The sequence below is a fragment of the Rhinolophus sinicus genome, chromosome 9, assembly GCF_057876585.1.
Source record: "Rhinolophus sinicus isolate RSI-liver-muscle chromosome 9, RSI-T2T, whole genome shotgun sequence".
Lineage (NCBI taxonomy): Eukaryota > Metazoa > Chordata > Mammalia > Chiroptera > Rhinolophidae > Rhinolophus > Rhinolophus sinicus.
Genome location: NC_142509.1, coordinates 27693937 through 27757181, shown reverse-complemented (window position 1 = coordinate 27757181; position 63245 = coordinate 27693937). Strand labels below are relative to the sequence as shown.

Genomic DNA, 63245 nt, shown 5'->3' with positions numbered 1-63245 from the left:
CCGAGGCGCAGGGAGGGAAATGATTTGCCCAAGGTCATACAGTAATTTCAGTCTAAAAAAGAGCTTTTGTCTCACCCCAAAACCTGAGCTATTAACCCCATGGTCTCTATCTCTTCTGGGCTGTCTGGGACCTAGAAGGATGTTCAAAGAAGTCCAACCTAATTGGGGTGCCATTCTGAGGTGACTTTGGCATCCAGGGGTTCCCTGTCAGAGCCTGGGAGCTGCTGGTGGCTAAGGAAAATTGTGTCTGCTTCAGCATTTTGTTACGAAGCCTCTGCTCATTAGGGGCTCCCGCTCCTCTAGTCCAATCAACCAACTCCCTGTAAAAACTTTATGGGGAGAATCTGGATAAAATTAAGCTCTCCATCTGCCTGGCCAGGGGCCTGGGAAGCTGCCACATCCTGCGGGTCGCTGGGGCAGACATGGCCCTCCCTGGACCTCAGAATCAGACCGTCGCATTCGCTCTTCCCTCATCCTCACTGCCTTATGGACCTCTTTCCCCTTCCCTCACCTGCTGCGAGGATTCACTCATCCAAAAATTAATTGAAATTACAAGGGCACTACTGTTTGACCCAGCAATTTCTCCACTAGGAATTTGTCCCACAGAGATTCTTGCACTTGTGCCAAGTGACAGGTGAACAGGATGTCTCTTTCAGCATTGTTTGTGATAACAAAAGGCAGCTTCACAGAGCGAGTAAGCCGCAGGGCCAGGATTTGGACTAGACGGTCCATATCCCTCACCACTATCCTAGACAGCTTCTCTGTCTTTATGTGCACTGGAAAATTTCCCAAAGTGACACGGAAGCTTTTGATGGTGGTTACCTCTGGTGAGAGGAGTCAACAGTGTGACATAGGGGGGGAACTCACTTTTTACTGTGTCCCATTTTGTACCATTTTATTTTACCATGTGCATATGTTAGTTTCATAATGTAGAAGACTTACTGAGCCCCAGGCCGCAAAGTATGTTATTATTATAGTAAGACTTGCCTTTATCCTGGAATTGGGTACTGTCGTCACTCCCATTTTACAGGTAAGGAAGCTGAGCTCACCCAGGTGGTCTGGCCAGGCCACATGGCTACGAATGGCAAAGTGGGTCTGAGTCTCAAGCCAGTGCTCATTTCCCTAATTTATACTAGCCTCCTGGGCTTGGAAGATTCAGAGAACAGAAAAGTGGTTAAAGCATGAACGCTGGAGCCACCTTACCTGGGTTCAAGTTCTGATTCATCCACTCACTAGCTGTGTGATGTTGGACAAGTCACTTCCCTTCTCTGAACCCCAATTTCCTCTCTGTAAGGATTAAATGACTTATCTCCATGTCAAGTGCTTAGAACAGGGCCTGACTCATCCTGAGAGCTCAAGAAATGTTAGGTATTTTGATATGATTGTCCTGAGAGTTGTCTTCCCCAATTTCAAGCTCAGAGCAGTTCCTTCTCCCAGCTGGTGGGTCCAGCCCTGGCAGCTCCAGTCTTTTCTCTGAAGTGCAAGGCTCAGCCACCCTGTGCTCCAGCCTCCAGCAGAAGTCCTTTGGAATCGGTTCTCCTGGGTTATCTCAGGGTGGTGGCTGTGATCAGAACTGATCACATCACCAGAGCTGGAAAAAGGGGCAGAGCCATAGGGCTGGTGTGGCCCAGATCCAGAGAGAGGCTTTGACGGGCAGCCTCCCAGTTCGGGATGTTCCCAGCACCTTCCCACCACTCATGCTTGGAGGGAGAAGGGCCTCAAAATAGCTGTTGCTTCCCCAGCACGGTGCTAGGCCAGGGACAGGAATAGACATCTGGGGGTGGCCGCCTCAGCTTCCCTCAGGAGCCCTGGGGGTGCTGGGAATAGCTAGAGGCCAGGCTCCCCCTACCCAGTGTGGAGGGATAGTGCAGCTGTCAATATGTGTCAATATGCAGTGACCCACCCATGATGGTCCAGCCTGTGGGAAGTATAGCCCCAGCTGGGGCTGGCTGTTCAGCAGGTTACCAGCACTGGCCAGATACTGTCCTGGGCCTAGATTCTTAGACCAAGAGGAAATAACTTTCAACACTAGCTTCTCCAGTCCTCTCTTGGCAGGTGGGGAAACTGAGGTCCAGAGAGAGGATCACATACTTGAGATCACAAAGCTGGTTAGAAGTCAAGCTGACAGGGTAGGCAGGCTTTGGGGCTTTGAGAGGCAGTATAGGGTCATGGATAAAGGGTTAAAAGACTCAGACTGTCTGGGCTCAAATCTCGCATGCTCTCAGGCCTCAATTTCATTACCTATAAAATGGGCACAATAATAGTATCCCCCTCTGGGTGTAAAGATTGAATGTGTTAATACTTGAGTGCTATTATAATTGTTACTGTTTTCTTACCAAATTCTTCACGCATTTATTCCTAAGGCTTTGGCTGAACATCTGCCATGTGCCAGGCAGTGAGTGCTAGGCCTACATCAGTGTAGCTCACAGTGTAGCAAGGTGAGATCTGTTGACATTTCACGGAGCCTGCCATGTGCCAGCTTCTGTGCTAAGCATTTTTACCTGCATATCTCATTTATTCCTCATGACAGCCTGTGAGGAGCCATTTTCATGCCCTATTTTACAGATGAGGGGAGTGAGGCTCAGAGAGGTGAAGTCATTCCTCCAGGGTCACACAGCCAGGAGGTAGCAGAGTCAGGATTAGAAACCAGGGCTGCCTGCCTGCATCGCACATGTAAGTGACCACTGTACAACACGGTCACTTTTCTGGGGAGATGGACAAGTTGTTCAGTTGGTGCAGTCCAGGGGTTGGGTAGGAGGTGTTGGGCGCGTGAAGGAGGGTTCCTCTCTCACAGCCTTGACATTTATCACCCCAGCTCCCACACACCAGTCCCATGTGAGATGTGAGGTGGTCCCCAGCCCATACTACCAAATTCCCACCTCCATCCCGTAGTTTCCCTAAGTACCAACTATGGGCCAGGCCTGTGCTAGGCTCCGAGCACACAAAGACTTCATCTCTGCCCTGAAATTGTTCATGGAGCAGTGAGAGAGACAGGTTTCTAAATGGCAAGGGCAATTCAGGGGTAGCTGCTGTGATGAGGGTAAGAGGGTAAGAATGGGGGTCAGTGGGTACCTGGAGGAGGTACCTCACTCAGCCTGAGAGGTCAGGGAAAGCTTCCTGGAGGTGGTGATGTCTGAGATGAAGTCTAAAGGAAAGTTAGCCAGGAGAAGAGAGGTGGTAGGAAAGGGTATTCTAGATAGAGACAGCTTGTGCTAAGCAGAAGCGCTGAGTGCCAGGAACGGTGAGTAGACGGGGCTTGAGGTGTGAGTGAAGGGCACTGGGCCTGCAGAGTTGGATGGAGACACGTCATTCGGGGCCTTGCTGCCCACACTAAGGGGTTTGGATACTCTCTTTAGGGCAGAGAGAACGAGATTGAGAGCTAAAATGTTCCCCTGGCTTCAGGGAAGGATAGATCTCAAGAGGCTGGACTGAAGGTGGGGAGACTGATACCTTGGATTAGCTTGCTGGCAGTGGGCGTGGAGAGAAATAAGCAGCTTTGTGAAGTGTTTGAGGTAGAATTAGTTATGTATTGCTGTGTAATAAATCACCCCCAAACTTTGTGGCTTAGAACAACACATTATTATTTTTCATGATTCTGTCAGGTGGCAGGGCAGTTCGGCTTCCTGTGGTGTCAGCTAGGGGTACTGGGGTGCCCAGAAGATTCCAAAATGGCCTTACCCACATGACTGGCAGCTGGTACTGGCTGCCAGCTGGGAGTTCAGCTGGGGCTGTTGGCTGGGAAGCCTCAGTGCACCTCCACGTGGCCTCTCCGTGGGGCTTGGGCTTCTCACTGCATAGCAGGTGGCTTCCAGAAACAGAAGCTGACATGCTTTTTAAGGCCTGGGCTCAGAAGTCCCAGAACATTACTTCTGCCACATCTTAATGGTCAAAGCCAGTCCTAGGACCAGCCTGATTCAAGGGGAGGGGTAATAAGTGCTACCTCTTTGATGAGGACGATAGGGTACATATTATTGTATGTACAATTTAGTGGCATTTAGTGCATTCAGAATGTCGTGCGACCAACACTTTTCCCTAATTTCAACTTTTTTATCCTTCATCAGAACACTCCATATCTCCATACCCGTTTTGCCATTGCTCCTCATTCCGCTTTTCCCTAACCCCTCTCAACCTGCTTTCTGTCTCTGTGGATTTGCCTACAAAGTCTGACAATTAAGTTCGCGAACTTGCCACCATGCACTTACGTTGGCAGCACTGTACAAACAGCTCGGTAAGGTTTCATAACCCTGGTATATCAGTATCTCACAGCTGTGTTCGTGTTGACGTGTTGCAGAGTCTTACTGAGTGGGGTTCATTACAGTTGTTGCATGTTTTTATGAGCTGTCGCAAGTATGTCTGAGTTTGAATTAGAGCAACGAACAAACATTAAATTTCTTGTTAAACTTGGCAAGAGTGGAAGTGAAATCAGAGACGTGTTAGTCTAAGTTTATGGGGATAATGCCATGAAGAAAACGGCAGTGTACAAATGGATTAAATGTTTTTCTGAGGGGAGAGAATGCATCACTGATGAAGAGCCGTCAGGGCAGTCAGTAACGAGAATAACTGACAAAAACATTGCAAAAATTCGTCGAATTATGCGTCAAAATCGTTGGCTGACTGTGAGAAGCATAGCAGACCAAACAAACATCGATAGAGAAACAGTTAGGAAAACCTTAACTGAAAATCTTGGCATGAGAAAGGTGTGTGCAAAAATGGTCCCAAAGGAGCTCGCCGATGAACAAAAGCAAAGGAGAGTCGAAGTTTGCCAAGACTTTTTTGAGAGGCATGATGATGTTTGGGCTGTGTTATCACTGGTGATAAAACATGGGTGTACCAGTGCGACCCTGAAACAAGGCGTCAAAGTGCACAGTGGAAGTCAGCCAGTTCTCCACGACCAAAAAAAGCTTCATCAGTCCAAATCAAGAGTCAAAACAATGTTGCTAACCTTTTTTGATATCAGAGGGACTATTCATTATGAATTTGTACCAACTGGACGAATAGTTTACCAAGTTTACTATTTGGAAGTGCTGAAAAGGCTGCGTGAAAAAGTTAGACAACCTGAACTTTTCGCCAACAATTCACGGCTCTTGCATCATGACAATGCACCAGCTCACAGGGCACTGTCTGTGAGGGAGTTTTTAGCCAGTAAACAAATAACTGTATTGGGACACCCTCCCTACTCACCTGATCTGGCCCCCAATGACTTCTTTCTTTACCCAAAGATAAAGGATATATTGAAAGGAAGACATTTTGATGACATTCAGGACATCAAGGGTAATACGACGACAGCTCTGATGGCCATTCCAGAAAAAGAGTTCCAAAATTGCTTTGAAGCGTGACCTAGACGTCAGTGCATAGCTTCCCAAGGGGAGTACTTCAAAGGTGACCATAGTGATATTCAGCAATGAGGTATGTAGCACTTTTTCTAGGATGAGTTCGCAAACATAATTGTCAGACCTCATTTTCTGGCTATGTCATGTAAAAGGAATCATATAATATGTGACCTTTTATGACTGGCTTCTTTCACTTAGCATAATGTTTTCAAGGTTCATTTAAGTTGTAGCATGTATCAGTGCTTCATTTCATTTTGTCGCTGAATAATATTCCATCATATGGGTGGACCACAATTCGTTTATTCATTCATCTGTTGATAGACTTTTGGGTTGTTTTCATCTATTGGTGATTGTCAGTGGTGCTGCTGTGAACATTGGTAAATAAGTATCTGTTTGAGTCCCTGCTTTCAATTCTTTCAATATCTAGGAATGGAATGGGTAGGTTATGTGGTAATTTTCTGGTTAACTTTTTCAGGAACCATGAAATTGCTTGCCATAGTGGCTATACCGTTTTACACTCCCACCAGCAGTGTGCGAGGGTTCCTATTTCTCTACATCCTTGACACTTACTATTTTCTGTTTTTCGTTGTTTTGTTTTTGTTTTTTTAATTAAAGCCATCCTAGTATATGTGAGATGCTATCTCATTGTGGTTCTAATTTGCATTTCCTTAACTACCAGTGATGTTGAAAATCTTTTCATGTGCTGTTTGGCCATTTGTACATCTCCTTCGCCCATTATTTAGCTGGGTTGTTTTGTCTTTCTGTTCTTGAGTTGTTAGAGTTCTTTACATATTCTGGATACTAAAGCAGATATATGATTTGCAAATATTTCCTCCCATTCTGTAGGTTGTCTTTGCACTTTCTTGGTAATGTCCTTTGACGCACAAAAGTTTTTACTCTTCATGAGATCACATGTATATATATTTTTCTTCTGTGCTTGTGCTTTTGGTGTCAAATCTACAAATCCATTGCCAAATCCAAGGTCATAAAGATTTACCTTCTGTTTTCTTCTGATTGTTTTGTGGTTTTAGCTCATTTAGGTCATTGATCCACTGAATTAATTTTTGTATATGGAATGAGGTAGGGGTTCAACTTCCTTATTTTGCATGTGGTTAAGCTCTACCTCTTGACTGAAGGTAGCGTGCTCCCACAGGGAGGGGAAGAATTGTTGGGGGCCATTTTTGGAGACAGTCTTGGTGATGGGTTGACTGTGAGGGGTTGGGGAAGGAAGGGGAGAAGAAGGCAGGTGACATCCGTATTTCTGGATTGAGTCATTGGGCAGATGGGGAAGCCTGGGGGAGGAGCCAGACTTTGGTGAAGGGAAGAACTCAGTCTCGGACATGTTGAGTTTGAGCTCCCTCCACATCCGGGCACCGAGAGCACTGGGAATCAAATACATGATAACTGAAATACGGAAGGGTACTAAGGTTTCCATTCATTCAACAAATAGTTATGGAACACCCAGCACTAATACTAGGTAATATCTTTGTGATGCTAACCATGGGCCAGACACTTTGCACTTTTTCAAAATTGAGATATAATGTACATAGAGTAAAATGAACGAATCAAAAGTGTATACAGTTCATTAAATGTTATATATACCACCTTCCAGGTTAAAATGGAGGACACTTCCAGCCCCCAGAAATCTCCCCCTCAGGCACGTTGTATGTAATTCTCACAATGACCCTATGTGGTAGGTATTATTATTATTCCCATTTTTCAGATAAGGAAACAGAGAGGTGAAGCCACTTACCCAAGAGCACATGGGTGGAACCTGGATTCAAACTCAGGTCTGCAGGATTAAATCCAGGGTGAGGAACATCCCACCCTCTCACTGGACAGGGACTGGTGGGGGGGTCCCTGGGAGGATCCTGGGATCATTTCCTGAGCCCCCTCTCTCCCTCCCACAAGTCTGCTCTGCACTCCTGTGACCTCATCTGTCATTCTGCTAAAACCGGCCTCCTTGCTTTTCTTCTAACCTGTCAGGTTCCTACCCACCTGAGGACCTTTGCACTCAATGTTCCCACCATCTGGAACCTTCTGCCTCCTGGACTTCCTGTGGCTGGCTGGCATCTTATCATGAGCCTCAGCTCAAATGTCACCTCTTTAGAGAGCTCGTCCCTGAACGAATTGCCCTATTTAATGCTCTCCCCACCAGCCAGCACAATGGAGCCAGATGGCCTGGGTTTGAATCTCAGTTCTGCTGCTTCCTAGCTGGGTGGCCTGGGGCGAGGTACTGAACCTCTCAGGGCCAGTTTCCTCAGCTGTAAAATGGGAATGTTGATAATAGCACCTACCTCGTGGTGTTGGTGTAAGGATGAAATCATTGAACATCTGTTAACCATGCTTGGCCCACAGTAGGTGCTTTATAAATATTTGCTATTATTCACACAGCAACTCATCCCCTTCTGAAATTATCCTGGTGATTGGTTTGTTTACTTGGTTTTTCCACTTCTCCCAATTAGAACGTGAGCCCCCTGAAGACGGTGGTTTCGTCTATAATATGTTGTTCACTGTTGTGTGTCCCCAGTACCTAGAAGAATGCCTGGCCCACACTAATAAACACTGGCTGGATAAGCAAGTGGATTAATAAACCAGGCTACTAGATTGTCCTGTTTGCAGCGCCCCAAACATGCCATGCTCGCTCTCATTTGCTGTTCCCTCTGCCTAGACTGTTCGCCAGAGGAAGGGGTGGGGGGAAAACAATGGAGGAAAGATGGCCTTTCAGTTGCCCAGGTCCTCACTGCCTCCTGCATCAGGTACCCACAAGGGAACAGTGAGTGAGAATTCTAGACGTTCCAGAACTATAATCACCTGTTCTGGGGAAACTGAGGCCTAGAAAGGGGACAGGACTCAGCCAAGGTCACACAGTGAGTCAAGAGCAGTGTTCTTTCCCCCCCTGGACCCCATGTGTCTCACGTGGAAGCTGTTTCTAATGTCCACACTGGATCTGCCTCCCTACATGGGGCCTGGAGAGAAGTGGTGGGTGGGGGGCTGGACCCTGCCTATGGGCTACTGCCCTTCGCCCTGACCAACTGAGGAGGCTCTGGGCCTAGTGAATGGACATGCTTCTGACTGCGACTGACCTGAGTCGGGCTGCTGACACTTCCTTTTATTAACCATGTGGCCTTGGGTTTTCTGAGCCTCAGTTTACTCCCCTGGAAGATGAGGAGATGGAAATCTACCACCCCCTTACCCCCAGGGTTGCTGGGAAGATTCCTATTAACAGTTCTCGTGCATTGAGCACTTCTTCTCAACTACCCTGTGGGGCAGGTATTTTATCCCCGTTTTCCAGATAAGGAAACTGAGGCTTAGCACGGGGAAAATGTGACCTGTCCAAAATCACGCTGACTGCAAGGAGTAGAGCTGAGGTTTAAATCCAGGCAGGCTGACTTCAGAGCTTACATTCTTAGCCATATTATGGTCCAGTGCCAGGTACACAGTAGGCACTTAATAGATGGTAGCTACTGGTATCCCACTGACTGAGGTCCTAGGAAGATCTCACTTTCATGATGGCACCATCTTCTAGGACAGCAGTCGCTCAGCTGCAAACCACATTTTAAAAAAATTTTCCTCCCTTCCAATCCCTGCTTAGAGACACAAGGGCTCTCAGCAACCTCTCTCTTGGATGGATTTTTCAGATTATCCCCACCTTGATTAGTTCCAGAGTCTTCAGGCAGAAGCAGGAGTTATTTTCGGGACTGGATGGCTCCCTCCGGCTGCCTCTGACCCCCCTCTCCCCCGCAGTTGCAAGCACCTCTCCAGTCAACTGCAAGGTTAATTAGAAGCTTCCCGACTGCTCACTTTCTGGCCCTGCAGCCCTCAGCTCAGACTCAAACCCCAACCCCTGCTCTCTGCTCCCCTCCTCCCTGCCCCACCGCCATGTCTGCCTTCCCCTTATTTTGCAGCAGTGAGGGTGGTCAACTGTTTCCTAATGCTTGGCCCCCAACTTTGTCTCAGAGCAGTGACTCTCCCTCCTACTTCAAGATTTTTCCTGAGGAGCAAAACCTCGTGTACCATTTGGACGAAAATATTTTTGGCTGGTGTTCCCACCCCCTGTTCCCACTGGAGTCCAGTCCTCAATGTCATGCAGCCTGGGCTGCGAGCGGCTCAAAAATTCCCAAGGATAAATTGTATGGTCTATTTTACCACAATAAAAATTTCCAAGGGGAGGCATCCTGCCTCCCCCCCCTTCTGCCACCGTGTTATATCACAATGTGTGGGGCTGACGTCACAGGGATGGGGCGTGGGTTCTGCTGTAGCTATCTGTTCTCTCTGCTCCTGGCTCTCCCTTCCAGCTCTGCGCTCTGCCAGGGCCGCCCGCAGACCTTACTTGCTTTTCAAAAATAACTCTTAAGTCTCTCACGGAGGTGGGGGGGTTGCTTCCTTGGTGTCCTGGGCTGTGTGTTAATCCTTCCGATGCTAAGATTTCCTGAAGCGATGCTGTGCTGGGCTGGGGGGCTGGTCATCCGTTGTCAGGTTGCAGTAGTTCAGATGTTGGCATCCTGTTCTAGCACCTATTACCTTCAAGGAAGTTGGGCAAATGGCTCTTCTCGGGCACCCACTAAGTCATTCATTTGTTCATTCGTTTGTTCATTGATTCATTCATTGATTCAGATATTAACGAGCAACTACTCAGTGCCCTTTGCCTGCAGAGCAGACTTCTGGGTGGCCTCTGTTGCTTTTCCATTTGCTTCTGTGTCCTGTCCCTGCTTCTCTTTGAATTTCTGCTTCCTCCTCTCAAGTAGGGGATCTTAATTAGGGTAGCCAGTCAGGCCCAGAAGGAAACAGATGGCATACTCAAATTGGGTAACTTGAGGAAGGGCAAATAAGGGACTGTTTAGCTGTGAGCAGGGTGTAGGGAAATCCTGAGGGATAGTGCAGTGCTGGGCTAGTTACAGCGGGAGAGCTGTTACTTCCGAGGCCTGCCAGGCTGAGGAAGCAGTTCTACCACCCAGAAGGAGTTGTGTAGCGAGAGCCACCTTTACAGAAGCTGTGACCTTCTGTTGAGGGACACAGCCAGCTGGAGGTGCCCTGGAGGGAGAGAGCAGAGGAATAAATATCCTGCCCTCCCTCTTCCTTCTGCCTTCCATCTCCTCCTGGGGGCTCCCCATTGGCTAAACCTTATTAAATGCCAAAAAATATGGGAGACTGTTGAGTCTGAACAGGTCAGTCTCCTTGGGCACAGAGCAGGGTAGAAAAGGGAAGACAGTGGTTCTAGACGGACAAACAGAGGATATCTAGCTTGTCACCTACTCCTAGCAATAGTAGGTCCCACGATAAACGCTCAGTAAGTGTCAGCTATTATCATCAGTCCTTGTATTAGTTATTGACTGCGGTGTACCTAATTACCCCAAAACGTACTGGCTTGAAACGATAAACATTTATTACCTCACACAGTTTCTGTGGTTCATGAATTTGGAACAGCCCAGCTGGGTGGTTCTGGCTCAGTGTCTCTCCGCAGGTCACAGTCAAGCTGTCAGCGAGTCATCTAAAGGCTTGCCTGGGACTGAAGGATCCAACTGGCTCACTCCCGTGGCTGGCAAGCTGGCACCGGCTGTTGGCAGGAGGCCTTAGTTCTTTGCCATCCAGACCTCTCCAGAGGGATGCTTGAGCATCCTCACGATGTGGAGACTGGCTTCCCCCAGAAAGAGTGATCCAAGAGCAGAAGGCTCAATCTGTTTCCTCACTTAGGCTCATAAACTACAGACCATCATTTTGACAACATCCTATAGGTGACACAGGGCAACCTATTCCACATCGAGGGGGTTACACAGGGGGCAGGAGTGTCAGGCGGCAGCAATCATGGGAGGCCTTCTTGGAACTCGGCTACCACGGTTTGCAATTCGTTTGTTCATTTAATCCTTTAAAAATGCTATGAGGTTATCTAAAAACAACAACAACAAACAAAAACCAAAACAAAAAATGAGGGAAGCATTATTATTCTAACTTTTCTCTGAAGAAATATGCCATAGAAAAGTGAAATAACTTGCCCAAGATTACAGTCAGTAAGTGGCAAAACCAGGAATTGAATGCAGGTGGACTTTGAAAAAAAAATCATTTTTAATTGGGCTCTAATTTACATACAATAAAAACACTCTGATGGAGATACAGGACATTTCCATCCCGCCAGTTTTTCTTCATGCCCCATTTGCCGTCAGTCCTCCCAGGCCCTGCTCCAGGCAATTACTGATCTGCTTTTTGTCACAATAGATGGTCTTATCTGTTCTAGAACTTCATAGAAATGAAACCATACAGTATGTTCTCTTTTGTGCCTGGCTTCTTTGGTTGAACAAAAATGTTTATGAGGTTGGTCTACATTGTTACATGTATTGGTAATTCTATTTTATTGCTGAATAAATATATTTATTGCTGAATAAATATATTTATTGCTGAATAAATTTATCAGCTGCATAAATATAGCACAAGTCCTTGACATAATTCTCCTGTTGAGTGACATTTGGGTTGTTTCCAATTTGGGGGCTATTATGAATAATCTGCGACGAACCTCATGTAAAAGTCTTTGTATGGATATATGTTTTCATTTATCTCAGGTAAATAGCTAGGAGTGAAATTGCTAAATCATATGGTAAGTGTATATTTAACTTCATAAGAAGCTGCCAAACTTTTCCAACGTAGCTGTACCATTTTACCGTCCCACCAGGAATGTATGGGAGTTCTGGTTGTTCAGTATCCTCACCAGCATTTTCTGTCATCAGTCTTGTTAATTTTAACCATTCTAATCTGTGTGTAGTGGTATCTTATTGTGCTTTCAATTTGCACTTCTCTGTCAAAGAAAAATATTGAACATCTTTTCATATGTATATCGGCCATTTGTATGCCTTCTTTTGGGAAGTATTTGTTTAGTTATTTTGTCTACTTTTTACTGGGTTATTTGTCTTATTATTTAGTTGTAAGAGTTCTTTATATATTCTAGATACAAGATCTTCGTCAGACACACACACACACACACACATACACGCACACTGAATAATATTTACTCTCAGTTTGTGGCTTACAGTTTCATTTTTAAATAGTATCTTATGAAGAACATAAGTTTAAAATTTTGCTGAAGTCCTACTTATCAATTGTTTTGATTGTTCATGCTTTTTTATGTCCTAAGAAAGCTTTGCCTAACCCTAGGCCACAAAGGTTTTCTCTTATGTTTTCTTCTAGAAGTTTGATAGTTTAAGTTTTTACATTTAGGTCTCTGATCCATTTTGAATTAGTTTTTGTGTATAGCGTGAGGTAGGAGTCACAGTTCATTTTTCCCCTCTGTACCAGTATGTGCCAGCTCCAGCTTCCTCCTTCCATTGAATCATCTTGGCACCTTTGTCAAAAATCAATTGATTGTATGTATGTGGATCTATTTTTGGACTTTATCCTGTTTCATTGATCTGTATATCAATCCTTAGCAAATACGACACTTTCTTGATTACTGCAGATTTATAGTAATTCTTGACATCAAGTAGGATTAAATGCTGCAACTTCGTCCCTATTTTTTCAAAGTTGCTTTGGCTATTTTAGTTTGTTTGCATTTCCACATACATTTTAGAATCCAGTTGACAACAACAAATCCCTCCTGGAATTTTGATCAGGACTGTGTTGAATCTATAGGTCAATAGGGGGAGAAGTGACATTTTATGCTGAGGGAGTTCCCTTCTATTCTCTCACTGCCCAACTTTGTTTGTTTTTGTTTTAAAATACTGAATAGGTGTTCATTTTATCAAATATTTTTGCACATCAGTTGATATTACCATAAAGTGAACCTAGATATATTCTTTTCTTTAAAAAAAATTGAGATGAGATTCACATAGTATACAGTTAACTCATTTTAAAGTGAATAATTCAGTGGTATTGCACAAACCACCACCTCTATCCAGTTCCAAAAAATCTTTATCACCCGAAAAAGAAAACCCTGCATCCATTAAGCAGTTACTCCCCTTTACCCCCGCCTCACAGCCCCTGGCAACCAGCAATTTGTGTTCTGTCTCTATGGATTTGCCTACTCTGGACACTTCATATAAATGGAATAATACAATATGTAACCTTTCATATCTGGCTTCTTTCACTGAGCAAAACATTTTTCAGGTTGATTCACATTGTAACATGTGTCAGTGCTTCATTCCATTTTATGGCTGAATACTATTCCATTGTATGGACATACCACAATTTCTTTACCCCACTATGTTCTTAACCACTATTCTATGCTGTCTCCCCATGTACCAGGTGCTGTCTTTAGCTCTACAGATACAGCAGAGAAAAAGGAGAACTGGCCTTGCCCAAGTGGAGCTTAAGTCTCTTCTGGAACTTAGCCCTTTCTCAGGCCTTGCCTTGTGTGTCCCTGCTCATTTGTCTCCATAGCCCTTAGCGCCTAGCCCAGTGCTCTTAGCTGACTAGATGAATTTTAATCTGGGAAGGCTTCATGGAGGAAGCAGCTTTTAAGTGGAGCCTTGGAATTTGAGGAGTTGAGTGGTTTCCTTCAGCCCACAGTGATTAATAACAGCAGCCACCATGTATCAAGCACATACTATGTGCCACACACTGTAATGAGCACATTAAGTGCCCCGAGGGCAGCAAGCTAGTGAGGGGCAGAGGAGAGTGTGGATTTGAACACAGACCCATATACCCTAATGACTGCCTTACACTGCCTTTCCAAGTCTGGTTCTAGATTAAGGTTGGGGGTCTTTCTTCTCCGTATTCTGCCTTCCTGTCTTTCTTCTTCTGGGAATATGTGGACAGAACTAAGGAGTGACAGGATGATGGGCAAAGCCTTGACTGGGGACACCCCAAGTGTTGGAAAGGAGAGTCCTCAGCTCCTATCCTCTGGGTCTTTCCAATTAACCAAGACCTGGGCGTTGGGATAGCACCTTCACAGCACCCTTGCTTCCCCCAGCGCCCTCTCCTCTCTTTCTTCCTTAGCCCCTCTGGCTCATCGGGCTGTGCTGGAATATGTGGGGAAAGGAGCAGGATTTCGGCTAAATATAAACCAGGCTGTTCCAGTTTCCAAATAGAACAAAGGAGCAGGGTGTTAAGTTGATTTTTATAAATAAAGAGAGAGGGAGTGAGAGAAAATTTTTTTCGAGATGTTTAATAAAATTGCCTTGTTAGAGGCAGGAAAATCACTGGGCTGTAGTGGGAGGGTTTGGAGGAGGGAGGGGAAGGAGAGAGGATGGGGGATGCTTCCTCCTTCGTGCTGGGAAACTTTCCAATGTCCTTGTCCTCTTCTGGGGACCAGGGAGAGACGGTGGGTCAGAGAGTGGTAAAGAGGCAGGGGAGGGCCGGCGCGGTGGCTCAGGCAGTTAGAGCTCCGTGCTCCTAACTCCGAAGGCTGCCGGTTCGATTCCCACATGGGCCAGTGGGCTCTCAACCACAAGGTTGCCAGTTCGATTCCTCGAGTCCCGCAAGGGATGGTGGGCTGTGCCCCCTGCAACTAGCAACGGCAACTGGACCTGGAGCTGAGCTGCACCCTCCACAATTAAGACTGAAAGGACAACTTGAAGCTGAACGGCACCCTCTACAACTAAGATTGAAAGGACAACAACAACTAGACTTGGAAAAAAAAAAAGAAGGCCTGGAAGTACACACTGTTCCCCCCAAAAATCCTGTTCCCCTTCCCCAATAAAAATTTTTTTTTAAAAAAGAGGCAGGGGAGGGGCATGAGGGTCCCTGGGAGGAGGACAGGAAGGCTCGTAATCATAGTTACCACCGTGTATTGAGCGCCAGATCCTGTGCTCGATTTACGTCTCATCTCACCAAATGCACACAGTACGTGAGGCTGGGATTCCGCTGCTGGGTGCTCTGTGATCCAGCCTGGCTACCTCTCTGAACTCACCTCTTTTCTCTCTCCCTCCACTCACTCCATTCCCACCACACCGGTCCACACACCAATCTCGTTCTCTTCTCAAGACCTACGTGCCTGCTCTTCCCTCCGTCTCTAGGTCTCACAGCTCCTTCTCACCATTCAGGTCTCAGGTAAATGGCACTGACTCCCTGACCACCGTATCTAAAAGAGAGCTGCTCTCCCCTCCCCTCCCCCACCCCCCACCTCAGTTATGATCATATCACCCTGCTTCATTTTCTTCATTAGCATATCACTTCTGAAGTTATTTGCTTGCCTAGTATGTCTCTCCTCTCCCTCCACCAAAATGAAAGCCCCATGAAGGCAGAGGTTTTGTCTCTCATCCACTGCAGTAACATCAGGGTCTACAACGGCACATGGTAGACATTGCTAAATATGCATTTGTTCAATGAATAGATAAGTGAATGAGGTTCAGAGAGGTGAAGCGACTTGCCCAAGGTCACACAGCTAGGAAATGACAAAACCAGGAGTGGGCCCAGATTTGTCTGACCCTCAAATGCGTGTCCTTTGTGCTATTTTATGAGGCTTCCAGCATGGTGGAGGGGACTTAAGGAGATCTCTCTGGAACTTGGGGAGTTTGGAGGATGATCGGACACAACCCTGGAGGATTAAAGGGGGTCAATGAAGCCAAATTGTCATCATTACCTTCATCCTTAAACAATGTATGTAACATAAAAATTGTTAAACAACAGAGTTTCTTTGGGGGGAGCCATTAGGTCGTGAGAGTTTTACTCGGTATCCCCCAGAGGAGAGTTGTCTAAGCTTTGAGGAGGTAGCAGAGGTCTTCTCACCTCGGGAGCTGGAAGGGATGGCCAGAGGAAGGAGAGATATCTTGCATTCCTATCTGCCTGCCCTCCTTCTTTCCCTCCTCCCACCGCCCCATCTTTACTGTTTTCATGTCCACTCCCAGTGGCACGTCAAGTATGGGCTAGAAGCTGTCACTGCACATGCCGTGGGGTCTCAGCCTTTCTGCTGCCATCAGGTTCTGTGTGGCTTGGACAAGTCACACGACTCTCTCTGAGTCTCAGTTTCTTCTTGTGTAAGATGGAGATAGTGAAATTTGCTTGGTTATGAAGATGAGAGAGACTGCATTGTACATCAGGGACCTATGCTTCAAGCACGTGGTAGATGCTCAGTAGAATAGATGAAAGCTTTCGTTTTCTTATTTATTATTACCCTTCTCTGGACTGTAATCTAATTGAGCACAGGCACTGTCACTTCCTTAGTTGAACAGCTACTATATGCCAGGCTCTGGGCTAAGCAGTCTATGTGGGTATCTCTTTGAATCCCCATACTAATTCCATGAACTAGGTACTGTTATTACAATCACCTCCATTATTACAAATGAGGAAAATGGGGCTCCCAGCGGTGAAGTGACTTGGCCAAGGTCATACAGCCAGGAAATAACAGAGCTGGGACTGAAACCCAGGTAGGACCCAAGTGCAGACATTGGGCTTTTAAATATTATACAATCCTGCCTCCCAGAACTAATGAACCAAAGGGCTTTCTGGTGCTCCAGGATGTAGACTCTGGGAAAAGGGGGGAGTGAGAGGCCAGACAGGGTTATGGTGAGAAGCAGAGGCCTGGCCTCGATTAGGAGGTCGGTGAGGGAGCCCGGAGTGGAGTGGAGTGGTGTGAGAGGGAGAAATGCTGCAGTTTGGGGGGCTGTGGCTCCGAGGCTCTGACTCATTCATATGGAGCAGCTCGATTCCCAGCCGCAGGAGATGCTATTTATAACCTGCAGGTTCTAACAGCCTTCCAAGCAGGGAGCCCTGCAGCTACCTGGGGCCCTTCTCCCTGGGTGAGGGGGGAAAGTGGTGGGGGAAGGCCTCGGCCGAGCCCCCCTTTCTCCTTGCTCTGGACTCTCCACCAAAATTCACACTCAAGTGCCCCGTGGCTCCAGTAAAGTGTCTGGCACCTAAGAGGCTTGAATGAATGGCAGTAGCTTCAGGTATTTTTATTGGGTCAGATCCTGTCATCTCCGTGCCCCAAACTCGCCAATGGTGCCCCATCTCATTGGAAGTAAAAGCTGAAGTCCTTACAGTGGCCTCCAAAGCTCATACAATCTGCTCCTGCTCCTTCAGACCCCCCACCCTCCTGCTTGCTCACTTCATCCCACTGGCCTCCTTGTTGCTTCTGGGGACACACTAGGTACGTTCCTGCCTTGAGCCTCTGCTCTGTTTCCTCCTCCTGGGATACTCTCCCCCCAGATACTGGCATGTCTTCCTCTCGCACCTCCTTCAGGCCTTTGCTTAAAGGCCAGCTTCTCAACGAGGCTTTCCCTGGCCATTCTACTTAAAATTGCACCCGTACATACACTCCTTATTCCCTTTCCCTGCCTAATTTTTCTCCATGACACGTGCCATCATCTAACACACTACATATGTTACTAATTTATTGTTTTACAGTAGCATCCCCCTTATCCACAGGGAGTACATTCCAAGACCCCTAGTGAATGCCAGAAAAACCTGGATAGCACCAAACCCTACATATACGATGTTTTTCCCATGCACACATACCTAAGGTAACGTCTACAGCTTCTCTTTGGCCTATCTAAATTGCCAGCTTCATTACTCTTGCACTTTGGGGCCATTATTAAGTAAAGTACGGGTGACTCGAACCCAAGCACTGTGGCACCACAACAGTTGATCTGATAATCGAGACGTTTCCTGAGTGACTAACAGGCTGAGAGCACACACAGCGTGGACATGCTGGACAAAGGGATGATTCATGTCCTGGGTGGGATGGAGCGGGACAGTGCGAGATTTCATCATGCTACTCAGGACAGCAGGCAATTTAAAACTGATGAATTGCTTATTTCTGGAATTTTCCATTTAATATTTTCAGACCCCAGTTGTCTGTGGGTAACTGAAACCGTGGAAAGCAAACCAAGGCTAAGGGGAGGCTATTGTAATGTCTGTCTCCTTCTATTAGACTGTCTGCTGTGTGAGGACAGGACTTTTTGTCTGTTTTGACCTCTGCTGCATTCCTAGTACCTGGAACAGTGTCTGGCACATAGATGGTGCTCAATAAATATTTGTTGGCTGCATGAGTTCACTGGGATTTTCACGGACTTGCTGTGTGACCTTGTACAGCTAACTTCACCTCTCTGGGCCTCAGTATGTTGGACTCAGTGACCTCCCAGTATGGACAGTCCTAGGGCTCTATCCCTTCATCCTATAGCTCCTGATATTTTTTTTTCCAGAGCGTTTGCTAAAAGGAGAGCTGGCCAAGGCCTGGCTTGATACTAGTTTTCTCCCAGACTAGACTTCTCTGTGCAGCATGCAAGCCCATGAGCTTGACATGTGCCAGCACTCTTGTATCTGTGTTAGGGGCTTTGAGCAGATTCATTTGTGTGAACGAGCTTCTACATGTGTTTGGGAACCTGGCTGAGATGGGACATTCAGCAAAATGTTATCACTGGTCTTATTTCTGCCTTCCTGCTTCTTTTCGTTTTCAATGGAGCAAACAGTAGAAATTTCCAGGGCCATGGCAGACCCTCCTATAACTGAAGGGAACACCCACTGTTCTGGAGAAGCAAAGGAAGAGCTTATTGGCTGTGAGTCCTCATACCTGTACCAGGCTGTTTCCACTTCCTCAGGAGCCAGCTGTGAGAAACCCACAGCAGAGCTGCCCACTTTCCAATGAGGGAACCCGGCAGAACTGCAGGCTTCAATGGGGATGCCAGGTCCATTTTTAGATCTCATCTGTTCTTAATGGGAAATGGGTCCAAATGTGTCCAGGTTTTACAGCCATCCCTGGCATGTCTTTCTCTCTCACTTCCTTCCGGTCTTTGCTCAAGTGCCAGCTTCTCAGTGAGGCCTTTCCTGACCATTCTACTTAAAATTGTACCTATATAATACACTCCTTACTCCCTTTCCCTGCTTAATTTTTCTCCATGGCAGTTGCCATCATTTAACATACTGCGCATAGTATTAATGGGCTTTGGGGTTTATTAGCATGTTCACACACTATGTATCATTTAATTACATGCTCTCTTCTGTTTGGCACACCCCAGGCCTACCTAGCATAGTACCTGGCATCTGGTAGGCATTACTACATTTTTGTTAGAAGAGTTAATTTTCAAGTAATGGGCAGCAGGCAATACTGTCATTTTATAGATGATGAAACAGAGGCAGGGTGACATGACTTGCCCAAAGTCACACAGCTAGGACAGGAACCCTAGGTAGGCAGCTGGCTCAGAATTACTAGGGAAGGAGAGAGGGAACTCCCTCCGAAGTGGCGACCATACTTTGGGAAAACAGGCTTTACTTTTGAAAGATGAGTGAGGGCCTAAGAGAGTTTGGGGATTTGGGAGCCAAAGAAAGTTGGGTTCAAATCCTAGGCCTGTCATTACTTGTGCCTTTGGACAAGTCCTAAAAACCACAGGAGCCTCAGTCTCTCCATCTGTAAAATGGACACATCAATCACTACTGCAGGAAGCTGTTGAGAGTATTCAGTGAGATAATTCAGTCCAATGCCTGCCACTGGGCAATGCTCAATACATCCCAAACCACCCTGACTTCCCAGTGATCTCCTGAATCGCTCTCCCTTCTCTACCCTCACGAGGCCCAGGTTGAAATGCCCAGTCGCAATATTCAGGCTAGAATGGGGAGATCACGTGATGAATAATCCTGCACACGCTCAGCCTCCTCAAGTCACATGGCCCAGTGCCACACAAGCCAGCAGGTGCGAGGCCAGAGAAACGTTCTGCTCACTTTTTGTCACTTAGGTTGGAGCCCTGCATTTTGGAGTGCTGGGTATATGTTTGAGGTGGGAGAAGAATGTGATAACCTTCTAGAATCTCAAACAAGGTTCCTTTGGCCTTTCCATTTCTAAGGGAGGCTTTGCTGGGCTCCTGGGATGGAAGAAAACCTGCCCAAGGAAATGACAGAAATGGCCACCATCAGACAGGGCAGCCTCCTTGGGCAATCCTTCCTTGTTTGTTAAGACAGGCAACAAATAAGTGTTCAGCCCTTCTCTGGTGGTATGCACAGGGGATACAAAGACACAGGCCCAGCTGGAGAAACAGACCTTCCCTGGGAAGTGTAAACTGAGTGCAAACGGAAGGGATTAGTCTGAGTTAGTCTGGAGAAGAAGGGAGAGGAAGAGGTTGCTGACAGATCTGGGAATAGTGGGTGCAAAGTGGGAAGCAGCTTGGATGGTCGAGAGAACTGAGGCGGGAACAGTGGCTGTGTGCAGAATTTTGGACTTGATTCTAAGAGCCGTGGGAAGCCATTGAAGCCAGGGAATAATGTGATCTTTATAGTCCTGCACTGAGTGCTTTTTGCCTTGCTTTCTCATGCCAAAAAAAAAAAAAAAAAAAAGGACTTTGAATTCCACACCTGCCATACTAACTTTCTTGTTTTTTACTTTTCGTAAGTAGCAAATAAGGGAATGGCGGAATATGGATTAAATGTGCTAACAGATGCAAATTGCCTAGCATTCTATACATGGTCTATAAATGGTAGTTCCCTTATCTTCCCTCTACATTCCATTATCATTTCTGCTATTCCAGGAGCACCGAAGGAGACCAATCTTCCCTACAGACCAAAGATAAATTTCATTTGAAGTGCACCGGATGGATGACAAATCTGGATTGGTTCACAAGATCAAGTGGTGATTACTTTACAAAATTATTATTCAAGTCGTAAGCACCCCCCCCCCCTGATTGTACAACATTACTATTTGATTTATGGACGTACCTTTCGTTTTCAACTTTTTAGGAGCACACTTATTGGAGGAAGCAAGACCAGGGTCCACAGGCAGAGCCCCTCCCTGTCTATGCTATTCTTCGCTGCAAGATCACCACTTTTCTGGCCACATAGTAGGTTTTTTTAATATTTGTGGGATAGATTTACATACTAGACTATGTTTCCTGCTAAATTTCAAGTGAGGGGCATCACTTCTGCAGTTCTCTCGTTATAGTTGTTCACATGAATTTTGATGGCATGGAAAAGCTTGTTCTCCGAATTATATTTAGCTCATAGAAACCCTACTGCACAATTATGTTGTAAAGAGGAATTAGGTTTTATCTTTAAGTTGTTATTATAGCCTTGGGAAAAGGTGAACGTTAAGAATAACTATAAAGTAGTAGCATATTGTATTATTAAATTTGCCTTTTTTTTTTAAAACTGTGGTGCAGGGTCGAGAACAGGCTGACACACGTGGTAGGTGTCTCAGTCGGGGTCTCTATAAGAAACAGGTGGTGCACTCAAGTCAGATCAGTAGAGGAAGGTTTAATAAAGGGACTATCTATAAAGGTTTGGGTAGGGTGGAGGGGAACCATGGGAATAGTACAGGACCCAGCGGGCTGGTAAGCGCCAGGGTCTTCACTCCTCCTAGATCTGAAAGTTGAAGGTTGGAAGAAATTCCAGAACCCAGAAAGAGCTGTGTATGAAGAGGGGCACCTTGAGAAGGAATGGTGACCTTTTATCCAAAGATACAACCGACCTGAGGTGCTCTGGCAGAGAGGGACAAGGGGAATAAATACTTCAACCTCACCCTCCTTCTGCCCCCCAGTTCCTGCTGCTGCCTCCCCCTGGCTGTACCCAAACGCAAGCTTAGAGGGCAAAGGGGCTAGCTGCTGTCCAGCTAGGTGAGCACCCCAGGGCAAAGAGCAGGATGGATGGAAACGTGGATCTGGAGGGGCAAATGGAAAATATCTGGGGTACAGCAGGCTTCATTTCCGTGTTGGAAAAAGACTTGACATTTAAATCTTGGTATCTTAGTGAGACAGTGAAACCATCAGGGATGGCACTGTTACAGCAGGTTCAGGGGTATCATTGGTTCACTCTTCAGGTCTCCTGAACACACTGTAAAAAGTATTGTGCTGGGCATTTGGAGAGAAGCCCCACAGTGGCAAAAGCATCCCAGAAATGCAATGGCTTCTCCTTCCTGATGCGTACATTTTTAAGAACACAACCCCACTCGATCACAGTATCCGTTTAGAGCTCTAAAGAGTAACTACCGTGTTTCCCCGAAAATAAGACCTAGCCGGACAATCAGCTCTAATGCGTCTTTTGGAGCAAAAATTAATATGGTAAAATAAAACCGGGTCTTATGTAATATAATATAAGACCGGGTCTTATATTAATTTTTGCTAATTAGAGCTGATTGTTCGGCTAGGTCTTATTTTCGGGGAAACACGGTATGACCCCACTGGTCTCAAAATTAGATGCTGCTTCCCCAGATGCAAAGAGAGTTCTGTTGAGGCAAAGCACCCAAGTTCTCAGTCCTGTTTGTGGCTGGCCACTATGCAAAGGTACCATGTTGGTACCTTTCAGGTAGTAGCAGAAGACCCATTTTTTTCAGGCCAGGGGACCAGAATAGGATTTATCAGTGCAACTCAAGAAACTGGACTTGCTGTTATGAATGGAGTCAATGGTGGCCTCCCATTTTCTGAATCTGTGAAATCATTCCCCTTTTTAATGAAGTTGGCTTGGAGGAGGAGAGAATGGGGCACCTTTGACAAGACTCTAACAAGCAAATCAATTCGTTCCATTTATTTCCTCTGTGAAAACAGCAATCCTCGAGTGTTACATAATCTAATCTTCATGCCTCACTGGTTTGTTCTGTCCTCCTGAGGAATTGGCAGATGGTGCCAAAGCAGAGACCCGCATCCACGGCTCATCAGCCTCATGGTAACAAGAGAGCTTGCTCAGTGTCTGTCTCTGCTGTGGGGTCCCTTGCTGGCATTTGTTTCTCTGGATCCGTTGGCTCTTTAGCATTCCTCAGGCACCCCTGGCTTCTTGCCTTGGGCTCTCATTCCAAGATTAATTGCAAATGCTGAAGCAGATAAAAAGAGAACAGAAAGTGAAGTTGAAAGGGCAGAGAATTTGCCAGATCTTGTCTAAAAGCCCTTTTCCTTGTAAAGGCTGAGTGTCTTTGAGATTTTAGCTCCAGACCTTCGACTTCCTCAGCCAACCTAGTCCCACTGTGTGTGCATCCTTGTTGCTGGGTGACACATGGTTCGGGGACAGAGCTAGCCGGGTGGAAGCTGGGCGAGTAGAGATCTGTGGGATAAAGTCTCTGATGTCTCACAGGGAGTCACATCCCTGATTGTTCCCCAGATAGGGCAGTTGCCCGGAATCCACCTAGCGAGGTCGATGATGTCACTCTTGCTAAAGGAAAATTATGTCAGAACTCCGTAAGGTGAGGAGTCCGCCAGCAAGGCCCTGTCAGCCAGGAGATGTCCAGGCAAAGACACCGCCCATCCATCGTATCCAAAACCCCAGAAATGACAGCTTCCAAGGAAGCAGAGGCGTGGACATCCTGTGGTGGGTATATTCCTACTGATACTTAGGACCAGAAATCAGCTGACGTGCTCTGGCACTGCCGTTCCGTTGTTAAAATACTGAAATACTTCCACATTGGTTGGTAAAGAGTTATATAAATCCGTGAGCTCCCATCCTTCTGCTAATACTCAAGTCTTTTGAGAGGGTCTTCTTTTCAGTACTTTCGTGAATAGTTGTACCTTTCTGTGCAGCAACATGAGCTTCCTTTGCCAAACCCATTTTGTTTCCAACCGGGTGGTACTAGGAGGTCTGCTTGGTGTAGGGCCAGGCACGATGCCATGTGCCACAGATGTAACCGCCCTGCTCACAGACTGCACTGTTGGCTGCCTCTGGTTTTGGATGGAACCCCCCAAGCAATTAAAACATAGAACCTTCCTGCCTGTGGCACAAACATGCCTGGTCCTTAAAGGTCACACGCACCTTTATGCTGGCCGTTCATTCAGCACCCAGGTTGTATTACACCGATGACAGAAATGATCTGTCTGAAGGAGAAAACAAACCAAACCATGTAGAATCTTCTTTCAGTTCCATTTCCCCTCACTGAGTCCAAGCATAGGACACTGATTTCTATAAACACAATCACGTTTTGCTTCTTTTCATGTGTTACTCATTCGCTAAATATTAGGTGAGCATCTACTGTGCTATTACGTGTCAGTCACCGTGCTAGGTGCTGGATGTCCAGCAGTGAGTAAAACAGATCCTGTCTCTGCTTTCATGGAACCTACAGTCTAGTGGGGGAGACAGATAATAAAGGAGGCCACTGTGCTTGGTGTCATTAGGTCATCTGAGCATGGGTTGCCTTTCAGCTAATGGAAACTGCGTGGATGTAATGACTTCCAGCGTGTAGTATATTGATCGTATGTATCACACCACTGCTAGGTGCAGGGGTGTGGCATCTGTATTAAAGAAGTCATGCATGGGCGGGGGTGTGTGTGTGTGTGTGATCCTGTCCTACAGGCAGTCAAGGTCTCAGAGAGGCTGAGAACTGCTCTGGATTCGTGAAAGGGAGGAATATTTGGAATGAGAATGATGGTGACCATACGTTCTAATATTTGGAGGTCACACGCGCTGTTCTTAAAGGAAGATGGTAACTACTGGCCATCAGTCAGCTGTAAGGGATGGAATTTCATTCATCTATGTTTTTCCTCTCCTTTGCCCTTGAAACCAGGAAACAGATACAGAACTTGCTAGCTTGGATGAGGGGTACACCCTGCACCCACAAAACCACGGATAGCTAATGGCCTACATAGGAATCAGCTTCTGACACCCTTGGTCTCACTGTCCCAGCCTCTTACCCACTCATTTCAGTCGCCACTATTTTGAAAATCGTAATTCTTGTCCCTAAGACATTCTAGTAGTAATTTGTTCTACTTGTCCTCGTTAATAATTTTTTGCTCTATCTGTCCTGCTTGCTTGGTTTTTCTTCTTATCGAATTATAATTTATACATAGTGAGATGTAAAGTCTTCACTGTACGGTTCAGTTTTGACACACGCATATATTCTTATAATCCACATCCCTTTTCATTTTATTTTTAAAATCTTGGAATCCTCTTAAGTGATGAACATTTGGGTCCCGAGGCAGATTTCTGGAAAGGAATCCCCTGTTCAGTTCACTGACTGCCCCCAGCCCCCACCGATTTTTTTTCATCCAATCCTTTCCTGAGTTCCCCAATCACCACAGAGGACTTAAAGCCATAAGAACATTTTGTAATCCCAGCTTTCTGAACCCTAACAGAGAGATTTGTCATCTGAAAACAAGGGAGAGATTAAGTGCAGAATTTGATTCTGTCGACAGCAGCAAGAACAAGCTAGACATGAAACGTCAGAGAATTAATTCAAAAATCACCATGCAAATACTCCACAACCTTTTTCAAGACTTTAAACGTGACGTACAGCCCCTGTCAGGAAAGATCAGTTTTTTAAGGAGTTTGCTACAGGGACGTGACGTTATCAAACAGATCTGTTACATGAGAGATCCGTGTGCATTTTTAAGAATTTTGCCCTTAACCCTGCCCTATTCCTTCTGAATGGATTCTCTTAGAAACGAGACACAAAGACAGCTAAATACACTATTCTCTCTAGACCGATGTCGTGGTCCCAGGCCCATGCTATCTATTTAACTGCCCTCATATGCCAGGGTGTCTTTCTACGCAGTACTCCAAAACAGCTCTTCTTCTGCATAACTTTCACCAAAGGTTACACAGTCAAATAAGATAACAACGTGTAATTATTTACTAATCACAATTTGTATAACACTTAAAGGCAAGTGAGAGGCTTTATGTGAAAATGCCTTTAAAGCTATAAAGGTATGTACAACCCAAAAGAATTATATGAAAAATGGTTTCTACGTGACAGGATACTTTGCAGTAACTATATTCCCATTACATCTCACAGAGAGGGAAGCCATTCTCATTTTCTACATCTAAGACTTTCTATGTCTTAATGATGGTATTTCTGAAATATTTCCTAAATCTGACCCAGCCCATACATTTAGTCCTTATGACCTTCCCATTGGACTTAAAATCCATACAGAAAGGCATGGTGTTCACTTACTTACTGATCTATTCCCAGTGCCTTTCAGATGGTGGGCATTCAATCCTTTTTGGTAAATGAATGAACCTGGTTTCCTAATTGGTTTTGCCTTCAGTGTCTTAGTCTGCTCCACAATGAGTCAGCATTATCTTCAGAAACACAGTTCTGCTTATGTCCTGTACACACCTCATAAAACCTTCAAGGACTCTATCGTCTATAGCATAAAGGACAAACTCCTGAATAGCACATTCAAGATCCTTCACGGTCTGGTTTCAACCACCTTTCCAGGCCTGCCTTCTAGCCCTTATCGCCCCTCCTCCCCAAACCACTCAATGATTCCCAAACACTCTATGCAGGACCACATTCCCAAGCCTTCATTTGAAACTATCCCCTCTGCCTGAAATGACCTTCCTTAGTCATCTGGTAGAATTTCACTTCTCCTTTGAAATGCAGCTCCAATGTCATGTTCTTTAAGCCTTCTCCAACTGCCCTAAAGGTTCTGCTTTGGTGCTCCCTTATAAACTAGCTCATCATTCCCATTATATTATAGTGGGTTTTATCCTGTGTGTGTGTGTGTGTGTGTGTGTGTGTGTGTGTGTGTGTGTGTGCAATTTCCTTGAGAGCAGGACCTGAACCTTACTGAATCTGATCAATTCTTACAACCTCCCCCACTATGACTCTAGTCCAAGCCATCACTTTCTCTCACCACATGACAGCACCTGACTGGCTCCACGTGGCCACACTGCCATCCAACAGTGGACTTGCGGCAAAGCAGTCAATGATCCTTTAACAATGTAGACAACATTGTCATATGCCCCTCCTCTACCACAACCCGCTAGTGGCTTCCCTTCACATTGAGGAAACAAAACAAAGCCCACGGCTCTCTGGCCCCTGCCTTCCTCTCCAATTTCATCTCTCCACTCTTCCCCTTGCTCATTCCAGCCTCACTTGTCTCTGCTTCTTGAATATGCCAAGATGTTCCTGCCTCAGGATTTTCGAACTGTCTCCCCTCTGCCAGGAAAGCTCTTCCCCGGGATATATGCATTCCTTCCTTCACTGTGCTTTCTGCTCAAATGTCCCCTCCGCAGAGAGGCCCTCCCTAATCACCCTCTAGCACCCTCCATTAAGCCCTCCTCTCTCACCTACTTCATTTCTCTTTGAAGCATCAAATGCCACCAGTTTGTCACCATGAATTTTCCATGCATTTATACAGTCATTTATTTGTGGCTGAGGATAGAGACTGTTTTGTTCACCCTCATGTCCCTGGTACGTAAGACAGTGCCTGGCAAATAACAGGCACTCAAGTATTTACTGAATGAATGGATAAATCCTTGTATCCCAGGTACCTAACACAGTGCCTAGTTCCAGAAATATTTGTTAAGTGAATGACCAAATTAACACATTTTACAAACAAAATGGAATCTTGGCACATATCCAGGATTATCCAGGATCGGCATGCAAGTGTTTCATCCATTTGCTCCATGAACATAATCTTGATTTCTTTTATTTACTCTACTATCATAGGTGATGTAACCAGGTTTTTAACTTTTTCAGAAACTAGTTACTGACAGAGGTCTTGCCCAATATTTAGGGAATTTCAGAAAGACAACCATGAGGGACACAGTATGGATTTAGAATGACCTTCAGCCCATTGCCTCTCATTAGCTCCTGAGGGATTCTGGTAAATTCTGGTAAGGGACTTGATCTTCTGTGATTTACATGGAATGTACAGTTGTTAATCCTGCCGAACACTGATGATTCTGAGGGTTGGAACAGGTGAGACACTGACTGACCCCAAAGTCTGGGAGAGTGGACCCTTTACACCCTTCACATCCGAGTGACATTTCAATGAGGCTTCAGGGCGCTACATCCCAGCCTGCCTCAGTATTTGTGCTTTGGAAACCTGAGTGGTTTTGATACAGCCATTCAGTTCCTTATAGTAGGTGAGCTGGGGAATAATTTGTCACACTTCCCTCGTTCACTTTGGCCTCTGGGCAGGTTCTTTCCCTGCTCATCCTGTTTTTCTTAATTCCTTGCATCTGGGTATATAAAAGAAGTAGACAGTGCAGAGAAAGGTGAATGCTTGGCATGAGTGAACTGTATGTAGCATATTGGCAAGCTGTCCACCCAGCCTTTTATTGAGGCCCAGTGTTGACCAGACTTGCCTTATTCTCATGCATGGGTGGCATCAGGGCCAGAGACCAGAACAGGGAGAACCTGGGAAGTTCACACCCATCCCCCAACCTTCAAATCTCAAGTATTCTATTATAAATAGCTGGGGGGCCTTATAAGGTGCAGGGGAAGGGAACTAGCTTAAGGGCGTGTGTGCCCTGTTCCAAGCACTGGGCTAGGCCTCTTAGCGCATGGTGTCGTAGTTTGTTACCAAGAAATAAGTTATGATTATTACCTGCATTTTACCGAAGAGGTAAACGAGGTTCAGAGAGGTTGATGACGCTTGCTCAATGATCCAGATGGTAAATGGCAGAGCTGTGATTTGCGATTCAAACCAGGCCTGTGTGACTCCCTGGCTGCCTACCAAGAGCAAAAATGTCTCTAACATGTAGAAGGGCATGAAGGTGGGGGGTGGGGCACAAGAGCGGGAGGGGCAGCAAATGGGTCCTACCGGAGACTTGATCCTCACCAGGCCCTGCAAAGTCCAGGTTATACAGATGCCACCTGGCTTCTCTTCTGAGCACTGAAAATTCTGTGGCTGATTTACCAGGGTCAGCCTGGCCCCACTCCATGGTCTTGGGACTGATGCAGTGCTCAGAGTGCAGCCTGGCCTTCCAACAGTGTCCTTATGCGCCATTCCGGCTCCTGCGTTTGTCAGTAGTGGTGTCAGAGTACTTTCGTTCTCCTTGGTTCTCTACTGTACTGCACCTCTCCCGGTCTCAGTTCCAAAGTTGTACCCCCTGGGGAGTATACCCCGCCTGCGTTTCTGGAGGTTCGGCAGTTCCAGGTCATGGTGGGAGCCTCCAGGCGTGCTAAGGGGCAGTGCCTGCGATACCCAAGTCTGGCCATCTTTGGGACTCTTCGCCAAGCCCCTTCCTTTGCGCTCCGGGCTCCGCGCCGCAGCGCCCCCTCCGCCGCCAGGGGCGGCCCGGAAGCGTGGATCCTCGAGCGCGGGGCGGGGAAAGAGGCGGGGCGTGGCGGTACCTGGGCCTCCCCGGAGCTGGGGGTGGGCTCTCCAGGGACAGCCGGCGGCGCCCCCAGATCCGCACCGCCAGCCGCCGGGGAGCTCAGGGCTCGGGGCGTAGAGGCTGCGCTGTCACATGGGTGGCGGCGACGGGGCCGCATTTAAGCGGCCGGGGTACGGCGCCCGCCTCCAGCGCATCCTTGGGCTTGGCTCCGGCCGGGCGCCGCGCTCTCTGACCACCCGAGGCCCGGAGTCGCGCCGCCCCGCGCCGCCCCCGCCGGGCCATGCGAGCGCGGGCCCCGCCGCGATGAGCTCGCACATCGCCAAAAGCGAGTCCAAGACGTCGCTGCTGAAGGCGGCGGCGCCGAGCGGGGGCAGCCGGGTTCCCCGCCACGGCCCTGTCCGGGAGCCAGGGCTGTCCAGCCGCCGGACACCTGGCACGCCGCCGCCGTCCGGGGACCCCAGTTCGCGGAGGCCCCTGTGCCGGCCGGCGCCGCGAGAGGAGGGCCCGCGGGGCAGCCGGCGCGGGCTCCCCCAGGCTCACTGCAGGCCCCGGGAGGCGCTGCCGGCCGCGGCGTCCCGACCTTCGCCGTCGTCGCCGCTGCCGCCGGCCCGAGGGCGGGATGGGGAGGAACGGGGGCTGTCCCCGGCGCTTGGCCTCCGGCGCTCGCTGCGAGCCCCGCGTCATGGGGTCTCCGCTCCAGTCGCCGCGTCCGAGGCAGACCCGTTCCTCCACCGGCTGCGCCCCATGCTCAGCTCCGCCTTCGGCCAGGTAAGGGCCGCGCCTCCCGTCCGCGCGCGCTGGAGAGGCGCTCGGGACCCTGCGGTGGCTGCGCACCCACAGCCCTCTTCCTGCGGCCCGCGGCCCCCCGGGTCATGCTCCCCTAGTCCTGCAGCTCTGCGCCCTTGCCCGCGCTCCTCCTCCCCTGTGCCTGATTCAGCACCCTGTGCGCTGTCCACACTCCGGGCCTCTTCTGGGCGAAACACTATCGCAGAGCCTTCTTCCACCTGCCAGGATAATCCAGTCCTGGAAGGGAATGACCTCCACAAGCCGCCTGGAGATTTGCAAGGGTCAAGGAGGGGCGCTCTGAGCAGGTGGCACCAAACCCACTACTCTGGCCTCTGGCCAAGACCTCCAGTGAGCGACCCAACAGAGCAATGGGTTTGGAGTCTTGGGGTCCAGAGTGGGGACCTCGAGGCACACAGCTTTGCTTGGGCACGAGAGACCCTAGCCATTGCGTGTGGTGGCCCCAAACCCTGGGGAAAAGTTAGAGCTAAAATATGAGAAGAGAGAAGTGTCTGGGTAGCATAGAGGGGCTGTACAGAGCTATCGCTCAAACTGGAACTTTGAGGTGTTTCAAGGAGGTTGTCACTCCCGGAATGCCATTAGGATGGCAGTTGTTCAGTTGTGTGTCATAGGACCTGGACTAACAACCAGAGACCCCTAGCTTGAGTTGGTGTGCATTTTAGGGTCAGAAAGGTCATTAAGGGGCCACTAGTGCCTCCTTTGGTTTCCTCTAGGCCTTTCTCTCAACGGTCCAGGCAGCTGGGCATCTGCCCTTTAAAAACAGCCCTGTAGTCATAATCCAGGTCTACAGTTTGGGGGTGTGCTGCTGGAGAGAGGGGCTCAGCAGAAGGGAACCTATGAACTCCTGAGTAAAGCCAGGATTTCCTCTAGTTTTGCGTCCATAATTAAATCAAGCTCACTGGCACAGCGTCGAGACAGTTCTGCGGCAGCCAAGGAGGGGTGTGATGCAGAGGTCTGATCAGAGTGTTTGCATGGTGTGTGGGGGAAGGGGGGAGCTGAGCATTTCTATGCTAGGATGTAGCATCAAGAAGCCGTTTTAAACTCCTGGCTTGCCATGCTGGATCAGAATTCCAAGGAAGCGTGTGTGTTGCTTCAGATCTGCACATTCCTTTTCAAAATACTACTTCGCAGCAGCTGATGCTGGTGGAGGTCTGACATGAAGGCAGCTGCATGTGGATTCAGGTCACACAGGGCTGCTGTGGTGGTGTGATAGGGCAGCAGTGTATAGCTTTGTTCCTGCAGGGAGCCCTTGTTAGCTGAGTTAGCTGGAAACAGTTCTCCAGCATAGAGATCTGGATGCATAGCTGTGAGAGTTAGTGCAGCAACATGTTGAGGGAGAAGTTCACTGCAGTGGCTTATGTGAGGAGGTGTAGGGTGTTTAGGGCAGCAGTGGTCTGTGGAGTGAGTCTGCATTGCAAAAGGAATGCTGCGTTGTTGAATCGATGACATTTATTTATCAAATATTTTTTGAGTTCCTTCTTTGCTCAAGCATTTGCTTGGCTTTAGGGAGACAACAGTGAACCAGATAGCCGGGGTTCTGGCTATTTTGGAGCTTACAATTTAGCAGTTTGGAAGGGGAGGTCATTGGCCCAGAATCACACACTTTCTGGTTATTATTTTGCTAGTGATCTGGAAAAAGAGCCCTTTCTTTCCAATCTTGCAGAATTTGCCTGCACGGGCCGGGCCCTTTGTAAGCTCAGAGCAGCTTGGCTACCCAATTTTCTTCCTCCTCTACTTTCTCAGTCATTAAATGAAGAACATTCTCCAGTCCTGTGTTCTGAAATGTCACCAGAGTCACCTGAGTCAGGGAGAGCTGGAAGGTCCCATCAAATATTTACTACCTCCCTCTGGAAGCTCTTGCCCCCGGAGCTGCAGACTTTTCCTTTCAAGCTCAGCACATTCAGTTTGAGCTTCCTGCTGACAGCTGGAAGGCATCTGCTCGGACAATAGCAACAACAACAAAACCCAGGCTGGGACTTCTGTGTCAGTCTCCAGTCTCCTGCCACAACCTGGAACAAGTCTTTCTTTCCCTTCTTTTTGCATTGTGATTTCTGTCCTTAGAGACAGGGTCAGGACCAAGAGAAGGGAAAGAGTTTTCTGAATGTAGAAACTTGCAGGTAAGATCTGCTTAAGGCAAAATACAGCCCTGGGGAAGTATATGTTACATGTCTCCCAAGTTTATTTGTTTTAAACCCTTAAGTGAATCACTTAACCTCCTCCAGCCTATTTCTTTATCTGCGAAAAAAGGATAGTCATAGTACCTCAAAGGGTTTTGGGGAGATGAAATAGGATATGGAGATGCGTACAGAGCTTGGTCCAGTGTGTAGCCCAGAGCAAAGGCTCGATAATGTTAGTTATTGTTGTTGTTGTTATTGTTGTTGTTGTTGATTAACTACCAAGGGTTGTGTCAGGCCTTCTTTCTTCCATTTATAATAGAGTCGGGGAGAGCCAGGGTTTAAAGTGATGCTGAAGGTACCAAGATAGACGCCTACATTCGGTGGAACAGGAATTAGTGATCTCACAGAGCTTCCTTCCTGCCTGTAGGGGGACGGTGTGGTTTTAAGACTAAGGCATAGAACTGTGGCTTGGGAGATAGTAGAGCTGCAGGTTCCAATCCCAGCTCTGTCATTGCCTATTGCCGTGACCTTGGGCCTCTTATTTTCTCTCTCTGGTCTGGGTTTCTTCATTCAGAACTGAGATTGACAAAATCCTACCTTGCAGAGTTATTATGAGGGTTATACAAGATTAAGGATGTCAAATGGCCTGGCTCAGAGTGGATGATGGAAAAAGGGCAGCCTTCATTAATGTTATTATTATTAATAGAGCAATTGTCTGAATAAGGGCCTACGCAAGCTACTTTGAAAGTTGCCTCTGAGCCCGGTGAGGAAGGCCATTGAACGAGAGCTGGGGGTGGCTGGTTAGCTCAGTTGGTTAGAGCGCAGTGCTGGTAGGTTGCCAATTTGATCCCCGCATGGGCCACTGTGAGCTGCACCCTCCTTAAAAAAAAAAAAAAGAAAGAAAGAAAGAAAGAAATTGCTGAATGACACAGGACCTTTCCTAGTTAGTACTCTCTTTGTGGCCAACTATGGACATGCCACCCAGCTGCCTAGAGAGAAGATGTGGTATCAGAAATTAACTCAGAATAGGCATGACTTGGGGGCAACTCTTGGCACTGGGTCTTGGAAAACTATTTTAAAAATAGTCTTTCTGCTTCTTACCCTAAGTTTGGGAGGAAACACCCCTTGTAGAAGAGGCAAATGTGAATAAGACCCACAGCTCTGCCCTATTCTTCTTTTTCTAGATATAAAGACATCTCTTTTCTTTTTTTTTTTTAAAGATTTTATTGGGGAAGGGGAATAGGACTTTATTGGGGAACAGTGTGTACTCCCAAGATTTTTTCCAAGTCAAGTTGTTGTCCTTTCAATCTTAGTTGTGAGGGCGCAGCTCAGTTCCAGGTTCAGTTGCCATCAGCAACCTTGTGGTTGAGAGCCCACTGGCCCATGTGGGAATTGAACCGGCAGCCTTTGACTTTAGGAGCACAGAGCTCCAACTGCCTGAGCCACCAGGCCGGCCCCTAGAGACATCTCTTTTGATTTGGATAGGCTATTCCAATTCCCAAACTGCTTTGCACATAGTGGGATCACTATGATCTTATATCCTAGTGAGTGAATCAATGAATGAATGACTGATACCTCCAGGCTCTGGACTGCAGAGCTTTCTTAGCTCCTATAGGTTAGATGGGGGAGAGAGACCATGATGGTTTGGCTCCTAACAGATGCACTCGCACTGGGCCTATGTTCCTAGGATGCGGGCTGTATATAGTGTTCACTCCTGCCCAGCCAAGTCTCTCCCTACTGCTCTCTGAGAAGGCTGGGAGCCCCTATTTCCTTTCCTCTGGAGCCTGGGGAAGAGAAAGGTGAAGGTCAGTTTGTGGTTAATATCAATCATAGAGTCCCCCAGAATGTCTGCGTTTGCCTCTGGCTGTTTTGGGGATCCAACAAAGGTACTTGAGACCTCAGTCTGGAACCCACTAAACAATTGACAAAATATCTTCTCATTATCTTCACAGCAATTTGTGACAGTAGTATTATCTTCCTCCATTTTAGAGATGGGGAAACAGACTCAAGAGAGGGGAAGTGGCTTGTCCAACGTGACACAGGACTGTTATGTGGTCTGCCTATCTCTGAACAACCTGCCTGTGCCACCCCATGCTGGTTTGGTGGGAATTCACCGAAGTGTGTTTCCTATTTGTCAGAAGCATCCACAAGGCACCTCTCAGGTTACGACCCAGCTTTCCCTGAGTGTCTTAGCACTGGGCTGCCATCCAAGTTCAAATGCTGGCGATAGAACTGATCAGGGCCACCGAAGGCCAGCCTCCCTCCTAATTAGGAATAATCAGCAACGGGTTTATCCTTCTCATCCCTCTGATCCTATTATTTCATTCCATAACGCAAAGTGTGGCTTCCGGGGGCCCAGAGGCTGCTGCCACAGTGAATAAGGATGAGGCTGAGGGGCTGTGTAATGTGCTTTGCTCCTTTGAGAAGCCCCCACTGGTCAGCCCTTTTAAAAATTTTCTGCTAAAGGTCAAGCATCTGCTCCTTCCAAATCACCAGTTATCCCTGTCACTCAGGACCACCAGCAGCCTACCTGCTGAACCTAAAATAGCTTAAGCAAGCTCTGGGTTTGAATCCCTAAATCCCTTTCTGCCCTTATACCTCAAGCTGGTGTTAGCATCCTCCTCTCTAAAGAAGGATGGGGTTTTTTCAACGTTCGTGCCTTTTCCATAGGGGCCTGGTTTTGAAGTCTCCGGTCTCCCGTTTCCAAGGACAGAGATCGATCCCAAGGTCGACAAATGGGTGCTGTGTTCTGGGCTGGCCTGCAGGGGGCAGGAGTCACCAGGTCTGAATGGATGCCCTCTGAGTGAATGGAGGCTATCCCCAGCCCTTTAAGACCAATGCTGGGCAGCGGAAGGGGAACCTTTTAGGTCCTGGCACTGTACCAAGCCCTTTGTATGTATTATCTTATTAAATCCTCACAAGAGTCCTAATGAAGAAAGGGTTATTAGAGGACCCATTTTATAAATAAAGAAACTGAGGCTGAGAAAGATTAACACGTCCTCAAGGTCATGTAGTTGCTAGGCAGTTGGGCAAAAACCCAAGTCTGTCTGACTCCATATTTCAAGCTCTTAGCCTCTGTCAGTGGTTCTGAACTCCAGCTGCAGGTTAGAATTACCTGGAGTACTCAATACCACCAATGTCCAGAGCCCCCCAACACCTAACAAATCAGAATCTCTGGGGAAGCTCCCCAGTGAATCAACTCTGCAGCTAGCACTGAGCATCTCTGCTTTACACTGTGCCACTGTGCTGCCTTTTCATGTATCTGCCCATGTAGTTAGTATGAAGTGGGTTTCTACCTGGAGCCTAACCCCTCTCCCCTCTGGGGTTCCTGGTGAGCCCTGGCTTTTCAAAAGAGTCTGCAGATGGTCCGTTTTCTAGCTTTGGTCTGCAAGTCTTTCCTGATCCCCCTGTAATAAGTCAGATCCTCTGTCTCACATTCTCAGAGTCTTTATGTTTCCCTTTCATAGCATTTACCAGGAACATAATGAAATAAGTACGTTCCTAGCTCTTGAATACCTCTTGCCCACCTGCTAGAATGTAAGCTCTCTGACAGCAGGGACCATGTTTATCTTGTTCCCCACACATTCACAGACCGGGGCACAGTGCGTAGCACATGAACACTGGACAAATGACACTTTTTTCTTTCATTTTAATAATTACCTGTTATGTGCCATGCACTTTCCCATGTGTGCTTTATCAGCAAGAGAGAAGGAGCCCCATTTTCCAGGCAAGGGAAACTGAAGCTCTGGAATGTGAGAAGTCAGAAACCGGCAGAGCCAGGACTCAACTCCAGGCCTGCAGATCGGATCCTTGCCAGGCATCTGAGTTCATTGCTGTTCCTCATATGCTGACCTCTAGACCCCTGCCCCCCCGGAGATGTTCCTTTATGCTCTGTTTCCAAGGAACGGCTTTGAAGAAGGCACTTAAGTTGGTTTCTCCGCTCTTCCAATTCCAACTCCCAGTGTCTTCACCCCCTTTCCTGCCCTTTAGGCGGCAACAAATCCCCAAGCTCCTCTCTCTGTCATCAGGGGGTGCCCCTCCTTCTCCACATCCCGCTCAGGAGGTTTGGTCCAAACAAAGCTGCTGAATAACTCCCTGATTACACCATTCCCATGTTGTCAGCTGTAGCACTGTCACCAAGAGCTATCCAGGGACCTCCTTCCCCAGCTCCCTGGGAGCGAGCCTGTGGTACCTTCTGGGCAGCACCTCCACCCGTCTTGCCTAATGGGCATTCTGATCAGCCACCCAAAACTGGACAAAAAGTCCCTGGGAGAGCCTCTCTGGACTGAAAACTCAGAGGCAGAATGCATGTAAGTTGTTGCATCAGGAGCTGGCAGGAGTTCAGCTTCTGGACCTATCTCTGGTGCCCCCTGCTGGGAAAAGCTGGGTGCAGGGACATGGGTACCTCCTCTCGGATCATCTGGCTGGAGCCCTAGGTCTCCAATGTGACATCTGAAGCTTGAAGTGAGTTCACGTCAAAGCTGGAACCTGGAAGGATGAGGAAGAGACAGTCGTGGGACCTTGAAGACCACTTTGCAAAGGGCAGCCTCTCTGCTCGACACCCCAAAGAAGCTGCTGAAAGATCCTCAGTGAGGATTAGAAGAACATTCATAGCCCTCATTCATGCCCTCTGTGCCAGCGCTGCCTTCATCATGCCCCCCTCAGGGCCGTCTGTTGGTTTCCCTTGGGTTGGAGAGACCACACACACAGCAAAGGGAGCAGAAGGAGCTTCTCACTGCTGTTGGCTCAGCTGTACTCCCAGTCCCCTGAGCCACATCTCATTTCAATGACGAGGCAAGTGTGAAAAATGGAGCGTGATGGACACGTCACAAAATCTCCCAGGCCCTCAACTGGAGCTGCCAGCTCTCCATCGAGCTGCGATTGCCCGGGGGTAGTTAGGCTGCGTGTTTGTCCCTGGGTGCCTGTGAATACGTGTGTGAGCGCGCACACACAAGGCTGGTTGCTGAGAGGCACACTGGCTTTGGGGACCCAAACTAGCCTGATTCTCCTTCTGGGTCTGCTGGCCTAATTCCCAGCTGCAGCTGCCATTCTGGGCCCCCTGCCCCGAGACAATCTCCCCGCAGATTTGGCAGCCGGGAGAGGAGGGGCCGAGGGAAGGGGAATGAACCGGAGAAAGGACTGAACGCTAATCTGATGGAGATGATCCGGCAGCCTTCCCCAGCTCAGCTGCCCTCTGCCATTAGCTCTCTGGGCGATTTTCTCTGTGCCCTGCACGCTCCCCTCCTGCCTTTATCTCCTTAAGAAAGTGCCCAGAAAGTTAAACCCACACACACAATTCACCAAAAAAGAAAAAAAAAAAAAAAATCAGCAGGAGCGGGCAGACAGACGAGTGAGAGAGCACGCGCGCAAGAGAGAGGGCTCAGATCCGTCCTGGAGGAAGAGCGGCGCAGGCGGAGGGAGGCTGGGGTTGGCGGTGACCGGGACTACGGTCTCTTAGCCCCCAGGAGCCTCCTTCATGGACCCAGGGATCCTGAGAGGGGCTGCCTCAGCTTAGGATGGGCAACTGTGTCAAATCTCCACTGAGAAATCTCTCAAGGAAGGTATGTTTCTGGAGTTCCCAAGACCTGGGGCGGGGCATTGGAGCATCTTCCCATCTGTCCCAGAGGTTGGGCACGGAGCGGGTGGGCATCTGAAGCTTGCCACCCTTTGCGTGGGTTCTGTCTAGAGCTGCTTCCCTGTTCCTACCTCCAGTTTCCTTCCTATCCCAGTTTTTTGTGTCCCAGGCTCTGAGCTGAAGTTGGGACCCGGAGCTGCACGGGCTGTGTTCGGGAATTTGTACAAGATTAAGGACAGCATCATATAGCTTCTGGGATATAAAATGAAAAGCATGGGTCCTTAGGAGGTCAGAGAGGACTGACCCCTTGGAGCTGGCAGGATCAGAAGAGGATTGAGCTGAGTTTTTACCCTGCTGCTGCTAAAGCCGTCCCAGCTGTAAGGCCGGGGGCTTATTCGCCTCCTTTGAGGGTCTCTGACCCTCTCTCGTGGTCTCTAAGCCTTCAGAGTTGTGGGTTTTGAAGTAGATCCTGTGGCTATGGAAAGGAACCAAGCAGGGCATCTCCCTTCTATCCTCGATCATTCTTGAGTCAGGTCGGAAAATCTCAACTAGGACCAGAATTGTTTCCATTAATAAATAGGATGTATGAGCAAGGGTGTCTATACACGTATGTCGCTTTCAGTAGCTGATTTATTGCTTATACACCAGGCTAATATCCTTTTGCAAGAATTCCTTTTGGAAAGCAAATAGTCACCTCCAAAGCACCTTCCATGCAAGTCTGGGCTTGCAGCTATAAGCTTTTGCTTCAAGTGGGCTCTGCCTGTGTTTCCAGCCCTCTGCAGACAGTCCATAGCAGAAACTCATTGGTATTATTTAAAGGAAGAAGGAATAATAGGGATGATTTCCTGCAGTGCTTTTTCCAGACAAGGAACTTAATTGCCACTCAGGTTAATTGACTACCCATGGTCTCAGGTTAGCTAATGGCACCTCTGCTCCCAACCCCATCCTAAATCCTCGGCCAGTTTGACACCCTATCAATTTAGGACATTTCGGGTTTTCCTGCTTGTCATCTTCCTCATTGAGCTAAGCCGCTCACATCAAATTCCTTTCAATCTTCGCCTTTCCTTGGATCCTTCTGAGGGTTAACTGTTTCTTCTGTGCACCCTCCCCCCATCATCTGTCTTCTTCTTAGGGGTGTCTTTTGTACCAGAAGTGGCCTCCATGCTGTTGCAGAGAAGTTGAAACTTATCGGAATTAGTTTAGAGGACCACAAGGCGAAAGCCCTTCCCCTGGTTCTGGCCAGAGCTTGAAGAGGTGAACTTAAGAACAAAAATTGTGCTTTGGTCCCACCCCACCCATCTTCCTTTACACAACAGAGTACTTGAGAATCAGTCTTCTCAGGTCTTTTCTTCTCAGCCATGTGACCTTGGGCAAGTTACTTGACCTCTCTGGGCCTTAGTCCATTTGTCCATCAAGTGGAAATACTAACATCCACCTGGTAAGGCGATCGTGAAAACTAAATAAAGTATTGTGCACACTGCCTGGATATAGTGCTAGACAAATGTTAGCTAGTAGTATTATCATCATAAGCATCATTTTTCTACTCTGGGTTCTCTGAGAAGGGGGGTGGAGGGAAAAAAAGGAAAATATGAGAGATTTTTGAGTCCATGGAGTAAGGTTAAAGATCATAGAACTTATTGCATTCAATTTCATGTTTTTCTAAGAAGAATAATTGTTTTTTTCCTGAATAGCTACAATATATCCAGTTTTTGTTATCATATTTTCTCTTTTCCACCAAAGAGTTCTTTTGACTATTTTATAGAGACAGGAGCTGGACTCAGAGACAAGAGCTTTCCTAAGGCCACAGAGTCGACTGGATGCTGAGTTGGGATTTAAACCCTGGTCTGTGTGACTCCAGAGCTGGTATTTTAGTTTTATTTTTGCCATTCTCTTCTTCCTGCTGTCAGAAATGTTATTCATAGATTCTTGAATCTGACCTCACACGTCATCTGGTCGAAATTCCCACAGACTGCAGCAGTCTCCTCTCCCTCCTCACCGACATACGTACTCATTCAACTTCTCCTTTAAACACCTTCAGGGAGAGGGACCCTTGACCTGCATTCGCTTGGCCAGCTTGTGTTGTTAGAAAGCTGTTAGGTCATGCTTGCTGGGCCCTCCTGTTGCCATGCCACACTCAGGAGACGTCCTCTCGGTGCCAGGAGACATTGTCAGCCTGTGGGCAGCTGCCCACTTGGCATCCTGAGTGGTAACCAGGGAACTGGTAATGGTGAGAGGTGGCCAGCTCCAGGCTCTGAGCAGGGCAGGACCAGGCTGTCAGGTGCCATCACTGGCTAGGGACGAACAGAAGCTTCTCGGGGCAACGTGGTGCCAGGCAGTATTATGATCCAAAGATGCAGTGGAATTTCCCCAGCCACCACTGGTTCATTCTTCGGGGGAGCAAATTCTTCTCCATCCTTTTCACTTCTTTCCTGATTGGCAAATGTTCTCCCACTTCCTCAGGAGCCAGAAGTAAATGGATTCTGGCACCTTACGTTGTCTCTTTTTTTTTTTTTTCTTTTTTTTTTTTTTTTTTTTAAAGCTTGTTTTGTTGTTGTTGTTGTTTTTTTTTTTTTTTTTTTTTTTTTTTTTTTTTTTTTTTTTTTAACAGAACTTTATTGGGGAACAGTGTGTACTTCCAGGACTTTTTTCCAAGTCAAATTGTTGTCCTTTCAATCTTAGTTGTGGAGGGTGCCCTTCAGCTTCAAGTTGTTGTCCTTTCAGTCTTAGGTGCGGAGGGCGCAGCTCAAGCTCCAGGTCCAGTTACCATTGCTAGTTGTAGGGGGTGCAGCCCACCATCCCTTGCAGGAGTCAAACCTGCAACCTTGTGGTTGAGAGCCCACGCTCCAACCAACTGAGCCATCTGGGAACTCAGTGGCAGCTCAGCTCAAGGTGCCTGTTCAATCTTAGTTGCAGGGGGCGCTGCCCACCATCCCTTTCAGGACTCGAGGAATTGAACTGGCAACCTTGTGGTTGAGAGCTCACTGGCCCATGTGGGAATCGAACCCGCAGCCTTCGGAGTTAGGAGCATGGAGCTCTAACAGCCTGAGCCACCGGGTCGGCCCCCTTACGTTGTCTCTTACGTTGCCTCGTCGTCATCATCCTCATTATTCTCATCACGCCATTTATGCTCCAAATAAACTCCCTTGATTTGACTCTTACCATGCTCTAAGCACCATGCAATAGCTCATTTATTCCTCAGAGGAAACCCGTGAGTCACCATAATTATCCCCATTGTACAGAGAAGGAAACTGGAGCAGAGAGAGGTGAAGTGACCTGCCCAAGGTCACACAGCAAGCAAGTGGAAGAGCCAGAATTTGTCTCCAAGACTGAGTCCAAAGCCAGTATTCAAAACCGCCTCTCAGAGTTCTGTGCCGCCTCCTGCCTCCTCCTTCCTAGGTTGTAGTCACTCTGAGCCAAGTGTGCGAGTCTGCCAGAACGAAACGGTTGCTTCTGTACAAACATCTCCTAGATGGTCTCCTGGGGTTAAGCCGCTGTCTCCTCCCAGGCTTCCACGGAGCCAGCCTCCTGTCGGGAAGGTCTTGCTGGTTCTGCCCTCCACGCTAGCCTACATCCTGGAAGCCTGTGTGAGTGTGGCGGAGGCCCTGAAGCTCGTTTGGCATTGAATCAGAATGGCCCTTGGTCTGTCTGACTTCCTCAAGTTCTGAGGTCACCTAAGACCAACCCTGTTGCATTCATTGAACTTGGGCTTTGGACAGAGGTCCTTCACCTTGAGTCTGAGTTGCTGCTTCCCCTTGGAGGAACCAGGATACTGTTCCTCCCTCTCTAGGGCTGCCAGAGGCTTAGGACGTTGGAGGGGAGTCTAGTCTGTAACCCCACAGTGTGGGGCTTTGGGGAGAAGACACATGGGAAGACAAGGTGTGACAGGGCAGGTGGTTCTGCGTCTCAGCCCGGGAGGAAAGGCGGCCCACTAGGTCTTAGGATCTTTTCTTGGGTGCGACCATCTTTGAGCTAGAGGAACCTGGCAGGAAGAGAAGTGCCGCAGGATGGAAGGATGGGGTGTGCAGCTCTGGGTTCTGTGGGGGCCCTGGGCATCCTGGGGAGGCTGGGGTGGAATAGAATGTTGTGTCTGGATGCTGCTGTTGTCCTAAGGGGACGTTCTGTGGGCAGTGCTGACTTTTTATAGCTGCATGGGAACCGTCAGGGAGGAGGATGGGTTGGCCTGGGAGCACAGCTATATTCGGTAAGCAGAGAGGGCCACTGCCTCAGACTCCAGAGGTCGGCAAGCTGAGCCAGGCAGGGAGCCAGGGCAGGCGGGACGGGGAAAGGGAGAATAGCTGGTGGCAGTGTCTAGTCTTAAGGCTGCAAACTGAGTGGGATCTGACCCACAGACATGCTTTGTTTCACCCACCCGGGAGGTCTGGCAATGTTGGGCTGGAGTTAAGTAGTGCTGTTCCTTCAAAGGGGACACACAACATACAGTTGGCCCCAGTCCCCACCTCCTCCACCTGCCTGCCTCGTTTATGTTAGCTGTGGCCCCTGTGTTTGCGACCTCCAGTCTAGCAGACTGTCTGAGCCTGCTCTCGGTGTTGTGCGCTCTGATCGTCCTCACTGCCTTCCCGTGGATATCCAACAGGGGGAAGGGTCAGAAGTCAGTTTGGGAGCTTAACCCCTGGGATTGCGCGGGGACGTTGGGACAATCTTGGAAAAGGAAGTTATTCCGTTAGTCTCCGATTGAAAACTTCCCATTGGTTGGAACAGAAGCCTCCCGCTACCTGCTTCTCTCTCTGAGCCTCTGCATGCACATGAGTGTGTGATTCTGTGTCCATGTGAGTGTCATGTGTGTGTGTGTGTGCACGCGTGCAGGTGTGCCTTACAGTGGATGCCACACGCAGCTCTCCCTGGAACATCTGTTTCGGTCAAGGATTGCAGACTCCATCTGTTGGACCAGCTTGGTGCCTGCCCTGTGCATCCCGAGGGCTCTCCGGACCCCACTGCGGGACGCTCAAGGGTCTCTCCTGAGGAGAGCTCCTTCTAGGACCAAGAGCCAGGCTGGGGCCAGGAGGGCCCGGTTGGGCTGGGAGGTGACGCCTGCCTCTCTTTTGTATTTGCTTGGTGCTGGCTGAAGATGCGCCAGGAGGAGAAGACCAGCTACAGGGTGGTGCAGACGAGCGAGGAGGGGCTGGCAGCCAGTGGTGAGCTCCCGGGACCGCTCCTGACGCTGGCCCAGAACTGCGCCGTCATGCACAACCTGCTGGGCCCTGCCTGCATTTTCCTGCGCAAGGGCTTCGCTGAGAACAGGCAGCCTGTACGTAAGTTGGCCCCCGTGGAGCCGCGCTCGACTTGGCTTCACAGGGCGTGAGGAGGTGCTGGGAAGAAGTGGGGCTCTGTGCACAGCCGCACGTGTCCCCCAGCAGATACACCTCAAAACCTCAACTTGTTTGAATCTGACCTGCAAAGCTTCCTACTCATGGCTGCAAAGCACTGGCGAATTTACTTCCACCAGCAAGAAATAATAACAGCAGCTATCATTGCTTTGGGGTGTTTTTCTTTTTTTTTTTTTTTTTTAGTACTTACTATGTGCCAGGCACTAAGCTAAGTGCTTTGGTGCATTGCCTCATGTAAGCCCCAGAGCAACTCTGAAGAGGTAGGTACTCTTATCTCCATTTTGCAGGTAAGGAAACTGAGGTGGAGCAGTAACCTGCTCAAGGTAACAGCTAGTGGGTAACAGAGGTGCGGTTCAGACTCGGGGAGTCTGCCTCGAGAGCCTCCTGTGCTCAGAACAACAGTGCTGAGTACACACAACAGTGTCCAGTAGCACTTTCTACAACGATAAAGACATTCTATAATCTGCGCTGTCCAGTACGGTGGCCACACGTGGCTATGGAGTACTTGACGAGTGACTAGTGCAATCGAGGAACTGAATTACTAATTCTATTTAATTCCCTTCCAAATTTAAATAGCCACATGTGGCTAAAGTATTGGATAGCTTCCTACAGGTATCTGAACAGCCACCGGGAGGAGGGTAACTGATGGTATTACAGATACAGACGTCTGCAGGTTCCATTTATTGAATGCCACACGCTAAACACTGTACATATCTTTCCTCAACGAATGCTCACAAAGGCCTGGTAAGGTGGGTCCTGGTATTAACCCATTTTACAGATGAGAAACTGCAGCTCACAGAAGTGACCTGCTCAAGTTCCCACAGCTAGGAAGTGGTAAATCTGGGCTTTGCAGTCAAGTCTGTCTGACTCCAGAGGCCATGTTTTTCTCCCTGACCGCATATGTTGGAGACAAAGGAGTATATGTGTGCTCCACTCCACCTGACCCCCACCCCCCGAGGTGGTGCTCATGGTTTCCCTGCCACATCGGTGGGCACCCCAGCTCTACTCCAGAGCACAGCACACATACACCTGCCTCTCTGCACAGGGGAGTGTGTGACTCAAGGGCCAGCCCCCGGACTCAGCTAGACCAGCTCTGGCCACAGGCGCACTGCAAAGGGGTACCTGGCTTTCCTGCTGCCTGATTCCAGCTATATAAGAAGTATGGAGTGGGCTGCACTGGGGAACAGCCGTACCTTATTTCTCTCCATTCCTGTAGAGCTGGGTCCTGGAGAAGTGGGGTGGGGGTGGGGGGTGGCTGCTGGAGCCTAAAGGCTGGAAAGGACTTGTTATGTCTAAGTAACTTGTCCTAGTAAGTATACTCTGCCTGTGTGTACACATACACCTACACACGTATCTTTGGGTACTCACTTTCACTTATTGGGGGTATAGGCATTGCAAAGCAACGTCCTTTTTGGTCACGCAAAATGCAAATCTGACTAGGAACAGGAATGGCAATTCTTGCACTATGCACCATGACAGGCTTTTTAAGTGGGAGCCCATGCAGTCATCGCACACAGACATACATACCTCCAGTAACTCCTACCCTCAGCTAGAAATGCCCCCTGTAGGACCTGGGAGCTTGCAGCCTGTCGTTCGAAGCGGACATACACTCACCATAATATTCTGACACATACAGCCACCTCTGAGCACCTGGTCCTGTGTTCCTGGTTGTCCCACAAGATGTTGCTCAGTAGCCCTTTTCTAGAAGATGCTCAGATTTTCCAGAAATGAAGTCACTTGCCCTGGGGCCAGTTTGGAGTAGGTAGACAGCAGCTGTCTCTACCCACCCTGGCCCTCTTGGCTAGTACAGCCTGCGTGCACAGCTGAGATGCCTCATGCTCACTGTGGCACGCTCACGTGTCTGTGTTCACGACAGGGATGCCCACACCTGGTGTGCACTTCCCCAGGGCAGGTACACCTGCCCCATGTTCTCCCTGCCCAAAGGAAGCGAGCTGTGTCATCTGGGGAGGACGAGCCCTGTGGACCGGTTTGGGCGCTTACTAAGCAGGTCCAGTTGGGCAGCCACATCCATTTCGTGCCAGTCTGTGTCCCTCCTGGGCAGGCCCGGGGCAACTGGCCCCTCACCAGCTAGAGCCGCCACATGTGTCCTCCGGGCCTGCTCTTCAGAGACTTCTCTGCCATCTGTTGTGACGCCCAGACCCAGGGTTTCCTTGATTCTCCAAGGAGACCTGGGCACTTTGTGAGGCTTTAGATGGGTGCTTTGGACCCTGGCAGCCGCCAGAGGCACTGGCGGCCCCCAGGGTCCTATGCTGTGTCCAGTGACAAGGCAAAGTGTACGGTGGGGGTCAAATTGGAGAAGGGAGGGCAGTGCCCAGGAAACAGGGCACAGCCTTAATACTCCCTCCACCCTCTCGGGTCCTCCTCCTCCTCTTCCTCTCTCTTGGGCTGCCTGTCCACCCCTGCTTTCTCTCTCCTTCAGCCCCTCTCTTTTCCCATTGCCTTGCAGGCCTGCTCTCTGTTGTGACCTCCCACTGACCCTGTTTCATTTACAGGTTTTTGCCTCTGGACCAGCTCGGTTCCCTGACACATTCTTGTGTCTGGAATAAGGGCCTGGGTGCAGAGGTTCTGTGCCCAGGCTGGATGGGGCTCTCGGGTCCCCAGGCATCTCCCTGCCTTTGGGAGACGTGGGGCTGCATCTTTCCCCTCAAGCACATGGTCCAGGCATGCCTCTGCTGCAACCCTGTCACCTCCCACCCAGTGCCTGCTGCCACTTGCATGGCCATCGGGTTGGGCATTTTGTGACTCCCGGCCCCTCCCCGTTGCTAATAGGACACGTTCTTTTATTTCAGGACAGATCACTGCGGCCAGAGGAGATTGAAGGTAAGACCTGGCCCCTTAGGGGAAGGGGGTGCTCAGCCATCCAGGAAACTGAGGGGAGGGAGATGGGTGGGAGGAGAGCCAGGGACACCTTGGCCCCTGGGGACAGGACCTGGTACAGAGCCGGGCATCCTCTGTGGAGCCAGGCATCGGTGGCGTGTGCAGTCCTGGGCAGCTCCCGGGTCCGGTTCTCCAAGCCAGTGGGCCCTTGGGCTGCCTTTGCCCCGAGAGGCTCTGCAGGTCCCACCCCCAACCGCACCCACCTTTCTTCCCTTCCCCAGAGCTCCGAGAGGCCTTCAGGGAATTTGACAAGGACAAGGATGGCTACATCAACTGCCGGGACCTGGGCAACTGCATGCGTACCATGGGCTACATGCCCACCGAGATGGAGCTTATTGAGCTGTCCCAGCAGATCAACATGAACCGTGAGTCCCTCCACGGGGCACCTCTTTCCCTTTCCGGCCTCCCCCTTGCAGTCCTCTGCAGTCAGACGGGCCTGGGGTCAAATTCTGCACTCACCTCCTTCCAGCTCTGTGACCTGGGGCAAACCACTTACCCTCACTGAGCCTTAGTTTCCTCACCTGGAAAATGAGAGGGGTAATGGGAGGAGTGGAGCCCAGCATAACAAGAGAATTATACTCACAGTTCAGAAGGCCACGACAGCTCAGAGAAGAAGTCCAATGAGGATTTCCAGGAAATACTCCTAGTTCCGCTTTGCTCTTCGCATGGTAGTCAATTAGGGAATATATTTGAAATAGCCCAATACCTGGCCCCCAGTGTGAACAGAGAGATGCTATTATTTCTATGTTTTTCTCTTCGTTTGGGTTCTCCCAGAAGCAAGCCTGAGACAAGGATTTGAAAGTGTAAGTAAGTAGTTTATTTGGTAGGTGATGAGAAGCGTTGATTGGGAGTAGGGAAGTGACACAGGCAAAGGAAGGAGCCAGGAAAGAATGCACTCTTGGGCCAGCTCCCACTGACCAGAGTCCAGTTCTGCTGGGGAACTCAGGGTGTTAGTGTCGCAGCCCAGCTCAGAGTTATCCCCCAGCCCTCACCTCTCCTGCTGGGTACTTATGCCCCGAACTCCTGTCAGTCACCAATGGAAAGCTGTTGTGAGTGGGCCGTGGGTGGGTGTCAGGTCTCCAGCACTTCTGCTTCCTGGGAGAGCCAGTTGGAAGTTGAGTTTCCATTTGCACCACAAGGGTGAGACTTGGGGCATGCGTACCAGGAGCCCAGAACTTCTGCTTCTCTCTTTGCCTTTCTGTGTGTGTCTCTGTCTCTGAAATTCTTTGCCTGTCTCTGTGACCTTATGTTTCTTTCTCCCGTCTGTATCTACCTCTATCCAGTTCCTGACTTGCTCCCTTCATCAACCCCTGGCCACTCTTCTGAGCCATTCTTTGACAAACTACCTGTCCATGGTCACCTCTCTGTCATCATTTGGCCTTTGGTTAAATCTTGGACCTGGCTCTAGGCAGGTCAGGGAGGGGTTGGTAGTCCCGTCCATTGCCTGCTTAGAGGTGGGGGCATGGTTAGATGGATGACCATGCTCTTTCCTCTGTCCCCAGTGGGTGGCCATGTGGATTTTGATGACTTTGTGGAGCTAATGGGACCTAAACTCCTGGCGGAGACAGCAGATATGATTGGAGTAAAAGAACTGCGAGATGCTTTCCGAGAGGTGAGTGGTGGGCAATAGATAGGTAAGGGGTGAATAGGCTGCTAGAACCCCAGCCCTGGGATGGCTACTTGAAAAGAAACCCGAACCCTGGGTCCCAGACCAGGGGAAGGAGCTTGGACAGAGAAGCGTCTCTGGGGAAGGAGCTCAACCTGGGGATCTGCTTCTGACAGTCTCCATGTGGCAGCTACCGCTTCCTCCTTCCTGCCCTCTCTAGTTTGACACCAATGGTGATGGGGAGATAAGCACCAGTGAGTTGCGAGAGGCCATGAGGAAACTCCTGGGTCATCAGGTGGGACACCGAGACATAGAGGAAATTATCCGAGATGTGGATCTCAATGGGGATGGACGAGTGGACTTTGAAGGTAGGTGGGGCTCGAAAGTGAAAGAGAAACCAAGGCAGCAATGGCCATCCATGGAACCCTCCAATTGTGCATCCATGATACAACCATCAATCCCCTCCAACTTTCCATCCCCCTACCCTTCCACCTTGCCACCCCTCCATCCATGCACCACTCTAATCTGCCTCTCATCCCTATATCCATCCATCCATCCATCCATCCATCCATCCATCCATCCATTCACCCATTTGTCTGTATCTGTTTTCATACATCCATCTCCACCCTTCCAGTGACTATCTACTCATCCATCTCTAAACAATCATAGAACCATTTATCTGTACACTTATCCATCCATCCACGTATCTACTCAAGCTTCGATTCATTCACCCATGCACTCATTCATGGATCCAGCTACATGTATATCTCTCCAGCTATCTATGTATCTATACTTCTCTACATTTGTTCATACATTTATATATCTATCCATCTGCCTATATTTCTACCCATACTTTCATTGGTCTATCCACTTGTCTGTATAATGATTTCCCCATCAGTATTCATCCATCCATCCATCCATCCATCCATCCATCCATCCATCCATCCACCCATCCATCCATCCATCCCTGTGTCCTTCTGCCCCCATTCATCTCTATCCATCTGTCTGTCCACCTCCTCCTGCATCTATCCCTGGCAGCATTTTCTGAACACCACAGTCCTCAAGCTGACACTCAGGCTCCTAAGATCTGACCACAGCTCACCTCCCCAGCTGCAGCCCCTTCCGTTCCTTCACTCCCACTCCACCTTACAGCTGCACCCAAGTACTTGTGGTCCATGAACCTGCTGGGCTCCCATTTGAACACACTGTTCTTTTTGTCAGAATGCCTTTTGTTCTCTTCTTCACTTGGACTAAATTCTATTCATCCTTCAAGACCCAGCAGTGGGGTCACTTCCTCCTGCCCTTCTTCCCTGATTCTCTAGTTATAGTTACCTCTCTGCGCCACTCTGAACTTTTTGAGAAGAATCCCATTTTCTTTATCTCTGCATTTCCCACAGAACTCATAGCTAACTGAGGCTCAGTAAAGGTGTTTTTTTTTTTTTAAGGAATCAGTAATAATCATAATAGTTATCATTTATTGTACACTTATTATGTACCAGTCACTGTGCTAAGTAGCTTTCCATGTATCACCTCATGTAATTCTCACAGTGACTCTATGGATTGTGCTGTAATTACCTCATGAGATGAGGAAACTGAGACTTCGAGAAGTAATATAACTTGCTGAAGATTGCCTAACTAATCAGAGGCAGAGTTGGGTCATAAACCCAGGCCTGGAATCTCAGCCACTACATATGTAATACTGTGCATGACACCATTTGCAACACTATGGGATACAGGGGGGAAAATACCATCAGACGTTGCCTCTGTGCCCCAGGTACTTGCATTTTGAGCAGAAAGCCAAGATAAATATGGGCCAGACTGTAAGTGTGTCCAGAACACAAAGGTTAGGGGGCCTTTTCGGGGAGTGGTTGGTCTTCAAGGTTGAGGAGAATGTGGCTAGATGGAGAGAAGGCTTTGCTGCCACCAGGTCTGAAAAACTCAGGATGCCCTGTTTCCGGGTAAGTGCTCCCAACAGATGACAGCCCTTCCCTAAAAGCCCAGCATCCCCCAGTCATTCTACCAGGATGTGTTATATACCTACTGTGTGCTGAAACCTGATCCCTGCCTTGAGGAGCCCAAGACCGGCAAGGAAAACAGAAGCCAACAGTATAGTTCATGCTGTTTTGGGGGAAGTACAATGGGATGTGGGGTACAGAGGGGGCACCTGTACCAAGCTGGAGGGGGGATTAGAGAAGGCTTCCTGGAGGAGGCTCTAAATAAGTAGAGCCCTAAGAAATGAGTAGGAGCTACCAGATGAAAAAGAAGGAAGGAGTATTTATCCAAATGAGTTGAAAACTTACATCCACAAAGAAATCTGTGCATAGATGTTGATAATAGCTTGATTCATAATTGCCAAAACCTGGAAGTAACCCAAATGTCCTTCAGTAGGTGATGGATAAACTGTGGTTCATCTAGACAATGGAATATTATTCAGTGCTTACAAGAAATGAGCTGTCAAGCTATGAGAAGATATAGAGGAAACTTAAATTCACACTACTAAGTGAAAGAAGCCAATATGAAAAGGCTGCATATTATACGGTTCCAACTGTATGACATTCTGGAAAAGGCAGAACTCTGGAGACAGTAAAAACATTAGTGGTTGCCAGGGGCTGTGCAGGGAGAGAAGGGTGAATAGACAGGACACAGAGGATTTTTAGGGCAGTGAAACTATTCTGTATGACACTATGATGGTGGATACATGTCATTATACTTTTGTCCAAATCCATAGAATGGACACCACCAAGAGTGAACCCTAATGGAACTATGGACTTGGGGTGATAATGGTGTGTCGATGTAGGTCCATCAGTTTTAACATTTGTACCACTCTATGGGGGTGTTGATAATGGGGGAGGGGTGGCCTGTGGGGAGGCAGGGAGTATATGGGAACTTTCTATGCTTTCTGCTTAATTTTGCTGTGAACCTAAAATTGCTCTAAAAAATAAAGTCTAATTTGAAAAAAAAAAAAAAAAGAAGGGAGAGGGGATAAGTTGCAAGAAAGCTGAGGGGTGGAAGGGACGGAGAGAGAGAGTGCCAGAAAGGGGGAGCTATATAGGTGGGTCATGAGATTGGGGGTGAGTGGTGGGAGATGTCAGCTGGGGCCAAAACAGGGAGGGCCTTGAGGTCATGTCAGGATATGGGACATTAGCCAGCGGGGAGCCCTGAGTGGTTAAGAAGGGGGTCAGATGTGCAGATTAGAAAGCTTGAGCTCGCTGTTATGTAGGAGATGGCTTTGAAGAGGCTGAATGGATGTGGGGGACCAGCATGGAGTCAGGAGCAGTGGCAATGGAGAAGGGGACACAGATCTAAGGGAGATGGGGAGGCTTCGTCCTGAGCTGAGCCCTGACTTCTGCTTTCTCCCCACCCTCTCCTCTACCCTCCCAGAGTTTGTCCGGATGATGTCCCGCTGAGGCTGTGATGGCCCCTCCAGGACTGCCAAGCTCCCACAGGTGGGGAGAAGAGGAGCCAGAGCTCGCCTCACCCCGCCATAGCTGCCGAGAGCCCAGGATGCACTGGCGGATGGGGCCTGCCTGCACCCCCGGGGAGGTGCCCACCCCGGACCCCCACCCCTCCGCACTGTGAAAGACTCACAGCTCCTGCAACTGGAAAGAGGGGTGCCTGCCGACAAGGAGGCCACAGTGCCAAGCCCGCAGAGGTCCTGCAAGGCCCCAAGTGCCATGTACCCAGCCGCTGCTGGCGGGGGTGGGGGGCCAGGGAGCCCGCCAGCAGATCCCACACAGCATGTCTGCCCTGGGGCAAAGCCTCTTGCTGCCCTCCTTAGCTCTGTGCCCGTCCCAGCTCGCCTCAGCCCTGTTATCTCAGAACCAATAAAAATATTTCCAAGAGAAAGGCAGCCGTAGAGGTCTTTTCTTCTTGGGCCTGGTTAGATAACGCATTTCCTGAGTACCAACTGCATGCCCAGAACTGGCTGAACATCCCTGCATTTAACATGCATTTATTGAGCACCCATTAGGTACCCAGCCATTTCCTCACTCATCTCAGAAGCCAGAGCCTGGTACCTCGGACTGAAAGGGAGCCTGGGGATATAGTGTTTCGCTGGGTACACAGCTGCCATAAGTCAGGTTCTCTAGTAGGTCCTCACTTAACCTCATTGATAGGTTCTGCCACTTGAAGAGAAAAGATGTATAATGAAACCGTAGGCTAATTGATATAAACAAGAGCCAGGTGCGTTCCTATAGCATTTTGTGGAACAAAACAACGTTATTCCAGGACCTGCTGTAAGAAAAGGTGAATGGATACCGGGTAAGCGTTTAGCAGGGTCTGCCCCATTTCCTGTCTTCCTGGAGCTTTCTTACTGGTCAGGGAAACAGACATGAAATAATCACATTGTTATATGATTACAAATTGTAATGCTGCTATGAAGGAAAAATGCAGGGACCTTCGCTAGGGTATAATGCGGAGGCCTGGTCTGCTCTGAGGCGATCAGGGAGGCTTTCCTGAGGAAGTGATGACAAGGTTTGTGCCTGGGAGGAAATCCCAGTGTGTGTGAGGAGACAGATGTAGAAACAGCTGCCATCCTCTCCACTGAGCAGGAAGCAGGGAAGCAGGATCATAGAGTAGTTAGATCCTGGGTTTATTTGCTGTGTGACTTTGGGCCAGTGATGTTCCCTCTCTGATCCTCAGTTTCCTCCAATGTATAATATGGGGATAATACAGGATACTAAAGTCCGTGGTAAGTGATCTCAGGGCTTTGCATTGCACACCTCCAGGGGCCGCTATTCACAAAACGGTAGTGGAATCGGGTCCTGTGCCAATATTGCACAATCCGTTACAATCATTGCAATTAATTTTGATAAGTGAAAGGTTGAAGGAGTTCAAAGAAGAAGTCTGTGGGTAGAAGTTGCCTAGACTCTTTGACAGGCATGGGGTATAGATGTGTGTGGGATGGACCCGGGTCCTCCAAGACAGTGGTTCTCAAACTTTAGTGTGCGTGAGACTCAATCACCTGGAGGATTTGCTAAGCCAGAGGTCTGGGCCCCACTCCCTGGGGATTCTGAATCTGTGTTTCGGGTGGGGTCCGTGAATTTGCATCCCTAACAAGTTCCTAGGGGATGCTGCTGCTGGCCATGGTGTGGTAGAGCACAATTTAAATAACGCTGCTGTAAATCCAATACATGGGCGGCAGGTGTGCTCCTAAGCACCGGGGGAGGCTGTGGGCTGAAGGCTGGAAGTGGGAGATGGGTGGAGAATCCCATGCCCATGTGTGGCAGCCCAGGGGCGAGCCTTGTTCTCAGACTTGGCAGGGAATATGGGAAAGACTGTAGGTCCCTGCCAGAGGCCTGGATAATCCCCATGTCCCTGTGGCTAAGGGGGGCTGGGTGCTCCACATTCACGCTAATAATCCAAGTCTGAGACTGAGCCCCAGGCCTGCAGCCCTGCCTGCTCCGGTGCCTATTTAGCTCTGCCCAGAGACCTCAGATCTACGTTGTTTCAGAAATGCAATGGCCTTGGAGGACCAGAGGAGCAATCTGTGGAAAGAAGGCTTCTTTGGGCATCTCCGTCAGCTGACAGGATGAGCTCCTGGGGGCACCCCAAGGAGAGGGTGGAGTTAGGGGGTTAAGATGCTTCAGTCCCCAGTGTCATGGCCTTCTAACATCATAGACACGATGGCTGTGATACAGTGACTTGACAATATAGCCAGGCCACTGTTCAGAGGAGCCCTCACGCTGGACCAGCGGAGGCCCAGGGGCTGGACTTCTGCCTCCTCCAATGCTAAAACTAGAACTCCTCCCCTTGAACTTGTCTTATATTTAGGGATGCCTGGTAAGATCGTTGGAAGAAAAGATTCTGTTACTTTCCAAGGCTGAGACTCATTTTCATCGGTGGACCCTATCCCAGGCAGGAAGTTACTCTGTGATCTGCAAGCACAACTGCTTTAATACCTCCCCTAGTGGGGAGCTCAGCGTGTTTCGTCTTAGAAGACCTCTCATTGTCTGAAAGGGCTTAAACTGAGCCTGGATTTGCCTCCCCGTGACTTGTAAAGTACAATTCATTCATGCATACATTCAACTGATATTTATTGAGCACCTACTATGTGCTAGGTCCTGGGCCAGATTCCCTATATTCAAGGAGCTCAGACTCTAGGAAGGAAGATGAAAGAGAACACAGATAAATATAATGTAGTGATGGAAGCGCTACTTACTAGGTTAGTTAGGAGGTTGGCCTAGGAGAAGTGAGGGTACGTTAAAGGTACCCAATGCAATCTGGCTGGGTGGAGGTGGGTGGAAGGGACAGATTTGCTAGGACCTGAAGGATCCGTTCTGTTTAGTCAGAGGAGGTGAGGGGAAGAGTGTTTCTGTTTGACAGAACAGCACGAGCAAAGGCCCCGAGGTAAGGGAGAGCATGGCTCCTTTGGGAAATGAAGCAGAATGCCATCTGCCTGGTTACTGGCCTGGAGGACGGAGCAGAGAGAGATAACACTCATCAGAGAGGCAGGGCCTGATCCCACTGCAGACCGTAGTGTGTGGAGAGGCTCAGATGGGACCTCTGAGGGGCTGCCTTCTTGTGTGAGCCAGGCCCACGGCTGCAGAAACCATGATGCCTATAACAGACTCCCCTTGGGGGCAGGTAGGTCCAGAGAGTGGAGCAAATCACAGAGTAGCTGAGGGCAGCCAGGAAGCGTCCCTGTAGCAATGTGGTTAAGAGCGTGACTCTGATCCTCTGATCAAAAGACAGAGAGAAACAGGTATTCTGTGTCCTCGATGGAACACACCCCTCTGAGTCTTGCCAAAAGGATCCGACTTGAGTCTCATTACGCCTCTAGTTCCAGGGGGCATTTGGCAGGGAATTCAGAGGACAGAGGATCATGTTGAGTTGTTTTGTGAGTATTTCATTAGCAAAAGCCAGACTGGGAAACTCCACAGGTCAAACAGCTCAAGTTCTTCAACAGATAAATTACAAGAAAAAGAAATAGATGGAGGGAAGACTCGCAGATTAAAAGAGACTTAAAAGGTATTGAGTTAAAAAAAAAGTCTAGGGATGTGTGCTCAGGTGAAAAATACCACAAACACAAGGAAATTATTCCTATAAAAGTCCAAATAGCCGTTGCTTTTAGAGAGCTGGAGGGCGGAGGCTGTGATTGGAAGGGAGAACAGAGAGGGGCTTCTGGGGTGTCAGGCAAAATTCTACTTCTTGACTCATGTGGTGGTTACAAAGGTGTTTGCCTTATAATAATTCACTAAGTTGTACATTTGTTCTGTATGTTTTTCTGTTTGTCTTATTTTACAATAAAAAGGTTTTGTGTGTTTTTTAAAAAGCATAAGTTCAGGAGTCTGCTACCTGGATACCAATCCCAGCGCTGTCACTTATTAGTTGTGTCATTTTGGGAAAGTTTTAAAACCCTCTGAGCCTCAGTTTCCTCATCTGTAAAATGGGGATGATGTTATAAGCTGTTTTGAAGATTACGGAAGTTAGTGTACTCAAAGCCTTTAGAACACTGCCTGGCACACAATAAGCATTATAAAAATGTTTGCAAGTATTATTATTGCACTGTTGTCCCCTACCCTTCTCTCTCGTGCTTCTGTTATCCCCTCTCAAAGAAAGGGGAAGGGAGAGCCAGCCATGGCATTCTTAATGGCTGTGGTAAGTGACAAGATAATCACAGCTTAAATCTGGGATCTGGCTCCATGACCACGGAGTAACTGTCTGCACAGAATGGTTCTGCAAGGTGGCCCCGATACCGGTGGCTTTGCCGGTGGCTCAGGTGGCAGGGCCAGAATATCCTTTCACACTTCTGGAGGTGCCTGCCACCTGCTCTTGTCCTCTTGCTGATGCCTGTCTAGAAAGAGAACAAGGGGGCTGAGTGTCATGATTGAGGCACAGGCTTCGGTGGTAACATGAACCTGAGTTTTAACACCAGCTCTGCCACTTAAGGGAGTGAAGGGATATATGTGTTAAGGGATTTCCTCTTCCTTTTGGAGCCTTGTTATCCATTATTAATGATAATAATTGTACCTCCCTGGTGGGGTGGTTGTGAAGAAATAATCCATGAATAATGCTTAGTAGAGGGCCTGGCTCAAGGCCTTCACACATCCTGTTCCCTCTGCCTGGAATGCTTTTCCCTGCATTCTTTGGATAGCTGGATCCTTCTCATTTCTTGGGGCTGGGCTGACATGTCTCCTTGACTTCCTTATTGGAGGAAGAAAAGAAGCCACTGCAACATGTCATATATATTCTTTAGAACATATACGAAAGTTATGGCCTGACATATTTATGATATTACATTATGATATATTTTCATTTATCTGCTTACTGTTTGATGCCCCCTGCCCTCACTGGAATGTAAGCTCTGTGTGGGCAGAGACCATTTCCACCTTGTTCACTGCAGTATATCTCCAGTGTCTAGTAGACACTCAGCAATTATTTATTGAATAAATGAACAAAATCCATTAATATATAAATGAATATATTTGTTCACTTCTCTATCATGTGTCTTCCTTGACTGGCTTGTGAGGGACCTAAGTGCAGGAATCGTGTTTGATTTATTCTCTGCTGTGTCTCCTGGACCCCTTGTGCTTGGCCAGAGGTGTACTGCGTGCTCAGTAAGTACTTAGCAGATATGAGCCTGGGGGTGCAGACGTTGGTAGCCATTTGTGACTGCTGCCCTCAGGTGCAGAAAGAGCTCCAGGACCCGTCCCTAGTGGCTTTCTGACCTCAGGTCTCACTCCGCTCTAATGTCCGGTCTTTTAGGACCATTTCCCTTTGGGGACCTCAAGGTCACTGGCAGTGCCATGGAATGGGAAAGAAAGGATTGGAAGCGGGACAGACCTAGATTCTGGTCCTTGATCAGTCATTTACAATCTCTGGGACCTTGAGCCAGTTGGTGCAGCTTCAGTTTTCTCATCTGTTCAAAGGGAGATGATAACGACCACCACCGCCACAAAATCCAACAACATGTCTGCCTGCAAGGGATATAGTGATCAGATCAGGTAACACACATGAAAGCTCAATATGGGTTGAATAGTCCTATACACACACGTGTTGTCACTGGTATTGGTAGCTACAAATATCTGTTTTTTTGTTCTGTTTTGTTTTATTTGGCTTAAAATAACAGAAATTTATTCTCTCATAGTCCTGAGGCTGGACATCTGGAATCAAGGAGTTGGCAGGGCCATGCTCTCTTTGACGTCTCTAGAGAATAATCCTCCCTTGCTTCTGGTGGCTCTTGGCAACGCTTGGTATTCCTTGGTTTGTAGCTGTGTCAGTCCAATCTCTGCCTCTGTCTTCACCTGGTGTTCTTCTCTCTGCGTTGTAGCTACAAATACAGAGGGTGCCAAAACATGTATATACATTTTGAGAAAGGAAAAAACTATATTAAAATTGTAATACTCAATATATACCGATAACAGAAGATGAATACAAGTCACGTGTATATATATTTTTTGGCACCCCTGGTATTTGAAATGGCCACTGAGAACCAAGTCCTAGGGTGAAAGAGTTCTGGGGAGAGACAGCTGGGTTTCTGTGAACATTCATTCTCCCCATTTTCCTTAGTGGTGAAACTCTTGATTTCCATGACATTTTGGAATCAAGACTACATTTCACAGCCTCCCTTGCAGCTAACTGTAGCCTTGTGCCCAAGTTTTGGCTAACAAACAGAAGCAGGTGTATACAATTTCTGGTAAGTGTCCTTAAAAGGAGAGACCTCGCTTCTTTTGCCTTATTCCTCTTTCTTGATGGCTGGAATGTGGCCTTGAGGCTTGGAGCTTGCGCAGCCACCTTGGACCATGAGGAAGAAGTCAGTACTGAGGATGGTAGAACAACCAACAGAAGGAGCGTGGGTCCCTAACACTTTCTGGAAGTCACCCCCAAAGCCCTGGAATGCCTCACTTCAGACTCCTTTACAGGAGAGAGAGAAAGAAACCTTCTGTGTCCTTACAGCCATTATTACTTTGAAGTTTTCCCTCAACCAAATTTAAATATAACCGATATACTCTCCGAAAATGAAAAGTTCACACAGACTAGATGAGTTTATTTTTAATTAACAAACACTTGTAACAAGCTATGTTGCTGGCATTCTATAAGCCCTTTCCAAATATGAACTTGTTCATTCTCATTATAACTCTAGGAGTAGGAACTCCTATTATTCCCACTTTACAGGGAAGTCTTGGAAACTTCATAGCATACACCCCTTTTTCAGTTCCTGCCTCTGTTCTTTCATTCAATAAATATTAACTGAACACTGACTATATACTAGGTCCCTCTGCTGGGTGTTAGGGATATAGGGACAAAAAGACAGACTTGATGGCTGGCCTCATGAAGCTTATGATCTAAGCTGTGCTGTCCAATATGGTGGCCACTCGCTACATGTGGCTATTTAAGTTTAAATTCATTAAAATTTAATAAAAATTTAGTTCCCTAAACATACCAGCCACATTTCACATATTCATTAGTCACAGGTGGCTGGTGGCTGGTGCAGATATGATGTGCTCCATCATAGTAGAATGTCCTGGTCTAAAGGGACAGCTTACAAGTAAACTAGCGATTCACTCTCCAGTGGGCAAGCACTGGCTATCCTATTTCTTCTTGTTGCATCCCTAATTTGTTCAGCTCTAGGGATGAGAATGGAAAAAACAAAGCAGCTGCTTGATTTATTTATGAGGTATTGTTGGTTTTGTGTTAAGTCCTTTTTATTCATCATCTCACCCCATCTTGGCAAGCATCTTGGCAAGTCTCCCATCTTACAGATGAGGAGACTGAGGTTCAGAGAGGAGATGTGACTTACCCAGCTTACACCTATCATAGATAATAAAGTCTGTCCTTGGTGCTCCTGGTCTCATAAATTGTGTCCTTAACACAATGAAAAGTCTGGGAGATAATAAGAACAGCTGATCTATGTGGCGTGCTTACAATGGCCATGTGAGGTAGTCTCTGGAAGTTTACTTTATATAATCTTCATCTCAACCCCAGGAGGCTGAAGGTTCTCATCACCTCATTTACAGGTGAGGAAACTGCAGAAGGGAAGTGACTTTCCCAAGGCCATCCAGATGGGAAGGCACTTGGTTTTTCTATCCTTGTTCTAGGCAACCCTAGGCCTGGCTGGTTTCTTCTCTGTGACTCATATCCTCTTGGGGGAAGTGAAGAAAAGCCAAGTCCATTTTCCCTCCGGTGAAGTTGGAGACTCAGCTAGGCTTCTGTGGGTTCAGTTTGCCCACTTGGGGCCAGGACCAGGCTATACTGTGGGGGGCTGATCCCCTGCCTCTCTGGGTGGTTCTGGTCCCCTAACCCCTAGAGGCCTTGGGCAAGGAAACTTGGCTTTAAGACCAAACCACCTACTTTTGAATCTAAGGGCTGGCAGGGAGGGCTGAGCAGAAGGCAGGGCTGGCCTCCACCCCCTCTCTGTGTTTACCTTTTGAACTTTTATTGTGAGCTTATCTTTAAGGGGGAAATATATTCCATAAACTTAAAATAGGCAAGACTTAATTAATAGCTTGCTTTGTTCTTCTGATCTTTATCTGTACAGGAAGATACACCCCTTTTCAATGTGTGGGTCAAGGTGAAACTACCTCTGGGGGTTCAACAGCTGCTCATTTTCTACTTTTGAACTCTGTTTCCCTTTGGCTTTTCCCTCTCCTGGTGGAAGGGTTTTCCCCTACCCCTCAGCCTGAGCACTTCACCAAGGTCTTTGCTATTTACATGTTATAATTATTTCTGTTTATATAATTAATAGCCACTGTGCACTGAGAACACCCTTATCTGGTGGGTCCTCTCATTATTTTCATTTTATAGATGAGAAAACTAAGGCCCAGAGAGGAGAAATTACTTTCCCACGGCCACACAGCTCTGAAAAGTGGAGCTAGGCTTTGAATCATTTCTCTGTGGGCTCAAGAGTCCCACAATGCTGGCTTTTAAAACATGTCATTTTAATTTTCCTTGTTGAAAATATATCTTTTTATTTTTCACAATCCTCTGAGGTACATACAATTATTCTCTACATTTCATAAATGAGGAAACCAAGACTCAGAGAGGTGAATTCACTTATCCAAGGTCACACAGTGATTAATGGTGGAGCTGGGATTTGCACCAAGCCCTGTCTGACAGATAGCCTGGCTCAGAGGAAAAGTAGGAGATTCGAAGCCAAACAGATTTTGGCTCCATATTGTGTGGGCAAATCACTTAACGCTTCTGACCTTTAGCTTCTCATCTACATGGGGACACTATTTTCCCAAATTCTTGAAGTGGTTATGAGAATCAAATGGCTGGGAACCAATGGTTATTGAGGACCTGTCCATCGGGGCCTGAATTTACACGCTTTATCCCAGTATGTATGGAATTCTGTTGAACTTTGTCTCTTAAAAAGTCTCTTCTGGGGTGGCTGGTTAGCTCAGCTGGTTAGATCATGGTGCTAATAACACCAAGGTTGCTGGTTCGATCCCTGCATGGGCCACTGTGAGCTGTGCCCGCCTTACAAAAAAAAAAAAAAAAAAAAATCCCTTCTGAGTTTTCCATAAAATGTCTTTCTTCCATAAACAGAAAAAAATATCTATTTTGAAACTATCTCATTTAATCCTTACAACTATGAGGTGGATAATCTTTTTAAATTAAAAAAATATTTTAAATTAATTTATTGTAAATTATAGTTGACATACAAAATTATATTAGTTCTAGGTATACAACAGTGTGATTCAACATTTGTATATAAAGTTCCTTATAAAGTGGTCACCACGATAAATCTAGTAACCATCTGTCACTGTTTATAGTTATTACAATATTATTGACTCTATCCCCTGTGCTATACATTACATCCCCATGACTTATTTTATAACTGAAAGTTTGTATTTCTTAATCACCTTCCCCTTTTCTGCCCAACCCCCTCACCACTCTACCCTCTGGCAACTACCAAATGCCGGAGACTGTCCCCATCTCTACAGTGTGGCAGCAGAACTGAAACAAGAATGGAGCCCGTGAGCATACAAAGACCTGAGAGGAGCTCCAGGTTGGTGCTGGACAGCTTCCAAAGTCTGTCACGCACAAAGGAAGACAGGGGCCTGGTTGCATGCAAAAAACCTACTGATACTTTATCACCAAGTGATCCCAATGCCTCTTCCAGATCTAATATCCCATGACTCCATAACATGCCCTCAGCAAGGTGTAGGAGTGAAACCAAATGTTAAAGTTGGGTGATTGGGACAAAATGAGCTCATCCTCATCAGTTATGAGCTCATCTACCACAGTTTATTATTTACAGTTTATTACAGTTTGTTCACTGTATCTAAGGTTTGGTGGATGATCTTATTTGCATTTTAGGACAGAAGTGACTAGAGAGTCACTTAGCTGGGAAGCCACTGAGAAAGGAACTAAACCCAGTTTTGTCTGATCCCCAAATCTCTGTTCCTGTCACTCCATGGAGGGCAAATCCTCCATCCTGAGTGGGTACTGAAGGGTTTGAAGTATATTTTAAAAATAGACTTTATTTTTTAGAGCAGTTTTAGGTTCATAGCAAAACTGAATGGAAGGTTATATGGGTAGTGTTCCCATATTCCCCCATCACACACCCCCACTGTCCCCCCATCTCCATCCCCTACTAGAGTGAGACATTTGTTACAATCAATGGACCTACACGGACACATCATTATCATCCAAAGTCCATAGGTGACATTAGGGTTCACTCTTGGTGTTGCACATTCTATGGATTTGGACAAATGTATAATGACATGTAGCCACCATTATGGTATCACACAGAGTAGTGTCCCAGCCCTAAAAATCCCCTGTGCTCTGCCTAGTCCTCCCTCCCTCCCCCCATAACCCCTGGCAACCACTGATCTTACTGTCTCCACTGTTTTGCCTTTCCCAGAATGTCATAGAGTTGGAATCATACAGTATGCAGCTTTTTCACATTGGCTTCTTTCACTTCGTAATATGCAATTCTCCATGTCTTTTCATGGCTTGATAGCTCATTTCTTTTTTAGCACTAAATAATAGTCCAATGTCTGGAATGTACCACAGTTTATTATTTATCCATTCACTTACTAAAGGGCATCTTGGTTACTTTCAAGTTTTGGCAAATAGGAATAAATCTGCTGTCAGTATCTGGGTGCAGGTTTTTGTGTTGACACAAGTGTTCGACTTCTTTGGGTAAATACCAAAGAGTTTGCTTGCTGGATCTCAAGGTAAGAATATGCTCAGTTTTGTAAGCAGCTGCCAAACAGTCTTCCAAAGTGGTGGTACCATTCCCACCAATGAATGAGAGTTCCTGTTGCCCCACAGATTTGAAGTCATTTTTGCATAAAATCAAACCCAGCTGAAGGAGGTAGAAATGTAGCTGCTGAAAGTGTCTTGGGTCTCAGATAAAGATGACGTTCCACAACAGGCAGAAGAAATCGGAGGCTGGAGCCCATTGTAGAGAAGTGGCCTGGGCTGGGGGCTGACACCCTTCTCAGCCTTCCCAGAGCTCAGACTCTCTGCCTTGTGGTCAGCCAGCCCCCAGAGCAGGCCTGAGGCTAGCTGGGGACTCCTGTAGGTCAGTGTCTTTGGATATCATCTTGCCTTGGGGACAGGCCCTTCAGGATGCCTTGGAACCTGGAACCCTAACCCCTGTGTCTCTTGCCTTTATCCCCATCCCAGCCCTGAGTCCTGCTCCTGATATTCCTGCATCTGCCAAAGAAACTTGACTCCCCACAATCCTAGTCACCCCTTCCCCCCAGGAGACGGCCCATGAGACATACCTTTCAGATGAGACCCCATTCTGTAGGCACTAACTTCTGCTTGCAGGAGCAATGGCCGCCATTTGAGATCTGCTGGCTCCTATCCCCCTGGGCTTCAGTGTTCTCAACTACAAATGGGAAGAGAAAGTATATGGTGTAAGAATCTCATGAGATGAGGCAAGAGAAAGAGCTGGGTGAACTAAGGGGCCCAAGGCTTCTGTTAGGAAATCCCCTGTTAAATGATACCCACCAATTTCCCTAGCCCCGTGTGAAGGGGTACAAAGGACATTGTCCCCCTCAAGGGTTACACAGTCCTTCAGTTAGAAAGGAGTTTGAGGAGACTGCAACTTCGCGATTTTACTTATTACAAGCTCCGAGCATTCATAAAAGCATAGCTCTGGCAAACTTCCACAGGGCAGGGTGGTGGTAGAAATTGCAGAAAGCAAAAACTCAGGGGACCCTTTCATTCCAGGATAACAATCAGGTGAGTGCTTGGCTTGGGCCAGGTGCTATTCTAATGACTATTCTATTCTAACGTACATTGAAGACATCTCCTCCCCCTCCTCCGCCCATGCCTCCTCCCTCTTCCTTTTGGAAACGGCTTTATTTGGATATAATTCATGTACCATATAATTCACCCATTTAACATGTACAATTGAATGATTTTTAGTATATGCACAGAGTTGTGTAACTATTGCCTCAATTTTAGATATTTTCATCACCCCAAAAGGAAACCCCATATCTTTTAGTTATCATCCCCTTATCTACCTGCTCTCTAATTTACTTTCTGTCTATATATATTTGCCTATTCTGGACATTTTATATAAATGCAGTGTCGTACAATATGTGGCCTTTTGTATCTGGCTTCTTTCACTCAGCATAATGTTTTAAAGGTTTACCAGTTTTGCAGCATGTATCAGTAATGCATTACTATTTCTGGTTGAATAATAGTCTATTGTATAGATAGAGTACATTTTTAAAATCCATTCATTAGCTGATGGATGTTTGGGTTGCTTCCACTTTTTGACTATTATGAATAATGTTGCTATGAACATTTGTATACAAGTCTTTGTGTGAA

The 63245-nt window shown here is 47.8% G+C and overlaps 1 protein-coding gene and 1 long non-coding RNA gene across 5 annotated transcripts; one reads left to right on the top strand and one right to left on the bottom strand.

Moving 5' to 3' along the window:
- Positions 1 to 29158: 29158 nt before the first annotated feature.
- Positions 29159 to 51353, top strand: CABP1 (calcium binding protein 1). Of its 4 annotated transcripts, none has more exons than XM_019727859.3 (7): positions 29159 to 29930; positions 42745 to 42924; positions 45814 to 45844; positions 46123 to 46266; positions 47404 to 47513; positions 47728 to 47875; positions 50889 to 51353. In XM_019727859.3, exons 1-7 carry the CDS (start codon positions 29295 to 29297, stop codon positions 50912 to 50914), a joined length of 1275 nt encoding a protein of 424 aa, XP_019583418.2. In that variant the 5' UTR covers positions 29159 to 29294; the 3' UTR covers positions 50915 to 51353. The 4 variants fall into 4 exon arrangements, with proteins under 4 accessions (XP_019583418.2, XP_019583419.2, XP_019583420.1 ...); XM_019727861.3 differs by lacking the exon at positions 29159 to 29930 and adding an exon at positions 29959 to 37644; XM_019727860.3 differs by lacking the exon at positions 42745 to 42924.
- Positions 51354 to 54993: 3640 nt separating this feature from the next.
- LOC141569225 (uncharacterized) lies at positions 54994 to 62314 on the bottom strand. Its single transcript, XR_012492709.2, has 3 exons — positions 62189 to 62314; positions 56292 to 56425; positions 54994 to 55302 (listed from the first exon to the last, which is right to left on the bottom strand). It is a non-coding gene; the product is annotated as an uncharacterized LOC141569225 (long non-coding RNA).
- Positions 62315 to 63245: the final 931 nt, after the last annotated feature.

Coding starts and splice junctions, on each gene's coding strand:
- CABP1 (XM_019727859.3), top strand. CDS start 29,295: ATGGGTGGCGGCGACGGGGCCGCATTTAAGCGGCCGGGGTACGGCGCC. Junction 29,931..42,744: donor TCAGCTCCGCCTTCGGCCAG/GTAAGGGCCGCG, acceptor TGCTGGCTGAAG/ATGCGCCAGGAGGAGAAGAC. Junction 47,876..50,888: donor TGGACGAGTGGACTTTGAAG/GTAGGTGGGGCT, acceptor CTACCCTCCCAG/AGTTTGTCCGGATGATGTCC.